General features: G+C 36.1%; 2 protein-coding genes across 2 annotated transcripts; one reads left to right on the top strand and one right to left on the bottom strand.

Moving 5' to 3' along the window:
* Positions 1–29,443: 29,443 nt before the first annotated feature.
* LOC145066613 (uncharacterized) lies at positions 29,444–35,485 on the top strand. Its single transcript, XM_079013905.1, has 3 exons — positions 29,444–29,527; positions 32,176–34,513; positions 34,593–35,485. Exons 1-3 carry the CDS (start codon positions 29,444–29,446, stop codon positions 35,483–35,485), a joined length of 3,315 nt encoding a protein of 1,104 aa, XP_078870031.1.
* A 6,521-nt stretch (positions 35,486–42,006) lies between these two features.
* Positions 42,007–48,108, bottom strand: LOC145068394 (putative trehalose-phosphate phosphatase C). The gene is made up of 9 exons (XM_079015355.1): positions 48,046–48,108; positions 44,573–44,621; positions 44,286–44,447; positions 44,043–44,183; positions 43,733–43,930; positions 43,550–43,606; positions 43,352–43,453; positions 42,279–42,506; positions 42,007–42,202 (listed from the first exon to the last, which is right to left on the bottom strand). The coding sequence occupies exons 2-9, from the start codon at positions 44,591–44,593 to the stop codon at positions 42,035–42,037; spliced, it is 1,077 nt and encodes a 358-aa protein (XP_078871481.1). The 5' UTR covers positions 44,594–44,621; positions 48,046–48,108; the 3' UTR covers positions 42,007–42,034.
* Between the last annotated feature and the right edge of the window lie 23,981 nt (positions 48,109–72,089).

Raw genomic sequence — 72,089 nt, 5'->3', positions numbered from 1 at the left:
CCAACATGGCCCAAAAGGCCCAATACTCTAAGTCTCAGTTCTAGGCCCAAAAACTCTGCTCCACAGTGGGCCATGGGGTCCAACTATCCAGGCCCAAACTTCTAAGGCCTAAAATCCCAAGTTCGCCATTCTGCATGCGTACGCGCAACGTACCTGGCACGTACGCCCAACATACACTGGCCTTGACCAAAAGCGGGAAGTTGATCCAGTACGCGCGACATACCGGCCAACCTCCTTGGGGCTTCATTTGTGACTTAATCCATTAAGTTCTCACGTCCAAAATGTAGATCCAGGTCCTTTAGGACATCTTAGTCCATAAAGTCACAAACTTTATGTGCTTGCATGCATGGTTGGGGGTCAAAACATGATTTTGGTCCTTTAACCAACTTTGTGACCATCAAACACTTGCATGGTTGTGGCTTAACCATCAAGGTCCAATTTTTATGACTCTAAGTGCTTCTAAGAGCTCAAAAGGATAGGTCTTATGGTCTGAAACTATCAAGATTAAAGCAACATTAACAATGGAGTCCAAAAGTGACATAAAACACCCCAAAATCAAATCTAAGCATGCAATGATCAAGTTTGAAGCTTGATACCTAAAATGAGTCAGAAATGGTGCTAATCTCATAGATTTACAAGCTCCCTTTGAATCCTTACTCCTTCTTCAAACTTCTTTCTCTTCCAAACACCAAAACAACACTAAAATGCTCTCAAGTGGCTACCAAATCACAAGAACACACAAATATGGGTTAGGGTTTTTGTGGTGGTTGTCTAAGGGAGAGAGGGAGGCTGGACTAAAGGCATAATGTCCTTTATATAGTGATCAAAGCCTAAAATTTAGGGTTTTAGAAGCTGCATGTGCGTTGTGCGTACCCTTTCGTACGCTAGGCGTAAGTGCATGGCTTCCACGTTCCAATCTCTTGAGTACGCTGAGCGTACATGGCAAGGTACGCTCCATGTACGGTGCTTCCTCAGCCCAATTACAAGAGCCCAAAGGTCTAAGCCCAAACCTTTTTAAAATTATTAACCTTATATAAATAAGAATAGTACTGTATATATCCTAGACGTTACATCTTGAGGTGCATAGAGCGGAACACCGAAATTTACCTCTAATAGATCCATGATTTGCTTTGAAACAAAATTAGCAGTACAAATACTCGGTTTTATAATTTACATACATGAGCGGTTGTTATTAAATTTATTCACTAACAAGTCACAATCTTTATTTTTTCAAAGGTACTTCTTTACCCTTTATCTTCACGCCTTTGTTACACCTACTTGCCTCATCAACATTTATTACAAATACAACTCCTTTGCAAACAACCCTTAGGTGGAGTTTGGTTCGCAAAGTGTTTACAAAGGAATTGGAATTTGTCAGGGAATTAGAAATTATCAGGAATTATAATCCAATCCATAGTCTGTTTGGGTTGCAGGAAATAGAATTAGAATCTAATTTCATATTCTGTTTCGTTGGAAAGAAATACAATTAGAATAATGTAAAATGACATAATTTCCCTTCTTATTTTTTGGCCTTAATTTTACTTCGTTTTATAAGTTATATGTGATGGTTAGTGATGGTGGCTGATATGTGCATATTTAGTGTGTATTTAGTATAGTTTTTATTCATATATTAGCTAAATTATCGCATATTATGGACAAAAGGTACTTAAAAGTGTTAAATTATGTTTTTCAGTCCAAAGATGAAGCTCGGAAGCAAAAAGAAGCAAGAGAAGCGGTTAGAAGATTGAGAGTGGAATGAAGAAGGAAAACACTGAAAAAGGCATCGACTCGGCGAGTCAGATCGTCTACTCGGCGAGTCCAATCGAAGAATCGAGAAGATAATGACTCGGGATCCCAGAGAGTTATCGCAATACGGGGAATGTGAGAGGGACTCGACGAGTCACCACTTGACTCGACGAGTCGGATCTTATATTTAAAGATAATTCCACAGATCGATTGGATTCGACTTCTAACCTAATTTAGTCGACAATTAACTTCTGTTAAGCCGTTTTGAGGGTCTAGAAGGCGGCCGGAAGGCCGTTAAGCTAACGGGAGCAGAGATCGGAAGGATTTGAGAGCGGATACATGTCGGTTATCATATGGTTTGCTGACGTGACCATGTTTAGCATTCCATTGTGGTACTTTTCTGTATTTAGTTTCTGATTTGGGTGTAAAAACCTTTTACTTTGTGTTTATGATTGAATGAAGCTTTGATTATTAGACTAATTGCTATATTAAATAGTTTATTTGTGTTTAATTTATCTTGCCAAGCTTGTTTAAAGATCCTCATGTGTTAATGATGATTATTTTCTGTTAATTGTTAAGTGAATTGAGTTGCTTGAACATCCGCTTGATTTGCTTGTCTTCTATGATTTTTGATGACCATCGAGATTATAAGACTAGAAATAACGAATGTGAAACTAGAATTAATTTGAGAATAAGTAAGTTAATGTGTGAGCCTTGTTTGATGACCATCAACAAGAGGTTAATTAAATGTCTAAATTGATTAACTATATTTACAAGTCTTGCTCGATACGAACTGAACACTAGGAAGCATGTTAGTTTAATCAACTGATCACTGTTTGAATTGACTTGTTTGCTAAAGGATTAGTTATAGTGAACATGAATCTAATCATTTTAGGAATCGGTGAACATTGAATAAATGAATTTGTGTATGTAATTGTCTATGTTTTTAAAGTGTAATTTATCTAAACCAAAGTACCTGAAGAGATTTGCTTTCCTGTTAGTTTATCGAGAGTTGTTAATTGTTAGTTTGAGATTTATTAAACCATTTTATTTATTACTTTCGTGTGACCTGTAACCTATAATCAAATATATTAAATTAATCCACCGTTCCCTGTGATCGACACCCGACTTACCTAAGCTATACTGTAATCTGACTAGGTACACTGCCTATAAGTGCATAGATAGTCTAAGTTTGTTAGGTTATAAATATTAAAATTAGTGGGTACTTTTGTGCACATCAAGTTTTTGGCGCCGTTGCCGGGGAACGGTTTGTCATTAATTTAGTTTATTTGATTATTCGTTATTTGTTTTTAGTGAGTTTTTTTTAGTTTGATTTTCGATGATATCATTTCACTTGTCGGGAAGGTTCTTGTTGTTATTTTGCAGGAATTTGGGATCATACACATTGCTTGGTTTTACTTTTTTGCATGGGTTTCGAGATTGCAAGCGATTAGGGAATTCTTGACTTGTTTAGTCTACTACTTTGTTGATTTGTCCAACTCAATCTATGAGGCGTAGTATAGCAAGGCGTATCATGGTGGTTAAGTGGAAGACCGAGCTCTTGCTGTTCTTGATTAGTTTGGTCACTTCTTGTTCTACTTTTAGTTAAAGGTGCAAAGAAACCAAAGGAAATAGTCTGACAGGTCCCGAAAGTTTTTGTTTTCACAAACCACCTCTTGCATGCAAGGGATTTAATCAACAATTGTAACTTGATTTCGACGAAGTCGAGTGATCGTGATATCCTTTTTAGTTATTCTTTTTATTTTTAGTTTGTTTAAATTTTGTTTTCCATGTTGATGCTCTTGATGTTTCAGATCTTTGCAAAACTTTTACCCTTCAGATGCTTTCAGAATTGGATTAGGAGTACTAGCTTCAAATGGGTTTAGAGTCATGGAATCAAAGTGAGAAAGAGAGTCAAGGAGGTGGAACTTTAACGTTAAAGTGTCGAGTCCGGTCCTTAGGAGTATGAGCAATTGAGTCTAAACATGGGGAAGAGTTAGAGACGTTTTTTTTAGAGGCTAAAACAGTTGCAAAATACCAAGTTTTTTTTTCGTTTAGTGGCCTACTCGACGAGTGCACTAAGCTGACTCGACGAGTCGCCTTGTATTTCTACATATTCTGAGAAGGCGCGCTGGTACTCGACGAGTCCACCATAAGACTCGACGAGTCGTTCAAATGTTATACCGACGGACTGCTGATTTGATGCTGCTACTTGTCCCACTTGCTCACTTATTCTTCCATATCCATTCTTGAAGATCTTACACTGATTTCCGCGTATTTGGAGCAACCCACACGAGTTTTGACACCCAAGTCATGGATGAGATGTTACCATGTCTAAAGTTGATTGAAGTTGGAGCTTGAATGAGAGTGATCAGCCTATCCACTGCTATCCCAGGGGAGTTTGTTCCAATTCCCTCTTTAGTTTATTTTTATGGCATAATATGCAATGAGGGCATTGCATCAAATAAGTGTGGGGTAGGGGGTTGGTTACATAATAGAAAATCTAGAGTCTTAATTTAGGTCAATTTTAAAATTTTGCATACCAAAAGTATTACTTAGTATTTATTTAGAAAATTTTGGTAAAAAAAATTAGGATTCCATGTTAGAGTTGTGCTGATAATTGCATGATAGCCCAAATGTTTAGTTGAGCCTATACACGTTCTAGTGCATTTGTGGCTTCCTTATTTTAGTGAAATCATGAGACAAAAACACAATCTTGCTCAGCCTGAGGGATGCAATATGTTTAGCAGCCTAAACCTGAAATGTATCCAGGAAAGTTTTTATCATTAGCCAATAAAGGTTGAGATTGAGCGCCCCTGTTTAAGCATGTAGGGATTTGAGTGAAAAAAATATATTGAGAATTACATGAAAAAAAAAAAAAGAATTGCTAGAAAAGTTGTAAGAATTTTGGAGCAAATGAAGTGAAGATCAAAAGATCAAAATTCCAAGAAATCCAAAAAGTTGAAGATACCAAAAGTCAATACAAGTTGGTGAATTCAAAGATATCAAAGATCAAATTATCAAGAAAGTGAAGAATTCAAAGAATTCCATAGTGGTATCGAAAAGTTGTAATTCTAGAATATTTATGCTTGGGTTGCTCAATTAAAAATACCTTGAGGGTAAAGAGGTTTTCTGAGGATGGATTCGGAGGGTTGCATAAAATGAGCATAGTTCGGGGTGAGTGGGTGAATGTTTATGAGGATTGTGAGTATTTGGAATATGGGGGGTTCTTTAGGAAATAATTTAGACACAAATGCATGCGTTGCGGTCTTGGCATAATGGCTGGGTTAGATTGGAGTTGTTATACATAATTCTAATGTGATTAAAATTCAGTTTTGCTTGGGGGCAAGCAAAAGACGAGTGTGGGGTATTTTGATATGTGCATATTTAGTGTGTATTTAGTATAGTTTTTATTCATATATTAGCTAAATTATCGCATATTATGGACAAAAGGTACTTAAAAGTGTTAAATTATGTTTTTCAGTCCAAAGATGAAGCTCGGAAGCAAAAGGAAGCAAGAGAAGCGGTTAGAAGATTGAGAGTGGAATGAAGAAGGAAAACACTGAAAAAGGCATCGACTCGGCGAGTCAGATCGTCTACTCGGCGAGTCCAATCGAAGAATCGAGAAGATAATGACTCGGGATCCCAGAGAGTTATCGCAATACGGGGAATGTGAGAGGGACTCGACGAGTCACCACTTGACTCGACGAGTCGGATCTTATATTTAAAGATAATTCCACAGATCGATTGGATTCGACTTCTAACCTAATTTAGTCGACAATTAACTTCTGTTAAGCCGTTTTGAGGGTCTAGAAGGCGGCCGGAAGGCCGTTAAGCTAACGGGAGCAGAGATCGGAAGGATTTGAGAGCGGATACATGTCGGTTATCATATGGTTTGCTGACGTGACCATGTTTAGCATTCCATTGTGGTACTTTTCTGTATTTAGTTTCTGATTTGGGTGTAAAAACCTTTTACTTTGTGTTTATGATTGAATGAAGCTTTGATTATTAGACTAATTGCTATATTAAATAGTTTATTTGTGTTTAATTTATCTTGCCAAGCTTGTTTAAAGATCCTCATGTGTTAATGATGATTATTTTCTGTTAATTGTTAAGTGAATTGAGTTGCTTGAACATCCGCTTGATTTGCTTGTCTTCTATGATTTTTGATGACCATCGAGATTATAAGACTAGAAATAACGAATGTGAAACTAGAATTAATTTGAGAATAAGTAAGTTAATGTGTGAGCCTTGTTTGATGACCATCAACAAGAGGTTAATTAAATGTCTAAATTGATTAACTATATTTACAAGTCTTGCTCGATACGAACTGAACACTAGGAAGCATGTTAGTTTAATCAACTGATCACTGTTTGAATTGACTTGTTTGCTAAAGGATTAGTTATAGTGAACATGAATCTAATCATTTTAGGAATCGGTGAACATTGAATAAATGAATTTGTGTATGTAATTGTCTATGTTTTTAAAGTGTAATTTATCTAAACCAAAGTACCTGAAGAGATTTGCTTTCCTGTTAGTTTATCGAGAGTTGTTAATTGTTAGTTTGAGATTTATTAAACCATTTTATTTATTACTTTCGTGTGACCTGTAACCTATAATCAAATATATTAAATTAATCCACCGTTCCCTGTGATCGACACCCGACTTACCTAAGCTATACTGTAATCTGACTAGGTACACTGCCTATAAGTGCATAGATAGTCTAAGTTTGTTAGGTTATAAATATTAAAATTAGTGGGTACTTTTGTGCACATCAGTGGCAGGTGGTAGTGGTGGCGGGTGTTTGGTAGGATATGATGGTGGTAGTAACGGAGGTGGTGATGGTTGTCGTGGTGGGTGATGGTGGCGATGGGCTTAATTTTAATCCGGACCTGTTGGATCCTCTCTGTCATCTTGAGTACCACTTCGGTACTCCCCATGACCCTCTGTATGACCTCACCCCAACATATCGGGTTTCTGCACTTCCTCCCATATAACATCTCGAAGGGAGGACGGTCGATGCTCGCGTGGTAATTTTTAATGTAGGAAAACTCTTCTAAGGGAAGGTAGGTATCGGAGCTACCACTGAAGTCTAATACCGTAATACGCACACCCGCAACATGTCCTTCAAGGTCTAGATAGTCTGCTCACTCTGACCATCCGTATGGGGGTGAAAAGTCGTGCTAAAATGCAGACGAGTACCCAACTAGTCACGAAATTTCTTCCAGAACCTGGAAGTGAACCATACATCTCGGTCAGAAATCACGGAAACTGGCACTCCATGACGAGCTACTACATCTAGAATGTAGATGTCGGCCAACTTCTCGGCCGAAATACTCTCCTAAATCGGTATGAAATGGGCACTCTTGGTCAACCGATCCACGATGAACCAAATCGAATCCACTCACTGTGCGGTCCTGGGAAGTTTTGTGATGAAATCCATAGTAATATCCTCCTATTTCCACACAGGGATGTCCAATGGCTGCGTCTTGCTGTGAGGCCTCTGGTGCTTGGCCGTGACCTTCCTGTAGGTCAAGCACCTCTCAACGTACCAGACTACATCCTGCTTCATGCAGGACCACCAATAATCAGGATGAAGATCTCTATACATCTTCGTTGCCTCGAGATGGATGGAAAATATGGACTTGTGCGCCTCCTCTATCAGGATCTGGCGCACACCGCCTACGTACGAAACCCACACTCTATTGTGAAGTGTCAACAGACCGCGACTATCATAGCCGAAGGAGGAAATTTGGCCCACTATACGCTCACTCTTCCGATGTTCCTCCTTCATAGCCTCTTGCTGGGCCTCCTGGATCTTCTCCAGAAGCGGAGTCACTATTGTAATCCTCAGACATATGTATCTGATCGGGGCTACGAATACCTTGGTGCTAAGTACATCAGCCACAACATTGGCCTTCCTCATGTGGTAAAAGATCTCACAGTCATAATCCTTCACGACATCTAACCACCGACGCTGCCACGTGTTCAAATTTGGATGATCCATGAGGCACCTCAAGCTCTTGTGGTCCGTGTAAATGGTACAACAGACCCCATAGAGGTAGTGTCGCCAAATCTTGAGGGCGGAAATGAATGCCCCCAACCCCAAGTCATGCATCGAGTAGTTTTCCCTGTGAGGTTTCAGTTGCCTCGAGGCGTAGGCGATGATGTGCCCCCTCTGCATCAACATTGTGACCAAACCCAAGATGGACACATTATAGTATACTACAAAATCTTCAATGCCCTCCATCCGGGCTAAAATTGGTGCCTTGCACAACCTCTACCTCAACGTCTTAAACGTTGCCTGCTGCTTAGGCCCCCAGCGAAACACAACGACCTTCTTTGTCAACTGGGTCAAGGATACTGATATCTTGGAGAAGTCCTGTATGAATCTCCGGTAATAGCCTTCCAACCCGAGGAAACTCCAAATCTCAGATGGAGACTTCGGAACCTCCCATCTCATCATGGCCTCCACTTTGGCCGAGTCGACCAAAATACCGTTCTGGTTGACAAGGTGCCCCAAAAACTGCACCTCGCACAACCAAAACTCACACTTGGAGAACTTTGAGTACAAGCTCTCCCTCCTTAGGGTATCCAACACCTTCCGCAAATGCTCCTCGTGCTGCTCCTGTGTCTTGGAGTAAACCAAGATGTCATCAATAAAGACTATCACAAACCGATCCAACATCGGTCTACATACACGGTTCATGAGGTCCATGAACGTGGCAGGGGCATTGGTGAGCCCAAAGGGTATCACCACGAACTCATAGTGGCCATAGCGAGTCCGGAAATCAGTCTTCTGTACATCCTCATCTATGACTCACATCTGGTGGTAGCCTGAACGCAAATCTATCTTGGAAAACCAAGATGCCCCCTGTATCTAGTCGAAGAGATCATAAATCCTCGAGAGTGGGTAACGGTTCTTTGCCGTTACCTTGTTTAGCTCCCGATAATCTATACACATCCGATGCGACCCGTCCTTCTTCTTCACAAACAGGATCGGGGCTCCCCAAGGCGAACTACTCAACCCAATGAATCCCTTGTCTAACAGCTCCTGTAGCTGTGTAGAAAACTCCTGCATCTCGGGGGGAGCCAACTGATATGGTGCCTTGGCTATCGGAGCCGCACCAGGGACTAGGTCAATCTTGAACTCCACCTGTCTCTCTGGAGGTATCCCAGGCAACTCCTCTGGAAATATGTCCGGGTACTCTCGCACCACTGGCACATCACTCACGGTCGTCTTACCCGCCTGTCGGGTATCCATAATGTAGGCGACATACCCTGTGCAACCGTGCTGAAGGTAGCGCCTAGCCCTCGATGCTGAGCACAAAGCTGGTCCATGCCGCGACCTCTCGCTCTGGATCACCAACTCTTCCCCACTTGGGGTCCAGACACGTACCAACTGCTGTGCACATTCGATCACCACCCCATTAGGGATCAACCAATCCATGCCTATGATAACCTTGTTCCCCCTGAAAGAAATGGGAACCAAATCCACAAGATACCGCTCGTCGTACAACCTTAAGACGCAATCTCTGAAAACCTCTGATGCCCGGACAGATCGGTCGTCATCAATCTTGACCTCTAAAGGGCAATCCAACATGCCCGAAGACCCAGAAAACCTTTTTCTAAGTGCAAGAGAGACAAATGATCGGGTAGCCCCCGAGTCGAATAACACCGGTATTGGGATACCGTTCACATTGAATGATCCTAAACAAAACACATAAAACATAGAACATAAATATCATAACCGACATGTAATAAGAGTTAGGGAGAAGAAAACATACCCGTCACCACATCCGATACGGCACGCGCCTCCTCGACGGTCAGCTGGAAGGCTCGACTCCTCACCACTGGAGCATCTGTCTTGCCCTGTCGGCCATTTGTGATCCGCAGGGTCACTGGAGCTGGTGCCGCCACTGGCGTTCCTGATGTCAGTCTCAGGTAGTTGGCCTTTTTTTGGCCATTCTGATTGCAATGAAAGAAAATAAGGTATGATGTCTGAATGGTGGGGGTAGGGGCAGTATAATCCCTGCCAAAGTGCCCAATCTTGCCGCACTTATAGCAGCCCGATCCCCTAGCTCTGCAAACCCCCTCGTGTGGCTTGCCGCATTTCCCGCAGCGGCTCCGGCCCTGGTGGCCTTTCGACCTCGAGTCGAATCCCTTGGGTTTCTTCCCAGAAACCCCAGTCGACTGCCCGGTCTCCGCCTTCCTCTTCCTGATGTGCTCTATATCAATCTCCCTCTCCTTCGCCCTCGCAATCATGTCATCCAAAGTCGGGCATGCCGAGTAGCTGACATGTTTCTGAATGTCAGCTCTCAACATGTCATGGTATTGGGTCTTCTTCATCTTATCGTTACTCGCATACTGAGGCACCAGTAAGTCCCTCTCCCTACACTTGGCGGTAATCTCCGCCACCGACTCAGTAGTCTGCCTCATATCTAGAAACTCCCTAGCCAGCTGCTGAAGCTCTACAGCCGACACAAACTCAACCCTAAACCTGGTCTCAAATTCCGACCATGTAATAGCCTCAATGGCTGGGGCTCCCAATGAATCACTGACTGCCTCCCACCAGTCTCTAGCTTTGTCTCTCAAACATCCCGTAGCATACCGGACCTTCGACCCCTCAGGGAAGAAGCTCGTCAACTGTGCCGACTCGATATCTGCAATCCATCTCTTGGCCATAATGGGGTCCTTCACCCCGTGAAAGTCTGGCACACCACATCCTTTGAAGTCCATAAAGGAGAGTGTGTGCGTCCCTGACTGGCTAAATGTCATGTCTCTCCAGAATGCTCTGAGGTGATCCTTCATCAGCTCAATGATCCCTTCCTTGATTGACCCAAAAATCACCGGGGTCGCCTCACGGATGCCTCTCGTAATCTTAGACGCGATGAACTCGCGTAATCCGTCATTAACCAGTGCGGAATCTGAACCCGAACGTGATCCAGAGCCTGAATGTAACGCCCGTAGATCCGGGCTAGTCAATTTAGAGATAATAGGGGGGCGAAAATGACTTTTCGACAAAAGATTATTTATAATAAATAATCTTAACCAAGTTGTAGAATATGTCTCAAGGGTTCCGTACATATAAAGAACGCCGAAATCTGAGTTATAACGAAGAAGTTATGGCCCGTCAAAGTTTTACGGCAAAACCGGCAAGGCACCGGGAGACGTAAATAGTGAATTTACGATAGAGGACTTTTTAGCCATAGTTATCTAAACAAAATTTGTAGTATACGTTAAACCGAGAACATACAAAAAAAGAACGTCCAAATCTGACTTCGTATGAGGAAGTTATGATTTTTCTAAGATTTGACATAGTAGTGCATGACCCGAAACTTGAATTTTAGTTCGACCGGTTTTTGGCTTACGCAAACTTAATGAGAGTTGAAGATCTCATTAACAGGAACTCAACGGTAAAAAGACAGATGAAAACGGAGTCCGTATGAAGGAGTTACAAATTCTTCGCGGTCATTTAACAATCAAATCTCCTGCTACTGTTAAATTTAAGATCGGTTGTGAATTAGCCAACAAAGTCTAAATAAAAGCTGTAGATCTTGTTTTTACCTACGCGTGGAAAAAAAGAACGTCGAAAACGGAGCTTGTACGCGAAAGTTACGGGGTTTAGAAGTCAGCAGGGTGCTGCTGCAAAAGGGGTGACGTGGCTGAATATGGGCAAAGCTTTCTCCCCAAGAAAAGCCATCAGGTGATGACATGTGGCATTGACTCGGCGATTCAGTGAACCGACTCAGCGATTCCATCAGGAATTCAGCCTATAAATAGAGGTGCTGGGTTCCATTCATTATCACACCTTTCCTCTTCCACTTTCTCTCTCTACTTTCTATCTCTAGCCTCCCTAACCCCCCTAAAGTCTAGGTAAACCCCCTAGCACCCGAAGGAAGCCCTGTGGCTCCCGAAGCCCTGAGAAAAAAGAGCCTTTCGGCTCGGGAACGCTGCTCCAGCGAAGCCCGGTTTTCGAGAAAACCCGCTGTAATTGAGCTACGCCTACGCTATTTTAAATATAGCTTTTATTTAATCATAGTAACGTTATTAGGAACTTATAATAAGTACTTGGGCTATTATTATGGGTTATATAAGTATTGTTTAACACTTATATAATAGTAATAATAGCTAGAATATTAATTAGTATCGGTGAATATTAGACTAAACTCTAGTGGTAATGATACTAGGTTTTATCCGAGGAAAACTGTGTTGAGAGTAACGAAGTGTTTTTCGAGTGCCGAGTCACCACCTTCTCATGTGAGTGCGTAGTCCCTTTCATGAAAATGATTTTAATACAAGTATTGATTGAAGTATTAATTATATGTTTATGTGCGAGTTAATTGATGTTGCCTGAAATACGTGTTATCCTGATTATATATGATGATTTAGGATAAAGAGTAAACCTAAATTAATTATGAGGAATATTGGGTAGTATTTTCTTATGAGTACGAGTTATACTCAGAGAATAGAACTTTAGTATATGTCATTGATCTGGGAGCATGAATTAGACACAATCATTATCCCTAGTTATGGATTGGACATAATCAACTGTAATTAATCCTAGAGTATGGATTCAGACATAGTCAGTTGTCCTTAGTCCGGGAGTATAAGATATAGTCAGTCGTCCTCAATCCGGGAGTATGGATAGGACATAGTTATTCGTCGTTAATTTGGGAGTATGGATTTACACATAGACACTTGTCCCTAATCCGAGAATATGGAATGGGCATAACTATTGATCCAAGAGCATGAATTAGATCCGAGAGTATGGGGTAAAATTTAAGGTCCAAGAGTATGGATAGTCTTGTTGTAAGGATTAACGGGGTAGGGTAAGATTTGCTTATATATATATATATATATATATATATATATATATATATATGGTGAAATTGTATATTTTGTGAGTCCTAAATTATATATATGATATAACATTGTGGGATTGAAATACCTATGTACTCACCAGGTTTCCTAACCTGACCCACTCAGTTTATTTATATCACATGTGTTGATATGAAGTCACATTACACTGAGAGATTAAGGAGATATAAATCACTAGTGACAATGAATGTAAGTTCTGTTTATGCTTATGTTTCTGTATTGACGATGACATCCCAAAGTTTTTAAAACGATTAAAAATACTTTTCTTCGGAAATGATTTGATAACGTATTTATCATGTTTTACTGGGAACAAATTCAGCAACATTTTTATTAAAAGAGGTACTCTAATTTTTATAAAGCATAAACAAAAATTGGTCTTTTCTGGCCATAAAAATGGGGATGTTACACTGAACCTCCTGCTCCATGACGTGTCACCACCATTCTGAAGCAAAACACATAATCGTCAGGATCATACATAATCTCGAGGGGTCTCACACACTCTACAAGTTCCCTGGTTCTATCTCAACCCTCCTTGACTCGAGTACGGATCCTCTGCTATCAGTAGTGTGGGCCCATACTACCTTCCACATCTATCATTACTTTCCTCAAGGATTTCCGTGACTTCACCAAGTCCCTTTCACTACTACTGCTCGCTACACTAATCTTATCCTAGGCTTACCCTAGGATAACCCTCTGATCCACTCTTTGCAATCAGCTGAATGATAAATTCCTGCTACCTTTACCTAACTAGCTCGTGAATACCATTACATATTACTAACACTAGATAATTCTTCAAATGAGAGGTCTCTCGTTACAACAGTTAGACCTAAATAAGAGCTGCAAAATATGGCTAAACCTAACCTTCTGAAATTATTTTGTCATCGTAATATGTAACTTAACATATTCGTTTACTAGTTAGTTAGAGATAACTAGAACTCCTAAAGCACAAAGCAATCAACATTCGAGCATTGAGTAACCAAACCAAGCATATCCTTTTCAGGCCATCATATCACTGACTATTCAGTTCTAGCATGTAATTTAATAAGCAAATATAGCAGGCACATAAGGCATATTCCTAGATCCTTAGCCCTAATCTAGAATGTAGGTCTCATACACATATAGTAGGCATATAAGGCATCCTTCCTAGATCCTTAGCCCTGATCTAGCATGAAGTTCTCCTACACATACAGTAGGCATATAAGGCATCCTTCCTAGATCCTTAGCCCTAATCTAGCATGTAGTTCTCATAATCATATCATATATCATAGCAAACATGTATGGGTATCTTGGGGAAAAATTACTTGAGCTCGGCCGATTACACGCATCACACACCTTGTTCTTTCTCTAAACTCTTAACTTTAATTTTTGAAAAATTATTTTTTCTTGTAAAAATCTTTCGAACCCTCGATTTGAGTCCAGACACCCCTGTAAGGCATATATGTGTGCCCGACCTACCCTCCGGTTTGTCTCAACCGGTTACGGAGACTACTTCATGATGGGTTTTGAGTATTCTAACACTCCTATGGTGTACATGCAACCCTATAAACCTTGGATCTATGTTTTCTCTTTTATACATGCAAATATTCAATATTCCAAGGTTTCATCCTAGTTGGCATAATATGAAGCAACTATACTACAAGAATCTAATAGAATGGCATACCTATTGATGGAGCTTGAAGTCTTTATCCTTTAAGAGCCTAGTGCCCCAAGTGTTGCACCTCAAATGGTTCACACAACACCAAGAACTCTTGTAATAACTTGAGAATAAGGATACTTGCACCAAATCGGTTTTGCCCTCTTGTGTACACACACTAGTGCTCATTTCATGAATTAGGGGCCTCTTTATATAGTGTGGAGGATTAGGGTAACATTCATGTAAACCCTAATACCCATGACCTTTCATTTCCATAGGATATATGGGTTAAACACTCCATGGACTATCCATGAAAGCTTAGCCCAACCTAAATGAACTTGGCCCATCCTATATATATATATATATATATATATATATATATATATATATATATATATATATATATAAGAGTCCATATTTAATTAGTTCCTTTTTGATCACTAAATTAATTCTTGACCAACACTAATTAAATAATATGATTCCATATTAATATATTAGAACTTATAATATATAAATATAAATCATAAGTATCCTTTTTCTCATTTTGTCTATCCAATTGTTTCGATGCCATGCAACCCAAATGGACCACGCCAAATCGGGTCAAATACATACCCACTATAGTTATGGGTTTAGAAACTAATCCAACAGTCTCCCACTTGGATAAGTCTAAAACTATTATTGCATATGACTCCAAAACCTGACTAGCAATCGTAGCTCTTAAAGCCGCTGTCGAGATCTGACCTGGTCAATGACTTGTCCATTAGATAGGGGATCATATATTCCTCCATTCTAGATATAATATGGACTGAGACATGGATTACAATCATTCTCTCTTTCCATTTGTTGTTTCCTGATTTTCGATTTATGACGATTAACTAACTGAACAAATCAAATCAGTCCAGGCTTGGCCAAGCACTTAGGGCTGTCATCACTAAATCATCGAGGAGCTCAAAAATATCGCTTTTATCCCTCCAAGGGTAAAATGAATGGATAAACTTCGACTCATATGCTTGTTCTACTACTTGTTGAATCATACACAAAGGCACGTTTTATAAAATCGAGTTACCAATGCGTTTTTGTACAATCAATGTATAACCAACTCATAGTCAACAACTCATATCTCTAGGTTTGAAGAATATAAGATATTATCGTATCATGATCACTCGTGATAAAATCCATGAAGTGAGTCAAATGAGCGTGGGTTTAATCCAATACTCAGAACTTATGAGCACTCATGAATGTTGTAGCAACTCTTGCTATGTCCAACTCCTTAGACATCTACAAGCCAACTTCATGACAGTCTTGCCTTAATACCTATTTCCAACGTATTATCGACTGTGGATGGTTTGAATAACTTAGTCATTCGGGAAGAATGAACTAGTTATTCTGGAAGTCAAAACATGCAAAGTGAAACACAAGAATATTCGAATCCAATATGGTCTCAGAACTTATGAATATAAATATAACATCTTTTATTTATCACCATATTGATTCCACATTATTCATTGCATAATGTTTCAAATCATCAACTTTATACTTGAATCAAAACAATAGTCATGCCATGCTCTAAGCATGCACACTATGTTTATCCAAACTATAGTTATGCCACACACCAAGTATGCACACTATGTTTGTCTATGATCCTTACTTTGTGGAATAGATCAATAGAACGTAATTCCAATGATTCTCATTTCACAATCCCAAATCCTTATTGTAAATGTAAGAATTCTAAATTCCTGCCATTTACCGAAATCTGTTAGATTCTAAACTTATATGTATTGATCTTCTTGTAATGACTATGCACAAAGTCACAAAGACTTGCCAACAGACATTACAAAGTATTCCAATGGATATCAATTCCATGGAAATGAAGTCTCAAATTCAAAGTACATTGCTTTGAACATCCTTCTTGCATTAAGTTTTCTAATCTTACATATATTTAATGGATAACTTCCACCTATGAAACATTTCCATATATTCTCATTCTGACTATCACTTCTGAACAAGAGTTGCCTATTTTTAGAATATGTCAATATGGTCCTCTCTAAAAATTTACACCATACTTCGAACTGTCCCTGAGCAACCAATCTTTGGTAAACCTTAGATTGTCCTCGACAATTGCTTAATCAAATTAGTCAGTTCTAGTACTTTTTCCCTCTTAATGCCCTAGGCATTTGGAAAAATTTAGAACAGATGAATATTATAGCACATGCAATCGATCCTATATCCAAAGCATATGGGACACACTTCATGATGTCTCACATAAAGACATGATTCTAGATCAGTCTTTGGCTACACCATTTTTTTATTTGCCATGTTTTCATAATTCGACTATGAAGAGGGATGACGTAATCATAATCGAATTTGAGAACGCAATATATATAGAATTTCCTTATGTTGAACGATTCCAACGTAAAATTCATATATATATATATATATATATATATATATATCATTGACTAAAGATGATTAAAATCTCAATATAAACTTTTAGAATTGAAATGAAGTATAATTTCCTCTCCCTTAATTATAGCAAAAAAACTTTTCCCAATTGCAACTTTTGTTTTCTATAATTAACATTGCTAACTTGCAAAACTTATTATAATTATCATGCTCCCACTAACATGAAGATTATTAGCATAACGCTTATGCTCCCACTAGCTTTGACATGTACTCAGAAATCAGCTGGACTTCTAGAAATCAATATTTTATTGACTTTCTTACCAAAGTTCAAATTTCTGATATGAGATGCTTTGATAAAACTTTATCAAAATCATACATATTTCCTAAGATAACAGACATGTGTGTCTAAACAATTTTAGAACTATGAAAAGGGATGCCGTAATCATAGTCAAAATTGTTTAGACCTTTTCCATTTCTCACAAGTCGATGTTAGTGTGCCAGTTAACCACACACGCTCCACTAACGACTTTGAGAATGCAAATATCACACTTGCTATCTACTTAAAATCTATTTAGTGAAAGCGTTTCCTCACCATCATTTTCATGAATCGGAGAGAAACCTTATGACACTTAGATTTTATGGTGTATGTGTTCCTATCCATGTGAATTTTTCAAAACCATAATCATAAGACCAGGTTAGTGACAAATCCAAACTCATATGGATTGAACTTGTGCAATCTTAAATTCTTGTCACCTGGCAGCACAAGGGCCTGCCATTGCTTCCAAGTAGTTACGCGAACAACTGAGAACATGTAGAACTCAGATGCATAGTCAACTTTAACTAGAATGGGCACGAAAATAGGAATATGTCAACACGATAAGTTACAAGCCTCAAGTCGTGTGCTAGTAATAACCAACATGTTTTATTCTTGATTAGTTCTTGAAACTTTTCCAATATCTTTAAGACTCCCACTGACCTCTTGACATATAAGCTTCTCTTGTTAAGAACTATTCCTTGACAAAGAAACCATTCAAGGGTTAGTGCGGATTCTTATCAAGACAAACACTTCACACAATTGGCCTCAGTTGGTCTTTGTTTTATCCAAAACATCACAACTTACCAATTTCAAATGTACAAGAGTAGAACACATTTTACTCTTACATTTGACAAGTGTTATAAACCTTCTTTAAGATATGCTACTCACGTTACAATCTTGGAGTATGACTCTAAGAATTTTTTGGAACGAAGTATTGCTCATCTTCTTGATTTAACCATTTCAACAATTCAAGATTCCTCTTCTTAGCCATACGAATGCACTAAGATGTCCTTAGAGGACTAATTGTGATATGATTTCTTAATCATTAAGATGATCACAAAACATGATACTAAATTACTCTCCCATCTTTTCAGATTTGAGAAACTTTTATCTTTCATCCTAATTTGATTCTTCTCATTCGTTCTGCCAAACATCGAAACTTTTCCAATGTTTCAGAATTATACTTAAACTTGTAAGTATAACCATATTTACTAAGCTTTAGTAAATCATGACGAATAGTCTTATCAATCTTTTGTGGTGAACTTGACCAGTGCACAAGAATGTGTACTCGATCCCTTAATCCTTCACCTGACTCATAGATACATGTGAACAAAGAATTAGTCTTAATTTTCCAAAGATGAAAATTCTCATTAATCATACGACTTGCATGATTCCAAGTTTCTGTCAAATTGAAACTTGGGTGATGAGAATCTTTCCTTATTTGGTAAATTTAGTCACTACCACAAAAGAAAGAATCATATTCATATTTCTAATATTGCTAGAAACATACAAACATCAATTTTTCATAAATGCCATTGCAAGGAGGTATAATAAAATAAAACAAAATTTTATTTATTTATAAAATGCGGAAAAACTTTTTTCTTAAAATGAAACTTTAAATGAAAACTATGCTATTACATATTTCCTAGCAATCTATCATAACTCCTAAGTAGCAGTGCAAAAATCCGATCTTTAAATCATGCGATTGAAATCCATCTTCGCGATCAGATTCAACATACTCTTCCTTTAAGTTTCCTTCCATTTGCTTGATCCTGCCATACATCAAAAAGTAATCTAGTCACATCATGTATTAAGAATCAACAATTATAAACTTAACAGAGTTAGATAGTGGACTTACCTCAAGCAGAGTCAAACTTTTTGACTTTACCATCCTCATGATATTTCAGGTAAATAGGGCAGCTTCGCAACCAATGCCCCTTCCTTTGGAAATAGAACAATATGGACTCTTTGGTAATGGTACATGAGACTATCTCAGACTTAGCCTTTCGCTTTACCATTTCGTCAACCGAGTTGACTATGGCCGATCCCTTTCCATGGGGAAGAGAAAGCTTTTCTGGATATCCAATGTTTCCACTGTCAATGTCCATGGATGTTTGGGAAGTTGATCTTCTAATTAAATTTGCTTTACCAGTGCTCCAAATCATTTCTGATTCAGCAGCATCAAGCAAATAGGTAAGATCATTAAGGGTCATGTCATAGTCTGTTACATAGTAGTCCTTAAAGAACTCACTATGTGACATAGAAAGTGATTGAAGAACCTATTCAACAACCAGCTTCCTCAAGACTTTGACACCTAACTCTCCCGGCTTGTCAATATATGATTTCATCTCCAAGATGTGAGCACATAGACTTTGCTTGCCAATAGAGCTTGAGTGACCTTGAACTATTCAAGAACTTGTAGGTTAGGGAGAATAATTGGAGGAGGTGGAGGAAGAGAAGTATGATTTCCATTATCCAACCATAGAACATCATCTTCATTAGGAAAGCTTGTTCCAAGATATTTGGGAAGATCATAATTGTCTGAACCAGACATCTACAATGGGAGAAATTCAAATTAGTTGATTTAAGTCCTTAATAGAACACCTGATATGAAATATTAAGGGGGTGTTTGGCTTATCTTTTGAGAGGCCAAAAGTTCTTTTAGGAAAAGATAAAAGGTAAAAGCATTTTAAAAGCTACTTTTGGATTTTGGATATAAGGAAAACTGACTTTTTGGAAAAGTCACGAAAACCTGACTTTTTGTAACTTTTACTAAAATGAATTTTGCCTCTCAAAAAGACAAGCCAAAACCCCTTAAAGCTAGGACCCAACACAATATTTTATAACTTGGAAGAGGGATGTCGTAATCCAAGCTATAAAATATTTGAAGGTAGGCGAATGGCGATTCACCAATTTCCACCATGAAAAACAAAATAGGAATTAGGTTTTAATTGGTTTGAAACTCCTAGATGTTCTGAGATTCATTAAACTTTTCAATGGCATGTTTAAGTTCGTGACTGGGATGCCAAGTGTCACAAACAAGGTGTGAATAACCATGCAAATATACTTAGTACTCTTAACTTTTATCACCTAATCGATGTGCCGGTTAACCACACGCGCTCAACCGATCTATGATAAACCTTAAGCCACCCTTTGCCAACCTTGTTAAATCCAAGTTAGTGTGCCGGTTAACCACACACGCTCCACTAACGACTTAAGCAAGGTGCAAAGTGTAATTTCATGGGTTAGCACAAAATTCATATTTTCATAAAGTAACTAGGATTGGGAATTTATAAGTGTTTAGTTACTTAGTATTTATCATTATACTTTTAATGAAGGGAGAAGTATAGTCTTGTCTTACCCATTCGGCTAACGGCCCTCCACCAGTCAAGGAAGCGGTGGGTGAGAGTGGAGACCCATTAAACTGTCATTTTATATGCAATAACCTTATACCCCCCCCCCCCCCTTATAGACCGGCTTCGTGAATGAGGTCTACTAACGGTAAGACTGACTTTGTTCTTATACATATATATAATTATTAACTATTAATATTATAATAGTATAAGAGTTGAATTTTAACTTTTAAAATTCTAAGTGTTTAACTTGGTATTAAAGTATACATGAGGGGAAACTTTACAAATTCCAAAACTTGAGGGCAAGTTTTGAACAATTCAAAAACCTTTTGTTTTTCATAACTTATGAGCTTATTTAAGGTTTTTAAAACTTTTAATGAAGAGACTCTTGAACATCCATAACTTGAGGAAAAGTTATGGAGTCCATAAAACTATTTATGAGAAAAGACTCTTCAATTATGTAACCTATGGCTTTTTAATGGATCTTTAAAAGAAATGACTTTTGGTAATCCATAACTTGAGGACAAATTATGGACTCCATTAAAACACATTTAGATCAAGAATTAACTAACAATAATTAGCAAATAATTCCTATGATCTACCATAACTCATAAGTGTATGAACAATCATATCAACAATTTCAAGAATTACATAAACACACATAAACTTGAAATTTTGATAATAACCTTGAAATTGGTTTACCATAATCATTACCACATCAAAAACAGGTTTTATAAGTCCAAAACAGTTTAACGTAATGATTCTAGACCAATTCCAACCTTAAAACACGAAAATCTGCAAACTGGAAGACCAAATCGTCGATTTCTATAAGGAACTCGTCGAGTTCATGCTTTAACTCGTGAACTCGTCGAGTTTTTGGCAATAAATCGTCGACTTTTCAGTTTGGGCAGATTCTTTGGTTTTGAAAAATAAGTTTCATCAAGTATAAATGAAAACAACCCTAGGCTCTAATACCACTGATGGGATTTGAGCATTCTAACACTCCTATGGTGTACATGCAACCCTATAAACCTTGGATCTATGTTTTCTCTATTATACATGCAAATATTCAGTATTCCAAGGTTTCATCCTAACTAGTATAATATGAAGCAACTATACTTCAAGAATCTAGTAGAATGACATACCTTTTGATGGAGGTTGAAGTCTTTAACCTTTAAGAGCCTAGTGCCCCAAGTATTGAACCTCAAATGGTTCACACAACCCCAAGAACTCTTGGAATAACTTTAGAATAAGGATACTTGCACCGAATTAGTTTTGCCCTCTTGTGTACACACATTAGTGCTTATTTCATGAACTAGGGACCTCTTTATATAGTGTGGAGGATTAGGGTTACATTCATGTAAACCCTAATACCCATGACCTTTCATTTCCATAGGATCCATGGGTTAAACACTCCATGGACTATCCATGAAAGCTTAGCCCAACCTAAATGAACTTGGCCCATCCTATATATAAGAGTCCATACTTAATTAGTTCCTTTTTGATCACTAAATTAATTCTAAATTAATTCTTGACCAATACTAATTAAATAATATGATTTCATATTAACATATTAGAACTTATAATATATTAATATAACTCATAAGTATCTTTTTTCTCATTTTGTCTATCCAACTGTTCCGATGCCATGCAACCCAAATGGACCATGCCAAATCGGGTCAAGTACATACCAATTATAGTTATGGACTTAGACACTAATCTAATATTTCACCCTACCACTAGCACATAATAACATATCATAATCATACTACTAAGCATATATGAATACTATTTACCAAGGTTCTAAATGGCATGAGGCGTGGCGTGGCGGCAAGGTCAAGCCTCAAGCTTAACGAGCCATGGCGAGCCATGGCGTTTTTCAAGACGTGATGTAAGGCGGTGATCTTGTATTAATTTAAAATTATATTACCATATAAATATAAATTTATATTAAATATAACTACTTTTTAGAAGTGTTAGATCAATAACTAGTAACAAAAATTTAACAAAAACCACAATACTTGTATCTCCTATTAGAAAAGACATAACAAAGAGAAAAAAAACTGTGTCTCAAACGAAAAAACAGACGCCATAACACGCCATAACGCACCATGGCGTGCCATATCACGCCTTGCCACGCGCCACGCCTAACAACAATGTTATGAGGCTTTTCGTAACGGCGGAGCCACGCCTCATGCCATGGCGTGCCTTTTAGAACACTGCTATTTACCCCTTTGTTCTCTTTGAACCGGTAACCGAAGACTATTTCACCCCCTACCTCTAGCACATAGCATCCTAGCACATAAAGCATAGCAGATAGTGGCATACCACACAAATATCACAAATACAATCGTCTTAACTATAAACAACTACTAGTGGGCCGACATTGGTGCCTTCGACCCACTTCTATTGGAAGGTAACTCACCTCGTAAAGCTGAGTGTCGAATATCACGGAAAGGAATCTCTAACAGCTACTCTAATGGCTCCCCGACTATCATTATCATAACAACACTTAGTCAAAATCCATAATACTTCTTAGGGTAAAATGACCATTTTACCCATTGGTCTAATTTGGACCATACCCAAGGCCCAATTCCATTTTATATTTCCCAGCCCACCAATGGCCTAATTTTCTAAATTGGGTCCAACTCCTCAAATGGGCCTTATCACAAGCCCAATAAATCCTTAGCTCAAAATCAATAATTTCAAGTGGCCCAATATGGCCCAAAAGGCCCAATACTCTAAGTCTCAGTTCTAGGCCCAGAAACTCTGCTCCATAGTGGGCCATGACGCCCAACTATCCAGGCCCAAATGTCTAAGGCCCAAAATCCTGAGTTCACCACTTTGCATGCGTACGCGCGACGTACCTGGCACGTACGCCCAGCGTACGCTGGCCTTGACCAAAAGCGGGAAGTTGACCTAATACATGCAGCGTACCGGCCATCCTCATTGGGGCTTCATTTGTGACTTAATCCATTAAGTCCTCACGTCCAGAATGTAGATCCAGGTCCTTTAGGACATTCTAGTCCATAAAGTCATAAAATTTATGTGCTTGCATGCATAGTTGGGGGTCAAAACATGATTTTGGTCCTTTAACCAACTTTGTAACCATCAAACACTTGCATAGTTGTGGCTTAACCATCAAGGTCCGATTTTTATGACTCTAAGTGCTTCTAAGAGCTCAAAATGACATGTCTTATGGTCTGAAACTATCAAGAATCAAGCAACGTCAACAATGGAGTCCAAAAGTGACATAAAACACCCCAAAATCTAATCTAATCATGCAATGATCAAGTTTGAAGCTTGATACCTCAAGTGAGTCAGAAATGGTGCTAATCTCCTGGATCTACAAGCTCCCTTTGAATCCTTGCTCCTTCTTCAAACTTCTTTCTCTTCCAAACACCAAAACAACACTAAAATGCTCTCAAGTGGCAACCAAATCATAAGAACATACAAATATGGGTTAGGGTTTTCGTGGTGGTTGTCTAAGGGTGAGATGGAGGCTGGACCAAAGGCATAATGTCCTTTATATAGGGATCAAAACCTAAAATTTAGGGTTTTAGAAGCTGCATGCGTACGCTGCGCGTACCCTTTGGTACGCTGGGCGTACATGCATGGCTTCCGCGTTCCAATCTCTTGAGTACGCTAAGCGTACATGGCAAGGTACGCTCCGCGTACGGTGCTTCCTCAGCCCAATTACAAGGGCCCAAAGGTATAAGCCCAAACATTTTTAAAATTATTAACCTTATATAAATAAGAATAGTACCGTATAAATCCCGGATGTTACATTTTGAGGTGCATAAAGCGGAAAACCGAAATTTACCTCTAATAGATCCGTGATTTGCTTTGAAACAAAATTAGCAGTACAAAGACTCGGTTTTACTTCTTTACTAACATGTCACAATCTTTATTTTTTTCACAGTTACTTCTTTACCCTTTATCTTCACGCCTTTGTTACGCCCACTTAGGTGGAGTTTGGTTCGCAAAATGTTTATGAAGGAATTGGAATTTGTCAAGGAATTAGAAATTATCAGGAATTATAATCCAATTCCATAGTCTGTTTGGGTGGCAGGAAATAGAATTCGAATCTAATTTCATATTCTGTTTGGTTGGAAAGAAATACAATTAGAATACTGTAAAATGACATAATTACCCTTCTTATTTTTGGGCTTAACTTTTCAAAAGGACTTTTTGAACTTTTAGCTTTTTAAAAAAGTTAAAAGCTTGAAAAGATGTTTGGCAATTTAAAAGTCCTTTTAGAATGACTTTTTGACAAGAAGAAAATGTGACATCCCCAATTTCACGGCCAGAAAAGACCGATTTAATTTATGCTTTTAAAATAATTTCAGAGTAATCATTTGATTAAAAGTGTTGCGGAATTTGTTCCCAAAGCCAAACATGATAAAAATTTATCAAAACCTTGCTTTAAGAAATATATATTTTTATTTCATAACAAAACCTCGGGATGTTATGTTCTGATACAGATCAAAAGCATAAACAAGACATTATAAGCCTTACAACAGTTATTTATAACTAATGACCTATAATCCAAAATCACTCATCATCATCATCATCATCATCCGACTATGCTCGGGGTCCACTACCTGTAATCATAAAAAGCTGAGTGGGTCAGGCTTGGAAGCCTGGTGAGCATATAGGGTTTTCAACCCACAATACATAAATTTATTATGTTTAAACATCAATCAGTCAACCAAATTACCCCAATTACCCATTCCCGTTATCCTCACCTTACGTCCCTAAAACAACTATCACAAGGGACCTAGCCTAAGGATTTTCATTAGGGGTGACAACATTGTTTTCCTACAACAATTTAGGTCAAATAGGCACGAAGTCACATCGTCGCCAAGATTTATCTAATAGGCACTACGTCTCATAGTCGCCAGGGTTTACCTAATAGGCACGAAGTCACATCATCACCAAGGTTTACTTAACAGGAACTAACAACATTGATCCCCATGTACTAACCTTATACAATGATCTTACTAGATCTAGCCTAAAGGATCGATATGAACAACTAACTATGAAACTGCTTCAGAAATCCTCTAGCAGCAAACAAGGATTGATAAAGATATTGAATGAATGGACTAAGTTTAACTACGAACCTTTGTTCGTAAAAGAAAGAACCACAAGACAATTAAGTCAAGGGTAGTTATCAATGCCTAGGCTGTGGTCTGAATATCGTGAGGTATATAACCCCCAGACGCACCCTATCCAACATCGAACTTTGCCTAGGCTATGGTCTGAATATCGTGAGGTATATAACCCCCAGACGCACCCTATTCGGCAATGGAAACACTAACTAATGCCTAGGTTGTGGTCTGAATATCGTGAGGTATATAACCCCCAGACTCACCCCTATCCGGCATTGGAAAGGAAAACACTGACTAATGCCTAGGCTGTGGTCTGAACCCCCAGACTCACCCCTATCCGGCATCGGAAAAGAAAACACTGACTCATGAAGCTCGTCCGATCACTTCACAAAAGAAACGAAGACTCCAAATCTCTTCAAAATAAAAGCATAGGGAAAATACTAATAAAGTACTCCCGTACGCTCCCGTACCCCGACACGTAATAGTGTCAAAAAGAAGAATTAACGGATGAACACATAGTTCAAAAATACCTAAGGAACATATAGTTCAAGAACACTTTATGAACATATAGTTCAAACATACGTACCGATTACGAGTCTACTAACGTTCCACTAGACTATCTAAAATAGTCTGTGGCCGTTGTCTATACTCTGTTAGATGACTAGATCATCTTAAACATCGATACCTCTCATCACTTTATTTTATCACACACCAACTATCTACCCATGTTCTACCCAACATATTTGTAGATAAATATATATATATATATATATATATATATATATATATATATATATATATATATACACACAGTTTAAAACTTGTATAGAATATCAACACAACAGTCACCTCAAATAAACAATTAATATATTTACACGTAACATGTATTTTAAGGTAAATACTTCATATCTATGTGTAAATTGAAAGTGAATATACACTCACTTGATTTGATGATAATAGGGCAGCAATTCGTTTCCTAAAACGATCGTTTCTAATAAAACCGAGAGTTTTATTGAGAAACCGGGCTCTGCGAAAGGTCGGACTTCAAAACCGAAAAGATAAATTTTACGGGCCTTCGGGCACTCCGGGACGTGTTCCGGGCGTTGGAAATGATCTCAGGGCATCGGGGGAAGCGAAAATGGCTAAAATATTGAAAAAGGGGTGAAAAATGGCCATTTTCCAAAAGTAGCCGGAAGATCTCGCAAGGCCACTATTTATAGGGGAGAGCTGCGAGGGTTCGGCCGAGAAGGAGGAGTCAGCGAAGGCAGGTGGCATCCGCGGAGCGAGGACAGGTGGCGGGTGTGAGCTTCGAACACGCGTCGCCTTCGGATTGGGCCAACGAGGCTCGGATGATGAGTCAGAAGCGAGGCGTCGGAAGATCATTGGACCGCACCCTCGGTCCAATCAGCAAGCGACACGTGGGTCGGATCACGTGGGTTGCATGCGAGGATCACGTGGCTACTGTTCATGCGAGGGTGACTCAGCAAATTTCGCCATGTGGCATATGCGAGGCGAGGACACGTGGCAAAAGCGTGACTATGCGAATTTTCTTGATTTTTGTGCAAAAACTTCTAAAATCCATAACTTTCGCATACGAGCTCCGTTTTTGACGTTCTTTATATGCACGCATAGCTAAAATTATGCTCTACAACTTCCGTTTAGACTTCGTTGGCTAATTTTGACTTTAGTTTTTATATTATTATTTTTAACAGACCGGGACAGAAAATCTGTTAAAAATTCATAACTTCTTCATCCGACGTCCATTTTCGTCAGACTTTTTACCGTTGTGCTACTAATAACGAGACATTCAATTCTCGTTTAGGTTGTGTCGGATAAAAATCACTCGATCTAAAATTCGAGTTTTTAGCTGTCTACTGCTAAGCTGAAACTTCGAAAAATCATAACTTCCTCATACGAAGTCAGATTTTGGCGTTCCTTTTATCGAACTTCTCGGTTTAACGAATACTATGAATTTCATTTAGATTACTAAGGCTAAAAAGTAGTTTATAAAAAACTCAATTTTTACGACATTCGGTACCGTGTCGTTTTTGTCGCGAAACTTCGACAGGTCATAACTTCTCCGTTATAACTCGGATTTCGGCATTCTTTATATCCTCGAAATCCTTGTTTCGACCACTACAACTTTATGTAAAGATATCGGGCTTATCTCACACTTTAATTTTGACGCTTATTTTTAATCTTAATTAATTAAATCCTAATAATTAAGCATAAAACACATAATTCACATAAAATTCACATAATTCCTTTTCATTTCTTCTAAATGAGTTACAAAGGTTAACCTAGACCATTATGTCAATATTAATGTCTAGCCTAGAAACACGAGCGTTACAGAAAAAGAAGTGATTTTCAAAGCTAGAAATTGTGATTTTGTGTGACTTTTGGCTTTTTAGCCTTTGCTCCCTCAAAAGATAATTCAAACACATTTTAAAACCTTCTTTTGCAAAAAGCTATAAGACAAAAAGTCCTTTTATTGAAAAAGACTTTTTAGGCTAAAAAGCAATCCCAAACACCCCCTTTGTTTTATAAGTTATATGTGATGGTTAGTGATGGTAGTAGCTGGTAGTGGTGGTAGGTGTTTGGTAGCATATGGCGGTGGTAGTGGCGGAGGCGGTGATGGTTGTCGTGGTGGGTGATGGTTGTCGTGGTGGGTGATGGTGGCGATGGTTGTAGCGGTGATGAATGATACCAGTAACGTTCTGGCGGTGGTGGCGGCGATGGGTGGTGGTTGTAGTGGTGGTGGTGACAGGTGGTAATGGTAGTGATGGTGATGGTGGTGGTAGAGGTAGGTGGTGGTGGTAATGATAAGTGGCGATGGGGGCGGTAGCTGTGGTGATGGTGGTGGCGGCGACGACAATGATTGGTGGCGGTAATTTGGGCGATGATGGCGGTGAATGGTGGTGGTGGTAAAGGGTAATATGAGAATGTTATACTTTCCCTCATGAATTTTAATTAATTTCATCCAAACTTTGAAGGAATTTACTTCCATTCATTTGGTGGATTTTTTTTTCATTTAGGAATCCAGTGTCATCTCAAAATTTTGAACCAAACACTGGAATATGATGGAAATAGATTCCCATTCTCTCTCTCTCTCTCTCTCTATCTCTCTCTCTCTCTCTCTCTCTCTCTCTCATCCTCCCCCAATTTCATTACATTCCATCAAACCAAACAACCTTTTAACTAGGGATGAACAGTTTGTCCAAATCCCGATCTCGTACCGGTACCGTACCAGAACCGGTACCGAAGCGTACCGAATGTAAAAATATGGGATGGTACTTGGTACTCAAAATACATGAAATTCGGGAATTGGTACCGAAAACCGATACCATTCCCAGTACCGGTACCGGTGATGTTAATTCGGTTTGGTATTCGGGATCGACTTTCGACCAAATTTGGTTTTCAGGAAATCTGGAACGGTACGAGTCGGTATCGGTTCCGTCCCACGCTCATCCCTACTTTTAACCTTATTTTTTCATTCTTTTTCTGGACCAAGCCCTCCTTGTTTCCACTCCATGAAGCTCAATCTTTTCTTTCATGTCCTTATTTGTCCGAAACATCAATAGAAAAGCTTTGAATGTGACTTTAACTTAAACTACACGTCTTATCTTTTCCTAGTTGCTTCAATATGTCCCTTCTTTTCTCTCCTCACCCGATTCTTCCTCTAAAGAGTCTCATTTATCATTATCAATAACTTTTAAATCTTCAAGTTCATCATGTGCATAGTTGTCAAACTCGTAGGAGTCACAAATCGACTAGTACGATCGAGTTGAGTCATTTGAAACCTAAAATAAGACGACTTGTAGATGGAAAATGACAACTCAATTCTTCTAACATGTTCTTGGCGAAATCATTGAGGTCTTAGATTGAAAAGGAACCTAATTATGGATGCACATGCAATCCATATGAGGTAAATAGAATAGTCGGGCACCCAATTAGAGTAAATATTTTAGGTTGAAAAAATCGGTTGGGGAAGCTTCCCACGATGGCGAATATCATCAAGAAAATGTTTACATATCACCTTTTAGTGTGTCAAATTTGCAACATTGTGATTGAAAATGAGGCTCGTGTTTTTCGTTTCATGTGTTTTTGCTTTGGAAGTTTAGAGTTTGAATTTTTAACCATGTTTTCATAAATTTTCTTCTTTGTAGCCTCTTGTGTCTAGCTTCTTGCTAGATGTTTTAATATTTCTTATATCTTTTAAAAAAATGTAGTTTCTGTTTGTTGGTCATAGGGTCTCGGTGTTGATTGCCAAAAATGTTGTACCTAAATAAAAATGTAGCATGGCCTCAAATGTTGTGACTCCAACCATGCTTCTAGTTTATATGGAATGCTAGATATTGGTTTATTTTTCGTAATTGCTCAATATCGGTCCCTAAGCTAATCATGACATGCAAATGCATATGTTTCCTTGGGTTGAACATGTTCGATTAGTGTCTAAGTCCATAACTATTTTGGTATGTACTTGACCCGATGGTGCATGGTCCTTTTGGGTTGCCTTCACCAAAGCAACTTGATTGGAGAAATAAATAGAGAGAGAGGTTATTATGATTTATTAATATGTTATAAGAATAATATATTAAAGGAGAAATCATATTTGTTTAATTAATATTGGTCAATAATTAATTAAGAATTAATTTTGTGATCAAGTGTAATTAATTAAACTAGAGGGGCTGAATTGTAATTATGTGATAGTTACAAAATAAGGTAAGGATTATCTTATATATATGGTGAACGAATTTGAGGTGTAAATCCCTTAGAATTCGACTAGGATAAGGGTTTCTAGGACTTATCTTATGGTTGCTTGGTGGACAAGCAACTAGATAAGGATAAGGACTAAAACCTTAATCTTTACACCTATATAAACCCCCTAGGGCTTAGGAATTCGAAAAAACCCTTCCCAAGAAGTCCTAAGGACGAATTCTAACCTCCCTCCTCTATCTTTATACCTTCTCCATTTGCTTATGGTGTTTGTAAGCCATTAGAGGAGTGACACTTGTGACTCTAAGCATTCCAAGGTCAATTCAAGGAGGAATTGGATTGTTATTGCTATATAACAATCAAGGTATGTTCTTAAACCTAATTACATGTGAATTTCGATTTCCATATGCTAGAATTAGGGTTTATAGTTTTGGATTCAAAGCATGTACAATAGAGAAACCTAGATCCAAGCATTAGGGTTTGTATGAGCACATAGGATGTCTTATGACCTAAACCCATCAGAATATAGATCGGAAATGTCTAGCCTTAATTGGATTGTTTGGTGGTGTAACCACTTGTTTGCCGGTCTGATTTTGATGTAGCATTTTGGGTCTTTTGTCTAGGATTTGCTGGTCGTTTTTTTTAATAAAGTTGTCACCATTTTAAAGTAATCAATGTTAAAGTAGGTCTCCACATTTAAAGCTTACTATTTACATATCATTAAGGTGTTGCTTTGTTATTTTGCAAATTGCAGGCGATTAAACTTCTAAAAGATGCTTATGAGTGAGATCCTTCTTGAAAAAAGTTTTATAATATAACGATTTAAGAACATCTATCGGACCTTTTTTTTTTTGAAAAACATTGTGAGTGAGAGTTTCTTATTTATATATAAACGCCTTTTATTTTGTTTGTAAATATAGGTTTCATACATATAAATTTTAATATTATTTTATTCTTTTTTTTTTTTTTTTAATCTTATTAGTTACAAGTTTAATATAATATAATATGAAATATATATGTAAAATACTCTAATATATTATCCAATATTGGTGCCCTTTATGTTTATATATGATGTAATCTATTTTCTCCATAAAAATTGTTTTGAAGAAAAAATATTGGATTCTATATATATCTTACACAACACTTATAAAACATTTTATTTTAGTTTATAAAAGCATAAAAAAATAGAAAGTTATAATAATAACATTTATGTCATTTCATAACAATAATAGCATCATGATTTTTTCACTACTACACAAGTGATTTAATAATGCGACCCATTTTTTATTTTTGAGGCGGTTGATAGTAAAAACCGCCTCATCAAATGTATAAAGCATTAAATAATCTAAGAACCGCTTTAAAAAAGCACATGATAAATTCTGAAAAGCTTTTGTTAAGGCGGTTAAAAATAAATAGCATCAAAAAAAGATTTTTTAAGGCGGTTAAAGATAAATAGCATCAAAAAAAGATTTTTTAGTGCTGCTTCATGTAACAACATCATTAAATAAGGATTTTTTGATGCTCCTTTTATAAAAGAGCATCATTAAATCTTTATCTTTTAATGCTATATTTTAAAAAACGCATCAAATGAAAACACTTTGATTTTTTAGTGCTACTTCATTGTAAAAGCATTATTAAATCTTTATCTTTTGATTCTATATTTTGAAAAAAAAGCATCAAATGAAAACCAGCTATATCCGTCTTTTAGGGTTTCTGTAAACTCTAACATACTTCGAACTTTTGGAACATGAAGATTCTCTCCATTTATGAAACATAAACATAAATGCGTAATAACTCAAAATACCCTTATTAATTGTTTTGCTATCTTCACTAAAGGTAATTTTAATTTTATTGTACTTTTGATTTTATTCTAGGTATTTATTTATTTATTAAATGATTGTTTATTGATATTTTTTAAATTGGTTAGTGTAGACTGTGAACATGTGAAAATTTTCATAACTTGTTTGTTTAGAATCAATATATTTACCTTCTTTGAATGTTTATTTTAATTTTCAGATGAATCGTGATTATTGGATGTACAACACTTCACGTTTTTCTCAATTTTATATAGAGGGTGTTCAAACTTTTATTAGGGTTGCCGAAGAAAATCGCTTAGAAAAAGGAAGTGGATCGATTTGTTGTCCTTGTAACGTTTGTAAAAACTTTAAAACGTTTAATTGTACCGAAGAAATAGAGTATCATTTGTTGCAAAATGGTTTTGTGCCTAATTACACTTGTTGGTCAAGACATGGAGAAACACTACTTGATTGTAGTACATCCTCGACCAATTTACATATTAATAATAGTACATGCAACAAAGATTCATATGTTGTTGATGATGATCACCAGTCAAATGATCCCAATGACAATTTCAATGAAATGTTCGATGACATGGAGGCTAATATGGGTGATGTTGAACAAGAAAAATTACATGACCTATTTGAAGAAGCAGAAACACCGTTATATAGCGGTTGCAAATTTATGAAACTTGATGTTGTATTGAGGTTGATGAACTTAAAGTCGAAAAACGGATGGAGTGATAAAAGTTTCACAAGTCTATTAGTGTTTTTGCATGACATTCTTCCGGAAGACAATGCATTACCCATTTCTACATACCAAGCAAAAAAGCTAATGTGTCCGATGGGATTGGAAGTTGAAAGAATACATGCATGTCCAAATAATTGTATGTTGTATAGAAAGGAGTTCGAGAATAAACATAATTGTGTTTTTTGCGGTGCATCAAGGTATAAACGGAAAAAAGATTTGGATGAAGTTGACGATGATGTGACAAAAAATGGACCACCGGCTAAAATGTTGTGGTATCTCCCTATTATACCCAGACTGAAAAGGTTATTTTCAAACGAAAAAGAAGCAAAGTTACTTTGTTGGCATTCGGAAGAACGTGAAACTGACAGAAAACTAAGACATGTTGCAGATTCACCTCAGTGGAGAAACATTGATAAGAAGTATCCTGAATTTGGAAAAGAGATGAGAAACATACGGTTTGGGCTTAGTTCAGACGGGATCAATCCTTTTGGGAACATAAGCAGTCGTCATAGTACGTGGCTGGTTCTTTTGTGCATTTACAATCTTCCACCGTGGTTATGCATGAAACGGAAATACATTATGATGTCGTTGTTGATTCAGGGGCCGAGACAACCTAGTAACGATATTGATGTGTATTTGTCTCCTTTGATTGATGACTTAAAAACTCTTTGGAGTTCGGGTGTAGACGTATATGATGCTTATAAGAAACAACACTTTCAATTGCGGGCCATGATTTTTTGTACTATAAGTGATTTTCCAGCGTACGGTAACTTGTCAGGATACAAAACAAAGGGTAAGAAAGCTTGTCCAATTTGTGAAGATCAAACAAGCTCGATATGGTTAAAAAATTGCAAAAAAACTGTATACATGGGACATCGAAGATTCCTTCCGAAGAGTCATCGTTTTAGGAAGAAAACTATTGAGTTTGATGGAAGTATCGAGATCAGAACGATGAGGAAACGATTTGATGCATTTTCACGAGTTGCAAGTATAAATGTAGTGTTGGGAAAAAGATTTCGTGTTGATAAAGATGCCCTTTGGAAAAAAAAGTCAATTTTTTTTGAATTGCCTTACTGGAGACATTTGGATGTTAGACATTGTCTAGATGTTATGCATATTGAAAAAAACGTATGTGAGAGCTTGATATGCTTATTATTAGGTATGATGCATAAAACTAGAGAGTTTAATATCCGAAAGGACATGGTCGAGATGGGGATACGTGAAGATCTTGCTCCCGAACAGAGTGCTAACCGTGTTTATCTCCCAGCTGCTTGTTATACTACATCCAAAGAAGAAAAAATAAAGTTTTGTCAATGTTTACATGATATTAAGGTTCCATCAACTTATTCTGCAAACATTAAAAGATTTGTGTCGATGAAAGACTGTAAATTGTTTGGAATGAAGTCTCATGATTGTCATGTTTTGATGACACATATGATTCCTATCGCAATTCGTGGAATTTTACAAGATGATGTACGACATTCTATCACTAAGCTTTGCTTGTTTTTTAACAACATTCACTCAAAGGTTATTGACATAGAAGATTTGGATAAATGGGAGAAAGACGTTTATGTTACACTTTGTGAATTAGAGATGCACTTTCCACCCTCATTTTTTGATATAATGGTTCACTTGATATCTCACATCGTACAAGAGATTAAGGCTTGTGGTCCCGTATTCTTACGGTACATGTACCCTTTTGAAAGATACATGGGTATCCTAAAAGGTTACGTAAGGAACCGTAATCGACTTGAGGGCAGTATTGTTGAAGGGTATACTTTTGAAGAGGTGATTGAGTTCTGCCAAGGTAATCCTATTAATAATATATTACAGTTATAAACACTTATAATATATTACATATAATATAATAATTTATTTTTTTATAGGCTATATGAAAGATGTCGAAAGTGTTGGTGTTCCTAAAACTCGTCATTCAGGTCGACTTGAAGGTAAGGGACGAGTCGGTTTAAAAATAACCATGCCAACTTATGAAGAGTTACAAGTTGCACATTTAGTGGTCCTAAAACACATGAAATGTCTTACTCCATACATTGATGAACACATGGACATGTTGAAGTCGAAATACCCGGGCAAGGAACAAATGTGGTACATAAACAATCATAATAAAGAGTTTTCAAGGTGGCTGAAAAATAAGGTAGCAGAAACTAATGTTGATGAAACTGTGAAAAGATTGGGACATGGGCCAGATTGTAGAGTTAAATCTTATGAAGGGTATGACATTAACGGGTATACCTTTTACACGAAAGATCAAGATCAAAAAAGTACAATGCAAAATAGTGGAGTTACAATGATAGCATCAACGACCGAATTCGACAGACGGGATCATGATACTTTGATAAGAATAGCCAAAGATTCTTATTACGGTGTTATACAAAATATTTGGGAGTTGAACTATTTTGACTTCGTTATTCCCGTGTTCAAATGCAAGTGGGTGAATAACCGTACAGGTGTTCAAGTCGACAAAGATGGTTTTACACTTGTCGACCTTACAACTAATGGCTATGCATCTGAACCATTCGTTCTCGCAAAACATGTCACACAAGTTTTCTATGTCAAAGACCCGAGCAAACAAAAAGAGCACATCGTCTTACAAGGTAAACGACGAATTGTTGGTGTTGATAATGTCGTTGATGAGGAAGAATACGATCACTTTGATGATCTACCACCATTTTCGGTCAGTATTGAACCTGATAATTACGATAATGTCGAATGCACAACATTCGTACGATCTAACATTGAAGGGACATATGTTGATTAAGGGCATGATTGGGGTTTTTCTTATGCATTTTTTATTATTGAGATTACATGATTTTTGTATGAAATACTATCTATTGATAAGAGTAATTACAATACGGTCCTTATCTTTTGATAATTACAATGTTTCTATATTACTATCCATTAAAATGTATCAGTATGAGTGTAAAATTTTTACTTGTTTTGTTAATAAAATAAAAGAATGTAAAACTTTTACTTGACAACTAAGACTTTTACTTGCTCTGTTAACAAAATGGACAAATTCACTTTCAGAAAAAGGCAACCTAGTTATAATTTCAAAAACCGCCTCAACAAATAAACCGCCCTAAAATATATACAAAATAGCTTTAAAAAAATATTTATAACAGCATCAAAAGATAAACAACATTATAAAAACAAAAAACATTAAAAAAAATCCTAGAACCGCCTCAAAAAACACCAAAAAAATAGAAATAGCATCAAAAAATATAGTAACGCATCAAAAAATTATGGGATTATAATTGATGGCATTAAAAAATAGAAAAAAGCATCAAAAAAAGTTCAATAAATTACCAACCATTCGAACGAGAGGAACGTCAGGATGAATAAGGAATAATGAACGTCTAAATTACCATTAAAAAGAATAAAACGTTCTTTCGATTCATTAAATAAATCAACTTATTTTATCAAATATTAATTACTACCTCACATTAAAATATTAATTACTACCTCACATTAAAATATAGGTGCTAGTGCCGTTTTTTTAAACTTTTGATCGTGGGTTACTGCATCGAAAATCCTTAATAGCATCAAAAGATAAATTAATAGTCCAGGATACCGCTTCAAAAAACCCTCCATAGCCTCCCCAAATTCCACACAAATCGCATCATAAAACCTAAAACCGCCCCAAATCATCTATTTCCCTCTAAAATTTTAGTTTTAGCTTTCTAAAATTTTCATTGCGCGCCACCTCTTCTGTGTTCCATAGCTGAATTCCTAAACCATTCTTTCTGTAAAACATCCACATTCGACGCCATTCCGACCTCTATTCCGGCCGTCCCCGACGCCTAAATCGCTCCACAAGCCTCCTCGGTTTCAATACGTTGGCATTTTCGAGTTTCTTTGTCCAATAAGGTATGTATATATATCGATTTGTTTTCTTTTTATACCTTAGGAATCTGTAAGAATATGAGAAGAATATGAAAAGATGATGATGAATCTTTAGAATATATGATAAGATGAACACGTGACTATAGTATTGATTTTCTTTTTGTCAAAAAGCGCTATTACTTTAGGTTATATTTAGGAATCTTTAGAATATGAGAACAAACTATATGATGTCGGGAATCTTTAGAATATGTTTAGAATATGAGAAGATGTTTTATTCTGTTTAATAAATGTAATATTTAGCCCACATATATGGGGTCTACCAATTTTATTGGATCTGTAACTTTTATGTGGATTATGTTTTTGTTTTTTTTGTAATATACTATTGTATTGGAATATGTTATACTCTAGTGTTTATCATGGATAAAATTATTTTTAATTTGTATAATGTTGTTAGGTTATAAAAATGGATGAGGTAAGACCAATAACAAGAAAAAGAGGTCAACGTGGTATTGCTGCATTCAAGAAAAATTATCGACCTGAAGAGTATAATGTTAAATTCAGTGATAATAATATCCCAAATGGTGGCATGTCAACCCAATTTATGTCTTGGTTTGGCATGAATGTTCAACATAGGTTTCCGATAGATGAAGATCCGGGTAAAGTTAAAGATAAATATTTTGAAGATTTATGGTTGGAAGCTAAGGTATTATATTTTAATTTATTACAAATATGAATAATTTGTTAGTTAGTTATTATGTTTAACATTTTTTGTCTTGAAATTGTAGAAGCAATGGAATATCGAGTCTGATGACATGAAAGATTATATGAAGAGGAGAGCTGTTAAACTTGCATCAAATTTTAAATCAAGGCTAGTTTCAAAATTTGTAAATAATGAATTAGATGCATGTGCTGTATATACCTTTATACCTCGCGATGTTTGGGATAGATTCGTTGCACAAAAAACTACCCCTGAGTTTTTGGTATGTTTTAATTGTTTATTTATTATTATTATTGATAATATTATTAGTATGTTTACAAATAATTAATAAAATTTTGTTGATATGTGTGTAGGCAAAAAGTGCAAAAGCTAAAAAAAATAGTGCTAAAAAGAAATCCCAAAACCACGTAGGACGAGGTGGATGGCCGGGTCTTGAAAAAAAAAGCACCTATTATATGGCCTCAACTTGTAGCAAAATATGAGTTTCTAGAAAGCATACAAAATGAAATGTCTAAGTTGTATTTAATGTCTTTCGCAAAAAAAGACAAAGAAACCAAGATGTATGATCTTCCACAAACGGCAATTGAAAATTTCAAATTTTTGGTAACAATTATGTTTTTCAAATAATGAGACTTTGATTATTTTTAGTAAATAAATGTTACCAAGTACTTTTTTTATATAGGAACGAGAAGAGAAAAATATGATAGCCGATGGGAGCTATTATCAAAATGAGGAAGATCCGTTAGTTAGGCTTTTGGGGCTCGAGCACGGGGGGCGATCACGGACAATATCCAATATCATTGGGCCTACCAAGGTTTCGGGTGGATTGTTTAAGAATGTGAAAAAAAGTTGAAAATCGATACCGCGGGTCGACACGAACCAAACATTCCGTGAATCTAATGGTGTGTCCGATGGACGATTGGTAGAATATCACCTATTGAGGTAATATATTTATAGTTTTTATATAAACTTATATTAGATTTATAGTTTTTTTTGTATGATTTGTAGGTTATGACAGCATGTGATTTGCTATTAAAAGTTGCTGATACTGAGTTGAAAGTAGCTTCTGGTATGGCATGGCCAACCTCAGAAACGGTTATACATTCAAAACCAGTAAATGAAGGTTGTGTTAAAGTTCAAGTTGATGAGATCGTAGAAATATATGAGAACTTGTCTGTGCATGCCGTAACACAAACGGATGAAGTTGAATTTGTTAAACATCTGCTTCATAGCATCGTTTAGTGGCCGAGATATGCATTAAAGGTATATTTCTATTTAAATACAAAAATATATTTTAATATAGTTTTATTTAAATATTGCAATCTATTTAGCTTGCAAACAAAACACCGAGCAAGTCAAATAGTGGTACAAGAATGGGCTCGAATCACTCCTCTCCACATATACACGTTGATGACACCACAACCTCATTTTATCGTCCACAGGTAGTCATAGTCGACCGGTTCACTTTTATAAAATGTTGTTAATTTAGTTTTATTTGTTAATATTATAACAATTTGTTTGTTATTTTAGTTTGAGGAAAACCAATTTCCTTATCATCATCAAATGGATGCTAATGAACCTTTTCAAGGTGGTTTGGTTGATATGGTTAGTCTTAAGAAAACTTGTTTTATGTTTGTTTCTAGATGTTTAATGTTTGTATACAATCATATGTAGTACTAATGTTTTATGTTTGTTTTTAGATATTATCTATGAATCCACAACAAATTGATTTAAATGCACTCGGATCTGGGTCCGGGCCCAGGCTAGAACGTGAACGCAATCCCGATCCTGAACTCGAACCCGAACCTGATCCCGAACCCGAACCCGAACCCGAACCAGAATCTGAATCCGAATCCGAACCAGAAATCGAACCATTTGCATGTGTAGATGATGCTCTTTATATATCCTTGAGCAAAGTACAACAAAAAAGTCCTAAAATTCAAGCTATTGCTTTTCAAGTAGCAGACTTTTTTAAGAATGCACATGGCACATATATTTTTTCACCCAGAGGGATGTATCGCAACAAAGTTCGACTTCCCATCCTATATAACGAGGTGTTACAGTTATTTTTAAGGGGTTGGCTTGATTATAGCATTATACATTGGTTTGCGATGTAAGTTATTATACTTTTAATATGGTATAATAACATTTAGATATAATTAATTTTACTAACATTGTGTAGTATATATAGGTGTTTTTCTAGGTCTCCCAATTCCGAATGCGCTTTTTTTGATTCGTTACGCATTGCAAGATTAGATACGCAAATAAGGTTTACGGCTGTCGCCGAACATATCGAAGAAGTATTTTCGTATCATGAAAGCAAAAAATATTTTATTGCTCCATATTTACAGGGGTATTTTTTTTCTTTCCATAATACATACGCATACATATACACACTACATGTATATGCTTACTTGTTCTATATATTTTATTTTTGTAGTGACCATTGGGTTCTTTTTATCCTATGTCCGAATAGCAAATCTGCTTATATTCTGGATTCTTCAAAAAATGATGAAAAGAAATCAGACGAATACATTTTTACTTCTTTGATAAATAGAATTTTCCCGGGACAATTTCATAAGTGGGAAACGGTAAAGGTATGTTTTTTGTTTTTTTTTATCAATTTATTTCAAGTGGTTTGAAATATTTAATTGGGAATTAAATGTAGTGCTATAAACAAAAAGGTAGTTGGGAATGTGGATATATAGTGATTAAACACATGCGAGAGTTTGTTGAGACCATTCAACATGATTTTCAAAATAAAGTAAGTGTCTAGTATATATTTAAAATATCAATTTTTCTATCTAGTTGTATATATATTTATATAATTTGTTTGTTTGTTGCAGTTTTGGAAAAAGGAGATGTTTGCTTCGCCTGATAAACTTGAAGATATGGTCTTAGAATTGATACCGCATTTGATTGAAATGGTGAATGATAGTCGGAAAAGAACTCAGTAAGAATTCATTAGGATGTTTTGTGTTTTATTATAACTAAAATTTAAACTATAAATTAATTGTTTTTTGTGTAATGGTGCAGTATTTTGTAATACCTTTTTGTTTATTGGTATTATTTTTTTTTACTGCCATTGATGGCAACCAAATTGTGCTATTTAATAGAGCGTTTTTTTTTTTTTGCCTAAGATGGTTCCATTTTCTAATGATGTTGACTGTAAGCATCAACAAAACTGATTTATGGTATTTTATGTTGCCATTATTCGTATTGCAGCCTCAAAAAACTAACAGCATCAAAAATTAATTCTATTTAGCATCAAAAAATAACTCTATTTTCTAGGGCTAACAGCATCAAAAAATAACTCTATTTACCATCAAAAAATAACTCTATTTTCTAAGGCTATTTAGTAACAAATAACTCTATTTAGCATAAAAAAATAACTCTATTTTCTAAGGCTATTTAGTAACAGCATCAAAAAATAATTGTGTTTTTCTAATGCTGTTTAAGAACCGCCTCAAAAAACAAGCATAATTCATGAAGCTCTTTTTATATGACGGTTTTGTACATTTTCTAAGGCGGTTTAAAAACCGCCTCAATAAACAAGACGGTTTTATAATGCTATATTTTTTGAAGTGGTTGAATAACCGCATCAAAAAATAAAATAAACCTCTTTATTAAACATCTTCTGTACTAGTGTTTCAAATTATTTAAAAGAAAATATTTTAAGTTGTTTGATTTAATTTTCTTTTTTAACTTTTATTACAAAGTTCATTTATTACCATCTCATTTATATGTACATAATAATATAAATCTGTGTCAATATGATATAAATTATAAGATACTGAAGATCGTTATAAAATATGTGTTTTATATCATTATAAATATACGTTTTACGTAAATCATACTTGAATATATAATAAAACTCTACAGACGTTAAAGTCCATAAAAGAATAATATGTGTGAATTGAAAATAATAATGTACGATTTCAAAACTAGATACGATTTCGAAACTAGATACAACTCATCATGAATCATCAACTTTAACTATAACTTATTTGTAATTTATCTTAATACAAAATCTTACCATATTACCAAAATGTGAAATTCAACCAACTTCTTATTTACAAATAATGTAAATAATGTCAGGCAAACAATTATGATGCTCATCAATATTTTAACCTAGTTCCACATATCATGTTGATTCAAACATACGGTGCTATTTTTTGTGCAAGATCTTATTTTTAACCATGGCTGATTCGATGTTTAGTGTAATCAAGCAGAACATAATTTTTACGCTTATATTGTGTTCGTTTCCTTAACAAAAGAAATGGTGACAATATGCTTACATGCATGCACATATATATAGAAACACACAAGAATTTATAATTAATTAGTCTATAACAGATTAAAAAGAGTAAAGAGATTTTAAATTAAGAAGTTTTAGTGAGATGGAGACATGTATAATAAAAATATAATTTATATAAAAACCAAAGCCATTACAAAAGGCTGTAGTTATATAGTTGGAGGATTAACATATTATTCATTAGAAAAACAACTCGACCTAAATAAAGGAAAAAAAAACAGCACACAAGCCAAGACCATAAAAAGAGTGTCCTGCTGGTGCTTCAGCCACTAACATTAACATATCTTCTTTCTCTTGGGTGGGACTTATATGCATATATACTTTGATTATATATATATATATATATATATATATATATATATATATATATATATATATATATATATATATATATATATATATATATATATATATATTAATTAGCTAGTTGGTTAATGGCCATGATTGTTGGTGGTGGCATTGTTAAATCCCCATCGACCTAAACGCATCAGGAAGGATTGTACCTCCGATGGGTTACGAAGTGAGTGCAAAGCCATTGTCTCTTTTGGTGTGGATGATACTATTATTGGGTACCCTTCAATACCTCCTTCCCTCAAAACCTGAATTAATTAATTAATTAATGCATGCTAGCTTCACAATTTCAATTTCAATTTCATATAGTATATATATAAATACCTTGAAAGCATCCTCATCTGTAGTATCGTCTCCGATGTAAATGGGGAAGACATGATTACTACTAGTGGAATTGTGAAAGCCCAAAGTGTCGAGAAGATACTTAAGAGCATCGCCTTTGTTCCAGCCGATACACGGCCGGATTTCCAACACCTTGTTGCCTTTCGTCACGTGGAACCCTGGATTCTTCGCAAGCACCGACTCCACTTCCGACTCCACTCTTCCGTAATCCTGCCCCCATGTACACCCCACACACACATATATATATATATATATATATATATATATATATATATATATATATATATATATATATATATATATATATATATATATATATATATATGTTAATTTCTATGGACTACTACTACCTTTAAAAAGAATAATAATTTACACTTTTAGTCCTCTATCTATCAATAGCTGCTTTTTGCAATTTTGGTCTATGCATGTCATTTTGGTCCTTATTTGAATTCTTGTCCAAAAACAATATTCTACCAATTTTGGTTCTTAGTTCATTTTTTTAATAACGTTTTCTTGTTCCATGTTATAAGTAAAATGACTATAACTTTTTTTTTTCAAATACATAGTTATTTTATTTTAGACTTTCAAAAACACATTGCATAAATCTCAAACGGAGACCATATTTGCCATAACTTTTTTAAAACAAAATTGAAAAAATCACCTATGCATAGGACCCAGAAAATGTAATTTTACTCAAAACTATATTCATATATAATAAATTACATTTTTAGTCCCTTAGCAAGTTATTATGGCTGTTTTCTACAATTGCGGTCCCAAAGAATTTTTGTTGTAATTTTGGAGTTTCCAATTTGAAATTCTTGTAACGTTTTCTATCTATTACTTAAGAAAAAATAATTATTTTTAGTCCTTAGGTATAATGATTTTTTGCAATTTTAGTCCTAAAAATACAATCACTTTTTTGGAACATGATAAAAACGTTAAAAATAACCATCGCTAAAATTACAATAGAAAACTCGTCGGGCTAATTGCAAGTAACTAAAAACGTAATTTACTCGAAAAATATATTGATTTTAAGAATGATGATTTTTGCATACCTCATCCTTCACATGTCGGTAGTGAACAGAAAGACAAAATCTGTTGTCCTCAATAGTCACCCCTTTTATGTTTCGTGTTCTCTCCTTGACCTCGATTAGCATCTATGCCACGTGTCAGTCAATTAAACCAATAAAAATGTTGAACAATGAATCGAAGCAATTTTGCAAATACATGTTAATTGTTTATGTTTATCGTACCTTCTCGATTGTCGACAGAAAATCCTGAGCTGGTTGGAAGACGACGAAATCATTCCCCTAACAAATATTATACGTACGAACATCGTATTTTATGTCAGTATACATACAACTATTGTTATTATATAGTACTATATAGAAGAAAAATTAGAGATACGTTAATTAATAATTAATAGTAATAATTACCTCGTTATCTGATATTTTATGTAGATACTTGTTATCATAAGACACATTCTTGGGAGCGGGTCCCATGGTATCCATCCCATGACTCCCTGAGTAGTACACCTTTTTTAACTTAACAAAATCAAAAACCTTTTCGCGACTCCTCCCACTGATTATAGCTGTTGGGAAGTGATCCGATACATCGCCAACAGCTGTACGCATCTGGATATTAATTATACGTTCAAATTGATTATTATTTATAATTACATATAAGACAATTAATGAATTTAAAAAGTGGGTTAAATTCAATTAATTAATTATTTTGTTGAAGTACCTGATCAGTCATGAAGGCACGCTCTGGGTCACTGACGATGGGTGACAATGTGCCATCATAATCTAAGAAGACGACTATTTGTTTCCCCTTTGATGCATTGATCATTCGTTGGAATGAGGTAAGAGCAGAAGGGTGTTCTTTCTATATATATAAATTAAACAACCAAGTTGTGCCCAAAATCTTTAATTAATAATGAAATACCAAAATAAGATTAATTAAGATATGAATTATGAAGTGACTTACCAACCAAGAAATGTAATTTTGGTCGATTGTGATTGGTTCATTAGGCATATTATAGCCACCATCGACATGATCATGTCTGGATTTAGACATGAATTCAGATTGTGGTTTTGTGGGTAGCCATCTTTGCATTCCTGTTGCCTCATAAAGCTTTGTTGCTACATTCTATTATATTGAAAACAATACGGAGAAATTAAGCAGGCAGAAATAATTAAATAAACAAAAGAGTAAGGACTAAAAAGTGTTATAATTAAAAAGGGTAAGAAAAATAAGAAGAAATCAATAGGTACCATGAACTTGGACCCAACCATTGTCCCTTTCTTAGCTTGTGCTTGTGTACTGTTAATTTACCACAACATGGATCAAAAAGAAACACTCATTAGAATGATTATTAAAATGACAAAACACACCACAACATGGATCAAAAAGAAACACTCATTAGAATGATTATTAAAATGACAAAACACACCACAACATGGATCAAAAAGAAACACTCATTAGAATGATTATTAAAATGACAAAACACGCATGCATGGGAAAGTAACAAGAACAAGCTGACTAAGTCAAAAATTATTATTATGTAAAAGTTATAAACATCGGTTAATGGTATCTGAAAAAAAAAAAATAACTTTAAAGATTGTTTAGTGTTAATGATAATGATAATGATAATGATAATGATTTCCATGTTTAATACTAAAAAAGGTAAAATTAAATAACAATATTACGTAAAGGGAGATGGATGTCAACATATATGTTCCATGCTACACCCACAGATCCATCGAATCCATCGGACTCTTAGCACCCAGGAAAATAAAAGTAATAAAAAAGCTATACGTTATTCAGATACCAAATGATATAAATTTTTGTCACGTGAGGTAGTGACAAAAGAATTTCGAAATGGAATGTGGAGTATGCACTACATTGATTAAAATATCATTCGTTTAGGAGTGTAAAATATGATGATAAAACGATATAATTTTTTTAGACCGAATAACGTATAAATAAAAAATACTATTAATTTTAGTTTTATACAAACATGATTAAGTTATGAATTGAATAATAAAAAATGTTTCTTAGATTGCACCACAAAATCACTTTTGATGAAAGATCTGCATTTTCTTGTATATGGGATTCTGCTTGGAATATATGTAAATTAGTAGAGGAGAGTATGTGCACGCGCATTCAAAGACGCGTGAAAAGTGGGATGCAAGTCTCTGGCCTATAAACTGACACAAATGAAGAAAAATGAAAAAAGGTCCATTTGAACTCTAGTTTTATAATCCAAACATCAAATCTTAAAAGTCGGTGTTCAGATCCTTTATAGTTTAAAATAAAATTTTAAATTTGCACTATACCAAGTCACCACAAGAACAAACAAGTGTTTCTTTTCTTTCAACCTCCCATAAACAAATAATACAAGTGAAAATATTTAATGATAAACAAACATAACTTCACTTTTTAATATCATATAAAATGAAACAATATTAAATTTATGAGGCAATAGTATTGTATTTCTTCAGAAAATACAATATATTACTGTTCAATTATTCAAATAGATCTGTCAACTGCAACATGGAGGGGTTCTCTTTATTTTAATACACTTCTTTAAGAATTTATTTTATTTTTCCCCAATTATTGACCCTATGTATTTTATTGGTTGTGTTCTACGAATTGAACTGAAGTGAAATTATTGTCTACCTACATTCGTGTATGTTAAGAATTCATTGTATAATAAATAGCCTAAGAATCAAACACAAAACAAAGCCTATAAATAATTTAAAGCAAATTCTACTAATTGAAACAGGTAAGAAAAATAGTGTAAAGATACAATTGCATATGGAAAAAAAAGGTAAAAGTGGAGCTATAATTATGTTATGTACAATGGAGCCAAGTTTGTCAAAAGGCAAACAATAGAAAAATATAAGGTCAGAAGCATCTATTAAAGAAGCTAAAAAAATCCCTCACACAAACTTCGGAGTTACCACGTATTTATTGGGATGCTACCAAAATTAATTATAAAAATTAAAATAAATATCTTGAGTAGTAAACAATTATTTGTTATACGAGGAACAATGGATGTAAACTCGATAACTATATTAAATTATTACATATTTTATGTATATATATGTGGTCATTAATTGTCCAAGTTTTTCACAACAAAAATTAAATTTCTAATGATCCCTAAACTATAATATTAGATTAAAAGTAAATAAAAGTATCACAAGATTCTAATGTATATAAATATATATAAGAAAATAACAGTGTAAATCAATGAATTTTATTCTAGCATAACCTTTTTACCTTCAAATCATTAAAGTAAACAAATCTTGGAAACCTAGTCACATTCTAAAAAAGTAAGCAAACAAACAAAGTAGAGATAAAAAGAACATAATATCTTATTCTATACGTATTATGATTGTGAATTACAAACCTTAATTCATGAGTTATGAGCAACTTTTAATTAGAATCTCTCAAGCTTGGAGTGCAAATAAGCGTAGAAGTTAATCTTTGAAATAAATGGTAATATTATGTATTATTATTACATGAATTATATTCATAAATTACATAATAACTTTCAATATCTTTCAAAGTATATGGTAATAACAATATATCATCGTGTGTGCTTTAAATGATACTACTATCTAGATCTATATTTCTATATTATACTATAAAATACATATTTGTTTTCTTTCATTTGAAACTCTCAAACTTTTCAAATTTCATTATAATATATATTTATTAATTTAAATATGTTATTAAATATAAAATATTATCATACTAATGGTATATTTTTTAAATTATCAATATAATATACTTAAAATATTATGTCAGAAAATAAGTATAAATCTAAATATCAAACAAATTTAAAAATATTCAAAAACAATTTATTTTAAATTAGTTTAAAACATTTAAATCTTTTAAATATAAAACTACTTAGATATGTCAAATTAACTAAATTTTTTTCCAAATAAATTGCCTTTAAATTAATTAACAATAATCATATTTAAAATAATATAACCTTATAGATTATATTACATTGCCTTACAAAAAAAAACATCAAATAAATAATTTATAAATTAATTAATCATAACATTAAACATAATATTAAATGGAAATATATATATTTAGTTTTCTTCACACCTGATTTTAGTAACAATAATTAAATAATACGATATTAATAGATGATATAATATAATATGATTTAAAATTATTACAATTTTATATAAATAATTAGCGTAAGAAAACCATTATTTCATATTTAATATTAAGAACATGATTATATTAACCTGTTTTCAATATATCGAGTACATTTGATGTGGAGGTGAAGTGCACGCGCTGGATTTAAATGGAGCTATGTGACTATCGCATGGAAAAATAGAAAACGAACAACGAACTGCTTCGTTTGGTATGTTCATGAATCATAACCTACTGATTTGTCGCTAAGAAAAAGACGAGGAGTAATCGGAAAAACTAGCGCCACCGATTTTCTCTCCGTTTTTAGATTTTCCGGCGAATGCCTGGAAACACGCCGTAGAAATTCGTGCACACAACGGCCATCACAGCCGATAAAAAAAAAATCTATCGTATATGCGACAAAAAATAAAAACGATGAAACAGAGAGTGAAATCGGAGTCAATAAAGCGTCATTGATGATTGAATGCTATGAGAAACACACTGATAAAAAGATTCATAAGCAAGTTGAGCGCAAAAATTCGTTAACGATTGAACAAAAAACGAAGATTAATGTATGAGAGATACTTACCAGTTGTACAGGATCCGGAAAGGATTTACGGAGAACTTGAGAGGAAATATGAAAAGAGAGCAGTTTTAGGAAGGAGAAGAAAAGGGTGAGCGGAATGGGTATTTATAGATAGCATGGGCTCTTACGGAAATTATTAATGATACTTTTACATTTAATTATTATTATATTTTCAATTTGGTTTTTACCGAAATTATATTTTCAATTGGTTAATACATAAAATTAAAAATAAGCTATAGGTTATTTTGCTTTATTATATTTAAATTTGATTATTATAAGATGATTTCAATTTCTTGATGGTAACATTTGATTGAATTAGACACAACTTCTTGTTATCAGATCCAATAAAAAATATATCAGACGCTATAAAAATAAATTAGACGGAGTCTGACACAACATATTACCAGATGCAGTAAAAAATATATAAAACAACATCTTATTGTTAACATAAAAGTTCCTATAACTTTAGACAATTTATTTGAACAAAAATACAAAAAAGTTGGTAAAGACAAGCCAACTATTACAATATTTACCAATTTTATGAAATGTGCAAAGTGTGATCTTAAAATGGAAGCTTGTACATTTAAATGTAAGTTTGAATATAGACTATATATGTTGCTCATGACACTATTGATTATATATGTTAATGATGGTATATTATTAGTTTTAAAGTCATGTACATATCCGTGAAATTTGGCATAAGGCTTAGAAATTTGCTTCGTAAGTGTAAGTAAATTATGTCACTGATTTTTGAGTGTGGTGCTCTTCATTTATAATTCGTCAAGTTAACTATATCACACGTCAAAGTTGAAACAAAACCAAATAAAATAGCATTATGATGAGTCCGTGAGTTGCATACATTTCATATGTTACTCATTATATCTTTTAATATTAGTGTTTTTTTTTTCTTTATGAGTTCGACGATATTTGGCATCATGCTTATTAGGTTGCGCACGAATCATTGGATCCAGTACTCGTGTCACTTAAAGTGCCAAAACTTTATAAAGTAATGTTATTTATTTACTTTGGTTATTTTCGATCATTTTTGTCAAGATTGAACATCTTAGTTTTTATTTGTCTGGTGCTTTGGTTTATTTTCTAACAATGAAAGCATAACACCATGTTAAAGGGAAAAGAGCTACAAGTTGATTAACTTTATAGAAAGATAGCAACACAAAGGAAAGTGGAAGAGTGCACACTGTGTCACAATATCAAACTTATTGATAACTTCATAACTAGAGTATGGGGATTTCATGGAGAACTTAAATAATTTTTCAAACTATAAGGGTCTAATTTGTAATAAGAAAATTCTTAGTGTTCTGTTATATTAAATAGAATAATTTACAGAAAAGATCCCCTAACTATCTTTCTTTTTACTCTCACCTAGGTGAAGGGCTGATGGGATCTCAACTAACGTACTAATCCTTCATTCTTCAATCAACAAAAAAAACACAATGCATTGAATTGTCATTGTCGTGAAGATATTCCATTAAAGATTGTCATGTTTTTAGTGTAAATGTATTAAGGTGTGCGTTGATTTGTCAAAGGTTGTTAAGTTGAGATTGTCTACTGGTTGGACATTAATTTGTCAAGATTTGGGTTTGTTGACCACCATTGACTGATAAAAGATTATATGAGTTACTACAACTTTAAAGTTAAAAGACACGCCGACAACATATAACTGACGATAGAGTAAATTATAGTTTTGGTCCTTGTGTTTAATTAGATTCGTACTCTTAGTCCACTCTTTGGGAAATGGACAAAACGCATCCTTGTAGTTTCCCAATCTTGCAGTTTTGGTCCTTGATCCATATAAATAAACTATATTGCCGGATTGCCCTTTATAATTTATTTTACTCTTGTTAAAAATATAAAATATATTTTAGGCCTACCTCCCCTAACCCTCCATCCCAACCTCACTGTCTCTCTCCCTTTCTTCTTTCACCACGTTCAAGAGTGCCACTCTACCCCATATTTCTTTCTTCCTTCTTCTTCCCAATCAACATAGAATCATAGTATTGGTAGATGATTGAGATTGACGGTGGTGGAGCAGATGGGGGTTTGGTTACTATAGGAAGCAACGGAGTCACCAAGATTGGGGAAAACGTGATGAAAATATGATGGCGAAGATGGTTGATATAGTGTCGAGGATATGATAGTTTCGGAGTCGGACAATGTGAGTTTGATTCGATGAGCCATTTATCATAATTGGTATGTTAGTTCGGTTGAAATAGAAATTGGCGATGGAGATGAGATATCCACAGGTCACTGGAGTGATATATATATATATATATATATATATATATATATATATATATATATATATATATATATATATATATATAGAGAGAGAGAGAGAGAGAGAGAGAGAAAGAGAGAGAAAGTTTGAGACATTGAAGAGGGAGATGGAGGATTTATGAGATATGAAGGCGACGAATCAATAGGAGTAGCAGGATATATCAGATCTGCTAGTGACAAATCAAAGGCAAATGGATGGTGATAGGTGGTTTTAAAAGGGGACAGGGAAAGGAGTCGATGAGAAGGAAGGTACTTACTGGCAAAAAATCATGTGTTCTCATCTTCTTGTGTTCTTGGAAAAATCACCAGCCATGATCACCACTACTGAATCTCCTTATGTCCATATTGAGATAAAGGAGACGAACTGAAATAGATGTGTTTTGATTTTCTTGTGTTGGTGTTGATTGATGATGGTGGGAGATGAAGTAGCGGTGACGACTAAACTTCAGGGATGTTTCTGATGGTGAATGAGAGAGATAAACATGATGGGTTGTGGTGGGGTGGGATTAAGGTTGGGTGGGTATGGTGGATATTTTTTATATTATCAAAATTTATAATTGAGTAAAAGAAAATAGAAAAAGAAATTAGAAATGGGCTTATAGTCTATCTATATGGATCAAAGACCAAATTTGCAAGATTGGAAACCATAAGGATGCGTTTTGTAAATTTTCCAAAGGTTGGATCAAAAGTACGAATATACTTAAACCATAAGGACCAAAATTGTAATTTACTATTGACGATATGAAATATAAACATCAAAGTTTATATATTATCAATAAGGGCCCACAAAATTATACCACAAAAAATTAACCAACAAGTTACCAGCTGAACCAAAAACGTTGGTAGCCAATATATTTAGTAGTCAACATTCTTTGTCGGTAGTAGCGTAGCAACTAAGCAATCTTGGTACGGTAATGATACAAAATTTTGAATATTATGGTAATACCTTACCAACCAATTCAATATATATATATATATATATATATATATATATATATATATATATATATATATATATATATATATATATATAAGGCTAAATTATAATGTGGATGAACAACTATTGTGTGGACGTGTGGACAATGCTATTCTATGAGAATTACTAAAAGAGTATGTTGTTTAGTAATGTGAAAACATTCAACCTCACATAACTACTGTCATTTTCATGCATTTTCACTAATTTTTATTTATTTTTCTTCTCACACATCGTTTTTCACACATTTTCATTCTTATAGAATACAACTCAGTAAACACTGTGATCACATTCTGATAGAACGAGAATAATAATAAAAGAATCTATAATAACCTTATAGACGATTTAATTAGTAAGAATACGTAATAATGACAATAGGTATGTAAGATTGAACGTATTTACAATATTAAATAACATATTTTATTTTTTATTCTCACAGAATTACATTGTACACACATCCGCACAATAGATGTGAATTCACATTTGAACCTAGCTCTCTCTCACTCTCTCTCTCTCTCTCTCTCTCTCTCTCTATATATATATATATATATATATATATATATATATATATATATATATAACTAGTTTCTTTACTAAACATCAAAATTACGTGATGTCTTTGTTAAATATTACAATATAATATTAAAAGAAGTTAGTATATATCATTACCAATTTGTACCAAACAAACTTGTTGGTAACCAAACGTATTGGTACCAAGTATACTTGGTACGATACTGGTAGCAAATTTTTTATACCAACTATAATTGGTATGGTACACGGTTTAGGAAAAAAAAATATCGATACCTTACCAATTCCACCCTTGTTATCAATCATCCATACCATCCATGATTTTTTTAACTTCTACCATCCATAAAAATAAGAAAAAAATTGCACTGCCAAACATCTTTTTATTCTACTAAATGAATCAAATCTATCATATGACATCTCATCTTGTTAATTTACTATCAAAGTTAAATTACTATTTTATCCTTCATCCTTATTAATGTAAATCCTATAAGATATATTCATCTAAATCTCTTGCATGTTTTTTTTGGAAACTAATTAATTCATGGAATGCACAAAGCCACGTGACAAGCCTTCCAAAATTACCCTCAATATTCACTTCGAGTTGTGTTTTCCCGCTCATTGAATCCTTCATAACTTTGGATAGATAAAATACATGGAAAAAGTTTCCATGGTTATCCCTTAAAATTAGCATCTAATTAGCTATTCCAATTTTTTTTTGATGCTTCTGTGCTACCGTGTTCTCTTTTTTTTCACCTGTCATTTGCGTCTTCAATGATATCGGTGCCCGTTTAGGGTTCTCCGCTAGGTAAAAAAGGTATTATTTTTTTTATTTTAATGGATTTCATGTATATCACGTCACATGATCCATTTGCTTATCTGTTACTCAAATTTTCTGTAACACCCTATTTTTGAAATTCCAATAGAATTCAATATAAATGATCATTTATAAAATTCGAAGTATAGATATACTACTTTTTAGCCAAAGTAATCATCATAAACATGTTGTAAACATCCGTATAATTTCCGCAGATATATAGAATGCTCGAATCCGACTTCATATGAAGAAGTCATGCTTCTACGAAGTTTTGTGATTAAACCGACACGACTGTGTGTATTGTAAAATACGAATCAAGGATAGATTACTTATTAGCCTTAGTGATCTAAACGAAAGTTGTAGTAGTTATAAAAACGAGAGCGTACATATAGAGAGCGTCCAAATCTAACTTCGTATGAGGAAGTTATGATTTTTCCAAGTTTCAGCGTAGCAGTGTGCGACACAGAAACCGAAACTAAGATCGGTCGATTTTTAGGAAAAACAATCTAAACTAGAGTTGAATATCTTATCGATATGATTCTGTCAATATAAAGATAGTCAAGAATGGAGTCCATATGAAGAGGTTATGAATTTTACGCGTTCGTTAGCAGTGTAATCTTCATAGACTATTAAGTTACGGGAGAAGTGTCTAGAATGATCATTTTGGCTTGATTGTTGGATTTCATAAAGACTATATGTTGAAATGGTCCTGTCTCCCAACTGTCCGTCCTGGCTGATCCTCATTTGATAGAACTATCATCATTCATTGGGATTAGTGAAAGATCTAGCTTTCATTACCAAATTGACATATAGATTAATAAGTTATAGTATTATAGGTTAATACTTGTTAAACGTGTTACCTGTCAGTTGGATCACCAGCAGGATCATCTAGATAGCTGTCAATCGTTCAAGTAATTATCCGGGTGAATTGTCTCACTATATTATGTGCTCTAGTATATATCTGATGGGTTTGAGCATAACAAGATTCCTATGCGATCATGCAACCATAATTGCTTTGGATTTTGGTTTTTCTCTAGTTATACATGCAAATAAAAATTCCAAAGCAACAACCCTAATACTAGCATACAATTTTTAAGATACTTATGAAAACTAGGGTTAGAACATTACCTTGCTTGTTATCTCGTAATAACAACAATTCCATGGATGATCTTGACTCTTGAAAGGTCTAGTTCCTCAAGTTTTGCACCTCTAATGGAGCCACAAACACCAATAGCAAAGGATGAGTGAGAGAGAGGCAGAAAATCGGCTAGGGTTTCTTCTTAGAAAGCATTGGCCGATTTCAAGAGGTCTAGGGGTCTTTAAATAGTATTGGCTGCTAGGGTTTTTAGTTGAAACCCCAATTCCTTGCTTACGCTCCAAGCAACCCATAAACACTCCTTCTAGAAGGCCTTGGACGAAGACATGGAACAAAATCATTCTCAATGTCCATCAGTTTGTGGACAAAGAAATGGAACATAATCATTCTCAATGTCTAGCAGTTTGTTTTCCGATTTCTGATTTGTTTAACAATGAACTTAATTGAACACATCAATTCAGTCCTAACCGGGCCCGACACATAAGTCAACACATAATCATCGAGGGGCCCAATATATCGTTTTTCCCGTTAGGGTAAAAGGAACTGATAAACTTTGACTTATATGCTTGTACTATTTACTCATCAAATCGTACACAACAATACGTTTTATAACATCAAGTTACTGATGTGTTTACTCATTATCAATGGACAACCAACTCATATATCTCGGTTTAAAAATTATACGATATTATCGTCTCACAATTACTCGTGATAAATTCCATGAAGTAATTCAAATGAGTGTGGGTTTAATCCAATACTCAAATCCTATTTCAGGAGTACTCATGAACGTTGCAGCAGACCATTGCTATGTCTAAACACTTAGACAATCTAAAAGCCAATTCATGACCATCTTAATTCACTACTTACTTCCAAAGTATGATCGATTGTGGATAATTTGAATAATCCAATTATTCTGGAAGTAAAACATGCAAAGTTGAAACACAAAATAAACAATTGACAAAAGATAGTAAACAATACTTATATATAAATCTCCATTATATAATCACCAAATGTCAATTACATTTATCTATTACAAGTTTCTAAATTATCTATCTAATCACTAAAACTATTATCATCCTTCAGACCAATGCTCCTCGCGTGCTTAACATGCTTAATTCTACTGTGACCCTTTGTGAGGGGATCTGCAGGATTCTCTTCTGACGATACCCTCTTGACGACGAGGAGTCCTTCTACATAATGTCTGATGAAGTGATATTTTATGTCGATATGTCTAGATCTGCCATGATCCCTTGGTTTCTTGGTTAAGGCAACCGCTCCTTCATTATCGCATAAAATCTCCATGGGCACTTTTATGGCTTGTATAACTCCAAGGTCTCCAATGTAGTTCTTCAATCATATAGCCTCCTTTGACGCTTCGCTCACAGCTATGTACTCTGATTCACACGTTGAATATGTTAGATAAGGTGTCTAAGTCCATAACTATTTCTGGTATGTACTTGACCCGGTTGGCATGGTCCATTTGGGTTGCATGACAACATGATAATTGGATAGACAAAGATGAGAAGAAGAACACTTATGATTTGTTAATACATTATAAGTTATAATATATTAATATGAAATCATATTATTTAATTAGTATTGATCAAGAATTAATTTGGAATTAATTTTGTGATAAAAAAAAGATACTAATTAAATATATGGGGTTGATTGTGTAAATCATCTATTCTTATATAATGGGCTAATGATCCATGGTTTATTGGATTGGGATAAAACCCATTGGGTGCTCCATGGAGGTTAAAACCCGTGGATCATGGAGGAAATGAAAACCCATGTCAATTAGGGTTTACATGGTGTAACCCTACTTGTGACACACTATATAAAGACCCCATAGGCTAGCAAAATCGGCACTAAGACTAGAACAAGGAAGGCTAGCCGATTTTGAGTGATATTGTACTTCTCTCAAAGTTATTCCAAGAGTTGTGGTGTTGTGTGAAACATTTGAGGCATCACATTTGGGGTGCTAGGCTCACAAAGTTCTTTAGGAATCCAAGCAACAAAAAAGGTATGTTCTTCTACTAGCTTTTATGTTTCAAGTTCCCCATGCCATGCTAGTTAGGTTCAGAACCTTGGAAAAATCAAATTTGCATGTATCTTAGTAAAACATAGACCCAAGGTTTCTAGGGTTGCATGTACACCATATGAGTGTTAGAATGATCAAAACCCTTCAGTGGTATCAGAGCCTAGACTTGTTTTCTTGACACTTGATGCAAATTGTTGAAGAAAATCGAAAATTCTGCATTCTGCTGAGTGGACTCGACGAGTCCATGCATATATTCATCATACTTGTCAAGTAGGCTCGTGTACTCGACAAGTAGGAGGCCCAGAGTGCAGTTTTTCGAGTTTTGCTGCTGGAAATGGACTAGAATCATTACCCTAAACTGTTTTGGACTTATAAAACCTGTTTTTGACGTGGTAATGATTATGCTAATTCATTTACAATGGTTATTATCAAAAATTCAAGTTTTATATGTGTTTATCTGATTCTTGAAATTGTTGATATGAATGTTCATAGACTTATGAGTTTGGTAGATCATAGGAATTATTTCCAAATTGTGTGTTAGTTTAATTCTTGATCTAAATGTCTTTAATGGAGTTCATAATTTGTCCTCAAGTTATGGATAACCAAAAGTTTTTCTTTTAAAGTCCTTTAAAGAACACATAGGTTACATAAAATGAAGAGTCTTCATTTTAATAAACCATTAACTCATAAGTTATAAAGTTGAAAAGTTTTGAATAGTTACAAAACTTGCCCTCAAGTTTTGGAACATGTAAAGTCACTTTAGAAAACTTTACTTCCAACCCCTAGAATTTTAAAAGTTAAAATCCAACCCTTATACTTTATAGTATTATAAGTTTATATATATATATATATATATATATATATATATATATATATATATATATATATATATATATATATAAGATCAATTCGTTTTACCATTAGTAGACCTCATTCACGAAGCCGGTCTAAAAGGGGGTATAAGGTTGTTGCCTATAATATAGCAGCTTAATGGGTGTCCACTCTCACCCACCGCTTCCTTGACTGATGGGGGGTCGTTAGCTAAACGGGTAGGATAATGACTTTAATTCTCACTAAAAGTATAATGATTATAAAGTAACTAAATGTTTTATAAATTCCTAATCTTAGTTACTTTAGGAAAATGTAAATTTGGTGCTAACCCATGAAATTACACTTTGCACCTTGCTTAAGTCGTTAGTGGAGCACGTGTGGTTAACTGGCACACTAACTTGGATTTAATAAGGTTGGCAATGGGTGGCTTAAGGTTTATCATAGATCGGTGGTGCGCGTGTGGTTAACTGGCACATCGATTAGGTGATAAACATTAAGAGTACCAAGTAAATTTGCATGGTTATTCACCCCTTGTTTTGTGATCCTCAGCATCCCAGTCACAAAACTTGAAGGGCACGATCGAGACTGAAACATGCCATTGAAATGTTCAATGAATCTCAAAAGAAGCTAGGAGTTTCAAAACCAATTAAAACCTAATAATACATTTTGTTTGCATGGTGGAAATTGGTGAATCACCATTCACCTACCTTCAAATATTTTATAGCGTGGATTACGACATCTCTCTTCTAAGTTATAAAATATTGTGTTGGGTCCTAGCCTTCATATAACATTTGGGTGTCTTATTAAGGACTATCTTTATATCTAATCTAAACTTGTCTTTCTTTTTTTCAAATGTCTTCCAACAATGCTGCTTCTGGCTCAAACCCTACCGACTCCTTCTCTCTCATGAACCTTTGTGGGAGAGTCATCTTTGATGGGACTAATTTCAATGATTGGATTAGGAACATAAGGATGGCCACTCGCTATGAGGACAAGGTATATGTCGTCGACAAGGAGCTGAAGGAACTCGATGAGTCTTCTGCTACTCCTGAGGAGATCGCTGACTTCAGGACTCATGAGAGAGATGCCACTAAAGTGGCATGTATCATGCTGGCCACGATGATATCCGAGCTCCAAAGTTCCTATGAGGACTTTTATCCTTTTGAGATGCACCAGGATCTGATGGAAAGATACCATCAAAGTGCTCGTCAAGAGCGATAATAATCTCCTCCATGATAACAATTCGAATGAAATATGGTGAACCCATCATGGGCCACATGCAGAAAATGCAAAGGTTTATGGACCGTCTGATGAAGTTGAATGTGAACTTTCCTGAGGAGTTGGAAATTGACATCATATTTCAATCCTTACCTTCTTGTTATGATCAATCCCAAATGACCTATCATATGAACAAGAAGGAGGTCACACTCAGAAAAATCCAAGGACTTTTAAAGACCGTCGAAAGTGGTCTTAAAGGTAAATCGGTTGTTACTACTTCTACTCCTACCACCGCCCCTGTTCTGGCTATCGGGCAAGGTAAAGGGAAGAAGAGGAAGAGCCTTCGAAGGGTACCAAGGGAAAGTCTCTTGATGGCTCCTCTTTAAGTAGAACCAAAGGTGGTTCTGTCACTCCTTCTCCCAACCCTAAAGAGGCTGAATGCTTCTATTGCCATGAAAAGGTGCACTAGAAGCGAAATTGCCCAAAATACTTGCAAGATGTTAAGGATGGGAAAGTGAAACCCAACCATGTAGATATTTACACTATACTGTATAATAACATACCATATTCTAATTCTTGGGTCCTTGATACAGGTTGTGGTATTCACATATGTTCTAATTTGCAGGGACTAAGAAGAAGTGAGAATGTGGAGCATGGGAAGATAAACTTGATCATGGGGAATAGGAAAGCCTCACCTGTCACCAAGATTGGAGTTTATTCTTTGTTTCTAAGTAGTGGGTTAAGATTAGATTTGAATAAATGTTGTTACTCGTCTGAAATGGCGAGAAATATTATTTCCTTTCATGGTTTGTACAAACAAGGATTTACATTTTTATTTGATAATGAATGTGGTGGTATTAATGCTTTCTGTAATAATGTTCTTTATTTTAAAGAATTACCTTGTGATGGTGTATATGAAATTGTGTTGATTGTAGATAACCTAGGAAATAATGTATTGTGTATTGATTCTTCCACTAGCTTGTATAAAGCATCATTATGGCACTGTCGTCTTGGACATGTTAGCAAGAAACGCATAGGCCAACTCCAAAAGGATGGAGTCTTGGAGTCATTTGACCTGAAGTCAGATGATAGTTGTGAATCTTGTTTACTTGGAAAAATGAAAAAGTTGTCCTTCACTGGTTCCTGTGCTAGGGTGAAGTTTTGTTAGATCTTGTACTCACAGATGTGTGTGGACCATTCAGAACCGCCACAAGGGATGCTAAACGCTTCTATGTGACTTTTGCTGATGATTACAGTAGATATGGTTATGTCTACTTAATCAAGCATAAGTCAGAAACCTTTGAAAAGTCCGAAGAGTTTAAACAGGAAGTGGGGAATCAGTTGGGCAGGAACATTAAGATGTTTCGATCCGATCGAGGTGGAGAGTATCTTAGTACAGAGTTCCTTAACTATCTTAAGGAATGTGGGATTGTCTCACAATTGACACCTCCCAGAACACCATAGCTTAATGGTGTGGCTGAGAGGCATACTCAAACCTTGTTGAACATGGATCGTTCCATGATGATTCGAGCTTTGATACCAATCTCATTTTGGGGGTATGCCTTAGAGATTTCCGCTCATATCCTTAATCTAGTCCCTACCAAAAAGGTTGCCAAAACACCTCACGAGATGTGGACTAGAAAAGTTCCTAATTTGGACCACATCAAGATTTGGGGTTGCGGGGGTTTCGTGAGGCGTGAGACTCACGATATGCTCGAACCTTAAAGTGAGAGGTGTATTTTCATCGGCTACCCACAAAAATCCTTTGGTTAACTCTTCTATAGACCCAGTGATAATGTGGTATTTGTGGCAAGGAGAGAAGTCTTTCGCGAGAGAGAATTTATAAGCCAAGGAAACAGTGGGAGGCAAATTGACCTTGAAGAAATTCAAGAGTCACGTGGTGAAGGAATCTCAAACCCTAGCAGTCAACCTGAGGAGGAAACTCCTATTGATCCAACTGACGAGTCTGTACCTCTGAGGCGTTCCACGAAAGCTAGCAATGCACCTGAGCATTACTATGGTTTCCATATTACTGCGGAAGGTGATACACTTATCAATGATAGTACACTGGTGAGTTTGGATGAACCTAACAGCTACACGGAAGCCATGGCAGGCCCCGAGTATGCTAAATGGAAAGAGGCTATGGACAGCGAGATACAGTCCATGATGAGATATAATCTCTAGATCGTTTAGATCTTTCACAGGTTAATCAATGAAGAACAAACAACTATATAAAACAAGAAAATGAACACAAGATAGAATCAATATAATGTTGATGATTCAAATGTAGTCACGCCTCAGCAGAGCTCGATTAAGAACTTCCACTGTAGAGGCGAGCTAGGGTTTACAATGTTGTGATGAATAAAAATCTGAAAAGCTATTTACTAAGGATGCATGCATGCACCTAAATACTAAAACCCTAGAATAAAATAAAACATACCGGTTACAAAACTGGGCTAACAATAAACGAGCCCAAGACGCAACATCCAGATCCCAACAATCTCCCTCTTTGTGTCAATTGGGGCAAGACCTTCACTTCGGTTGAGTAACCTTGACTTACTTCACAACTTCGAAACTGAATGTACCAACGAAGCATATCAGTAAACAACTTCTTGTCAGCTTCACTGTTTTGATTACACCTATTAATGATCTCCAGAATATGCTCCAAGCAAGCAGCAGAGAACATGTGCTTGTCAATAAGAGCGAACAGGCACTTTTGACCTTCGCCCCTAATGAACATCACAGTATGAAACTTCGTGTCAGTCTTGCCCTTGATCATCATGTTCACATTGCTAGTTCTTCCAATCAGTTTTACCGGAGTACGTTTGTGAATGGCAGTTGCAATTTCTTGATTCATCTTTGTTACTTCGTGAATGTAACAAACAAGCATTCACTTGATGTGATCAATTATTGGCTGATACTCTTGTAGATTGCATAACAAAATGTTGTTGAGGAGTATCCAGTCATGTGGGTTCAAATTTGGAAGGTCAGCCAGGGAAATAGTATGGACCGAGCTATCTGATCCTCGGGTCACCATGAATTTGACATTAATAAATTTTCCAACTGAAGAGGGCTTCAATACCCTGACCGTTGTAATCTTCTTCAAGCTCCAGGTCAAGTATTGTGGCTGTGCAAACTCCAGATAAAATTCCAGTAAGTCCCAATCAACCTTCGGGTCTGGAGAGGGAACGACAGCAGTTGAGGCAAAGCAATGGAAGTTGAATGCCTTTCGGTTGATTGGCATATCAAACTGAGCGTCCTTTAGTTCTCAAGACCGAACGGCAAAACAGGCTCAAGCCAATGAGTACTCGGTTCATCAACGACTTCCCTCTGGAGCGATTTAATGGTCCATTATGGAAACATTGACTTCTTTTTCTCAAGAAGTTCCTTCTCTTTCATTTCTTTCTCCAAACGATCCATCTTCTCCCGAAGCTCTTGATCAGAAGGCTTGAATTTTGGATCAGGCTTGGAAGGAGCTCCTTTAATGATGTTATCAATATCATCATCTTCATCTTCATCATCTTCATCAATGATCTTCTTTTTCTTTTGTCCTTTACTGGCGAAGCTACATTATCCTTTGGTCCAGTAGTAGATTTTGGTTCTGGAGGGGGTGGAGGTTGAGTTTTGTCAAGTTTGCCTTCTTGTGATTTCTTTTCTCCCCCTTGTTTCGGAAGAATAGAGGTCTCCAAAACACCCTCAATGCAACTGAGAATATCCAAAGTTGGGCGTAGTTTCTCAGCTAAGTAACGTCTAATAGAGATTGTTAAGATAAAGTCATGGGCGTCCAAGAGATGCAGCAGGATTGAATGGACATCACCAACAGAGCTGTGAATCACTTCTCGTTTAGAATTCAAATCATCAAGCTCTTTAGTTGCAGTATGGTGCTTGAAATTCTGAATTTTGAGCTAAGAGGTTTGCTTGTCCAGCTCATCCATGACTTTTTTTTTCAACTGCAAGCTCAGCCTCAAGCTGAGTTACCTGATCATCAAATTTAGAATGAAGCTCTTCATTAGCAGCTTCAATGGCTTTGCGAGCCACGCTAAGTTGTGACAGCTCAACCTCCAGTGAACGCTTGAGAAAATCAACCGAAGCATTCACTGTGTCTGCATTTTTTCTGAGCGGCTTCTTGTAGGGAATCTAAAAAGATTTGAGCCTCTAAAATTAGTTTTTCGACTTTTGCGGTCGCTTCCCTGTAGTCTTTTGAAGAGGCTTCCACAGCAAGTGAAGCCTTTTGGCATTGAGAAGTAGAGGCATCAATAGCCTTTGCTGCATTGGAGATAGAGGTGTCATGCTCCTTAACTGCAGAAGAGAACAGAGCTTTGAGAGCAGCTTCTGAGTAAGGACCAGCAGAGGAAGAAGAAAGTAACTTATCAAGTTTGTCAGTCACAGCCTTGAGATGTCGCTTGGTGAGAGGAGCATCATCATCATCATCCCTCTGGACACGATAAGGACTGAAGTAAGTAGAATCGAACTCCGAGTCCTCACCTCCAAGAACAGGGTTGGTTTTGATGGGTTTTAGCCATAAGAACATCCTATGTGCTCATACAAACCCTAATGCTTGGATCTAGGTTTCTCTATTGTACATGCAATTCATCCAAGACTTTAAACCCTAGTTTTAGCATACAATTAATCATATTAACATGTGAAAGGGTTTTAGATCTTACCTTGATTGTTATGTAGCAATAACAATCTCAAATCCTCCTTGTAATGACTTTAGAAAGCTTAGAGTCACAAATGTCATTCCTCTAATGGTTCACAAACACCAAGAGCAAGAGGATGAAGAATAAGGAGAGAGGAGGCTGCCCAAAATGTGTGGAAACCCTAAGGAATAAGTTCACCACGTTTTTGGGGCTTAAGGGTCCTTTATATACATGTAGGCTATTAGGGTTTTGAACTAGGAAACCCTAAACTGACTGCTTAAGCCTTAAGCAGCCCATGGACCCTTCTTTAATAAGCCTTGGACGATTTCTAATGGGTTTCCCCATAGAATTCGTCCAACCTTATATTATAAGGTAATCCATAGCCCAATTGCAATTATCTTATAATTACAATTCCAGTCCCTTAAGTTTAATTAATCTCTTTTAGCCACAAACTTAATTCTTATTAATTCTTGACTAATATTAATTAAACAATATGATTTCTCCTTTAATATATTATTCCCATAATATATTTAACCATAATTAATCCTCTCTCTCTCTCCATAATTCATCCTATCAAGTTGCTTTGGTGAAGGCAACCCAAAAGGACCATGCACCATCGGGTCAAGTACATACCAAAATAGTTATGGACTTAGACACTAATCCAACAGGTTTCGGTTGAACGGGTAGGAGATAGAGGTTTAGTGGTGACAGGGGTTTTGGGTGGAGAAGAACGAACCCCTGTATTAGATACGTTGGTTTGAACTCCCGTGGTGGTGGTAGTGGTAGCTTCGGCAAAAATAGGTGTAGGAATGGGAATAGTGGAAGAAGGTTGAGATGTGAAAACTGGGAAAGTGGGAGGAAAAGAAATAGGAATGGGAACAGGTGGAGGAGAAGGTGCTTTAGAGAGAACAAGTACCTTTGGTGTAAGCGAGCGAGGGGGGGTATCACCACGAACCGAAACCTCATCATCAGAGCTTTCGCTCTCAGATGCGCTAGGAGAAGGTTGTTTATGGCCAGTAGGGAGATACTCAGAATCGGAATTGCTCGAGGACTGAAGGATAAGCTTCCGATCAGGCTTCTTGGTCTTTTTCTGCTTGGGCTGTGAAGGTGCTGCCTTCTCAGACTTTTGATTTCTTGGAGTTTTCCCCTTAGCTCCTTTAATAACCTGTCCTTCCTTCTTCTTTTCTTGTTTCTTTCCCCTCTTTGATGGCTTATCAACTTCCTCAATGGAACGAATCATTACGTGTGTGAGTTCCTGTAACGCCCCAAAATACGGGCCAAAAATTTCATTTTTAATTAAGTGATTTGCGAAACGTTTGTAACAAAATATCATTCGACCATATCATTTAATAAAACATGTCTCGTGTCTGTAAACCAAAACGTAAATCATAATAATGTCAGAGTACAAATCCCATAATGTCTCATAGTGCGGAAAAACAAGAGCGTGTGTGTGATCTATGTTGTCAATTGCGGCGATATAGCGGTGCTATAGCGGTTAGCAAAGGTAAAGAAACGTTATTTCAAAATAGCGGTGGCGCTATTAGCACGGCAATTTACCGCTATTCACCGCGATTCTGGTCCCCGCTATAGCGGCGCTATAACCGTTATTTGAATGAATTCCATTTTTGGGCTATTTTACATAAAAAAAAACGTTTTTTTTTGTGTAATTCCATTCAACAAAATTGTTTTTTCTTAGCCAAAACCAAAACTTTTGGGTCATTCCATTGAATAAAATTGTGATTTTGTGACTGTCATTACTTCCGTTGAAACCATGTATGTGTTGGCTTGCTAATATTGTTAAAGACTTGAAGTAGTACATTATGATTAACTTTCAAATTGGTTAATCATTTTATTTTCTAATTATGATTGTGTTGAAGTATGATAAAATGCTAAGTATTGCTTATGTTTTCTTGTTGATTGTGTTAAAGTATGATTAACTATGACATTGATAGACAGTGTGTGCAGTATGATCAACTAATTATGATATTTGAAGTATGATTATCTAAATATGATATATAAAGTATGATTTAATGGTTAAGTAATTAACTGGATTGTGTTGAAATATGAAGTATGATTTACTGATTAATACTCTAATATATATAAATTCTACATAATATAAAAAACGCTATATCATCGCTATATCGCCGCAAGAACCGCTATTTCAAATAGCGATATGTGAATGCTATTATATTTTTCACCACGATAACTGCTTAGTGTGTGATATGCCGCTACCGCGCCAGCTCCTTCCCCTTGGCTGAAGAGGTACCTGAAACAAAAACTAAAAACCGTAAGCACGAAGCTTAGTGAGTTCCCCCACTGTACCACATACCATATAACCACATATCATACATATTTTGTCAGGCATATCTGGGTGCCCGACCTACCCCTTCGGTCCTCTCGACCGGATATTAGCTAGCATATCTGGGTGCTGGCCTCACCTTCGATCCTCTCGACCGGATACTGACTAGCATATCTGGGTGCTGGTCTCCCCTTCGGTCCTCTCGACCGGATGCTGGGGACTATTTCACCCCCTACTACTACCATATAACATATATCACATAATCTATCTAGCATGGTTGGGCATGACTGCCCCTTCGGCCCTATCGACCGTAAACCGGGGACTATCTCCCCTATTGTCACTGGCACATAGCATCATATCATACTAGCACATAAACATATCACGGGTAGTAGCAATCCTGTATGAATATAACAGACACAATCATCTAATCATACAACTCCTACTGGTGGGCCGACATTGTGGCCGTAGACCCACTGCTACTGGAAGGTAACTCACCTCGAAAGTAGCTGTTGAAAGTCTGCTTGCTGAGCGCCTGATTGCTGAACCGGTAATCCTCCGGCTATAAATCATGAACATAGATTAGACACTCATAAATACCCTTAGGTCAAATGACTGACCTTCCCCTGGTCCAAGGTCAACTCCTTGGTCAAAGTCAACATCCAGTTGACTGGACTCACCGAGTCATGGCATAGACTCGCCGAGTCCTTCTCCTACTAACTCGGTCCTACTCGACAAGTCCCTCTTCCCACTCACTGAGTCACCCTTAACTCACTACTTGGTACGATTGAACTGACTCGCGACCCGACTAGCCGAGTCCAAGAACAACTCGCCAAGTCCCCACGAGCAGATCTCATGCTCGCTTCCAAATCCTCACCAGAGCATCCTTTTTGAGGATTTGGGTTTCTGGGACTATTGCTACACGCTAAATTGCTACTTCTGCGTGCAGATACGAAGGGTTGGACCTCCAACACTTAAACCCCTCTCACTCAGAAACAGTTCATCTGACTCGCCGAGTTTGAAGAACAACTCGACGAGTATTAGGCAATCTTCATAGGACTTGCCGAGTTGTTCATCCAACTCGCCGAGTCTAAGGCCATCTTCATAGAATTCACCGAGTTCCACTTTGGGACTCGCCGAGTCCCTTGACCCATTTCCCATATCGACCAAATCTGAGACATGCAACGCTTCAAAACCATAGATCTATGTTCCTAGGGCATGCTTATCACGTAAAGTTGCAAACTTTACGTGCATGCATGGCCCTACAAGCTCCAAAAGGCAAATCCAAGCTTTTTATGAGGTCATACACTCAATGGGGACCTCAATCACACCAACCACAGAAACTTTATACGTCTAATACGTCCATAAGGTCTAGATCTGAAGTCCTTTCGGATCATTAAGCACAAACACAAGGAGTATGGTGTTTTAGGGCTTGAAAACCACCATTTTAGGGACAAAAAGGGAATCTAAAGAACTAGTGATCAAGGTAGGGGCTTTTCTACCTGAATGGAAGCCTCTTGCAGTGTAGATTCCGGATCTACCTCCCCTCCTTGCACACTATAACCTCTTTCTTCCTCTTCTAAGCACCAAACCTTCTTCACAAAGCCAAAATCACTCTCGAGAACAAAAAGGGGGCTAGGGTTTCGCTCTTCAGCTCTCTGGAAGTGTTAGGGACAAAGGAGGCCAAGTTAGAGCGTTTAAATAGGGTGCAACCACCCGGATTAGGGTTTTTTCCCAAACAGGGTCTACTCGCCGAGTCCAAAGTTCAGTCCCCGCATCTTATCCCGCTCTTACTCGGCGAGTTGGTCCATCAACTCGGCGAGTCCATGCCAAAAATGCATTATTTTAAAATGTTAATTATAGGGAGTATGTACCAGGAACCAGGTGCTACAAATCTCCCCCACTTATCTTAGACTTCGTCCTCGAAGTCTGCTGCTCGATCCTGAAACAGCTCGGGGTAGTGCTCCATCATCTCTTCCACCGGGTCCCAAGTCGACTCCGATCCCTTCCGGTGCTGCCATTGCACCTTCATGAGTTCCACCCTTTTGTTCCTCAGATCCTTCGACTTCCTGTCGAGGATTGCGACAAGCCGCTCGATGTAATTCAGGCTGTCATCGACCTGAATATCCTCCAAAGTCACCACTGCCAATTCGTCCACCAAACACTTCCGCAACTGAGAGACGTGGAAAGTGTTGTGGATCTGGTTGAGTTCGGCTGGCAGGTCCAACCTATACGCCACCTTGCCAACCTTGGCTACAACCCTGAATGACCCGATGTACCTTGGGCCTAACATTCCCCGCTTTCTGAATCGGATGACGCCTTTCCATGGTGACACCTTCAGAAGAACCATATCCCCGACTTTGAATTCCAAGTCTGAACGGCGCTTGTCGGCATAACTTTTCTGCCGACTCTGAGCAGTCTGAAGCCTGCTCCGGACCTGCTGAATCTTCTCTATCGTCTAGAGTACCACTTCGGCGCTTCCCATGACCCTCTGGCCAACCTCTCCCCAACATATCGGGGTCCTTCATCTCCGTCCGTACAACATCTCAAAGGGAGGACGGTCAATACTTGCGTGGTAGCTGTTGTTTTATGAGAACTCAGCTAAAGGAAGATAGGTATCCCAACTACCACCGAAATCTAGCACGCATGCCCGCAACATATCCTCAAGAGTCTGGATGGTCCACTCACTCTGACCATCCGTCTGTAGGTGAAAGGCAGTGCTAAAATGCAAATGAGTGCCCAACTCATCATGAAACTTCTTCCAAAACCTGGAAGTAAAACGCACATCTCTGTCTGAAATCAATGATATTGGCACCCCGTGCCGCGCCACTATCTCCCTGATATAGATGTCGGCCAACTTCTCGGCCGAGATGCTTTCCTGAATCGGGATAAAATGGGCGCTCTTGGTCAATCGATCCACGATGACCCATATAGAATCCACTCCTCGCGCGGTCCTAGGAAGCTTCGTGATAAAATCCATCATAATATCTTCCCATTTCCACAACGGGATATCCAACGGCTGCATCTTGCCGTGCAGTCTCTAATGCTCGGCCTTGACCTTCCTACAGGTCAAGCACCGCTCGATGTACCAAGCCACATACCGCTTCATGCAGGGCCACCAATAGTCCAGACGAAGATCCCTATACATCTTCGTCGCCCCGGGATGAATGGAGAATCAGGATTTGTGCGCCTCCTCCATCAAGATCTGGCGCATGCCTCCGAGGTATGGCACCCACACCCTGTAGTGTAATGTTAATAATCCCCTGCTGTCATATTCGAAGGAGGAAACCTGAACCACTATGCGCTCACTCTTCCGATGTTCCTCCTTCAGGGCCTCCTGCTGGGCCTCCCGAATCCGCTCCAAAAGCGGAGTCACCATTGTCATCCGCATGCAAATATCCCTGATCGGCGCCACTGATGTGTGAAAACTCACTTAGTTTTAAACCTACTTTTAATTATAAAATAAACACATAAAGGCAGTGGACCTATCAATTGTGGTATAGCTAAATAAGCAGGGTATCGAACACAGGGAACGGTAAATTAAAACTAAAAACTAATTCTATCTAAGTTAATTAATAAGTAGGGGTTTTCTCTAGTTTTACAAGACTAGAAAACTTACTAACTATCACTAAAAGCTAAAAGAGCAAAGAATTAACTAGATTCAATAATGGAAAGGAACTTTTGTTTAGTTCAACTCAATTGATCCTATGGTTGATTTCATAGTAATAGTGCAATGGATTAATTCTTTTATTGGCTACCGACTCTAATGATTAGCTTCGCGTTTGCTACACTAACCCTTAGTGAAATAACCAACTCAAACAGTGATCAGTTGTCTAATTTAATTAAATTCACTAGATTAATTATTCAGGTTAATTTAGACTTGCAATAGTTAACTAATTTGGTCCATTAGTTAACCTCTTGTTGATGGTCATCACACAAGCTCATACATGAATCTACTTAATTTTCTTATTAATTCTAGTTTCATGTTCATTAATCCTATACATATGATGAAGTGGTTGTTGGATTAGTGTCTAAGTCCATAACTATTTTGGTATGTACTTGACCCGATTATGAGCATGGTCCTTTTGGGTTGCCTTCACCATAGCAATATGTAGGATGATTTAAGGAGAGAAAGGTTTAAATATGATTTATTAATATATTATGAGAATAATATATTAAAGGAGAAATCATATTGTTTAATTAATATTAGTCAAGAATTAATTGTTAATTAATTTTGTGGCTAAAAGAGATTAATTAAACTTAGGGGACTGAAGTTGTAATTATAAGATAATTATAATCGGGCTATGGATCACCTAATAATATATAGGTTGGATGAATTCTATGGGAAGCCCATTAGAAATCGTCCAAGGGATATGTTTAAGGAGTCCATGGGCTGCTTAGGGCCTAAGCAGTCAAATTAGGGTTTCCTAGTTGTAAACCCTAATAGCCTACATGTATATAAAGGTCCCCTATGCCCCAAAAACGTGGACAAGTCTTCCATTAGGGTTTCTAGTCGTTTTTGGGCAGCCTCTCTTCTTCTCCTCTCTTTCCCCTTCATCCAAGTTGCTTAGTGGTGTTTGTGACTCCATTAGAGGTGCAGCATTTGAGGCACTAAGCTTTTGAAGCCAATCCAAGCAAGGAATTGATTGTTATTGCTATATAACAATCAAAGGTAATTCTCTAAACCCTAATTCAGTTTATAATATGTTAGATCTAAGTTTATTAGTCTTGGATTCAAAGCATGTACAATAGAGAAACCTAGATCCAAGCATTAGGGTTTGTATGAGCACATAGGATTGTTCTTATGCCTAAAACCCATCAGTGGTATCAGAGCCTTGATTGGTTTCAGTTGTATTTGATGCTTATATGTTTTATGAATTTGACAAATTAGGGTTTATGGCATGTAAACCCTAAGGCATGGTGTTTTTCGCAAATTAGGGTTGCAAAACCCTAGTTGGCGATTTTTGATAGGGTTCTTAAATTTCTTTTGCCTAGCCTCCAAATTTTGAAATTAGGGTTAGGAAACCCTAGGGATTTCGAAAATCCCTTGCCCCCCAAGATAAGATCCCAAGATAAGATCCCAAGATTTTAGGGATTTGGATATTGCTATCTTTGTGATTATCAATTTAATTATTTAAACTGGATAATTGAAGATCTTGTATTATCCTTTCCATACATTTAAAAAATAAAATGAGATTAAGTCAAATATAGATAATCTCCAAATTAATTGTTTAATTTGAATTATTTTTCATTTGATCCCTTATGTTTTGAAATGTTTCAAAACTTGCCCTCAAGTTTTGGAATTTAAAATTTGACTAAAAGTTTAATTTTGAAATATTAAATTCTAAAACCCTAGTAATTTGAAAAAGTTCAAATCACACTCTTATGGTTTTATTAATTAATTAAAGTGTATAATTAAAAGTGATTTAATAAACCCAAAAAGTTTTGGTTCACATTTAATTAAATTAAAAGTATATTTTTACTAAGTTAAACCACCTAGTATTTTAAAAGTGTAAAATACACCCTATACTATATATAACATTAAAAGTCTAATATTATATATATGTATGAGTAAACAGTCAGTCTTGCCGTTAGTAGGCCTCATTCACGAAGCTGGTCTATAAGGGGTGTTTAAGGAAATTGCCTATAAAATAGCGATTGAATGGGTATCCACTCTTACCCACCGCACTCTTGACTAGTGGAGGGTCGTTAGCCGAACGGGTAGGATAGGACAGAAACCTTCCATTATAAGTATAATGAAGTACAAAGTAACTAAATGCTTTTTCAAATTCCCAAATCATAGTTACTTTAGGAAAAATGTGAAATTGTATGCTAACCCATGGAATTACACTTCGTACCCTTGTCAAACGTTAGTGGAGCGTGTGTGGTTAACCGGCACACTAATTTGGGGATGACATTGGTAGCGAAGGGTGACTCGATGTTTGTCATAGATCAATGGAGCGTGTGTGGCTAACCGGCACATTGATTAGGTGATTGTAGCATTGGGTGCACCACGTGATTCGTATGGTTATTCACACCTTGTTTGTGATCCTCGACATCCCAGTCACAAATAGTAGGGCATAATCGAGATTAAACATGCCATTGAAAAGTTCAATGAATCTCAAAAGATCTAGGAGTTTCAATTCATTTAAAACTTAATCTTCCTTTTCGTTTTTCATGGTGGAAATTGGTAAATCGTCATTTACCTACCTTCAAATATTCTGCAACTAGATTACGACATCCCTCTTCTAGGTTGTAGAGTATTGTGTTGGATCCTAGCTTGGTGTTTCATTTGGGTGTTACATCAAGAATTCTAATCAACATAACTTGAATTTTCTCCCGTTTTGTAGATGTCTGAATCTTACAATGGTCTTCCCAAATCCCATGGAACAAGTTTTCCAAATGAAGATGACGTTCCGAGATACGATCAAGGAAATGAGAGTCATGCTTCACTTCCTCCACCTCCTTTAATTGTTCTCCCTGACCCACAAGTTCAAAGTCTTGAAAAATTCAAGCTCACTCAAGCCCTTTTGGCAAGTAAACACGAAGATGGGAAACCTGTGTGTGCACACGTCTTAGAGATGAAGTCACACATTGATAGGTTAAGCATGTTGGGTGTCAAGATTTCAAGCGAGTTGGCTGCTGACTGGGTTCTTCAGTCACTTCCTGAATCATATAGTGAGTTCGTTAGAGAGTACTATATGATGGATCACGACGTGACCCTTATTGATCTCACCTATTTGCTTATAGCTGCTGAATCAGTAATGATTTGGCGTGCTAATCAAGCAAACTTGTCTGGTGAATCAAACTCCCAAACTTCAATGGACACTGGCAACATTGGAAGTGCAGAAAGAACTAAGTCTGTGATTGTCCGATGTGCTGTGCCAAAGGAGTCCATTTGCTTTTATTGCCAAGAGAAGGGGCATTGGAGACGAAGCTGCCCTAACTACCTGAGAGATCTAAGAGACGGGAGAGTCAAGACGTTTGGCTCTACTTCAGGTAAAATCCATTATCTAACTCTTTTAAGTTCCTATTCTAGATTCTTAATACATGATGTGATAAGATTGCATTTTGATGTTTTGTAGGATCGAAGAAAAGAGAGGAAGCTTAAGGGAAGAAGTGAGCTGAATCTGATCGTGAAGAAATGGATTTCGATCGCATTACTTGAAGATTGGATTCTTGAGCGACTACTTGGAGTTAGAATAGATTGTTAAGAAATATGTAATAACATACTTTTTCAATTGAGTTGAATTGTAAGGACAAAATTTTTCCGCAATAAAATGAATTTTGACTTTATCTTATTTATTTATCC

The sequence above is a fragment of the Lactuca serriola genome, chromosome 8 (genome assembly GCF_051521515.1).
Source record: "Lactuca serriola cultivar US96UC23 chromosome 8, Lser_US96UC23_V15, whole genome shotgun sequence".
Classification (NCBI taxonomy): Eukaryota; Viridiplantae; Streptophyta; class Magnoliopsida; order Asterales; family Asteraceae; genus Lactuca; species Lactuca serriola.
This window is presented reverse-complemented; position numbering and strand designations above follow the sequence as displayed.

Bases quoted from the DNA above. Each gene is read 5' to 3' on its own strand.
- LOC145066613 (XM_079013905.1), top strand. From the start codon at position 29,444: ATGGCGAATATCATCAAGAAAATGTTTACATATCACCTTTTAGTGTGT. The intron at 29,528-32,175 runs GTTTTTCGTTTC...TTTAATTTTCAG, and splicing joins TGATTGAAAATGAGGCTCGT to ATGAATCGTGATTATTGGAT. The intron at 34,514-34,592 runs GTAATCCTATTA...ATTTTTTTATAG, and splicing joins GGTGATTGAGTTCTGCCAAG to GCTATATGAAAGATGTCGAA.
- LOC145068394 (XM_079015355.1), bottom strand. From the start codon at position 44,593: ATGGTTGGGTCCAAGTTCATG. The intron at 44,448-44,572 runs GTACCTATTGAT...TCAATATAATAG, and splicing joins TGGTTGGGTCCAAGTTCATG to AATGTAGCAACAAAGCTTTA. The intron at 44,184-44,285 runs GTAAGTCACTTC...TTATATATATAG, and splicing joins AAAATTACATTTCTTGGTTG to AAAGAACACCCTTCTGCTCT.